The sequence below is a fragment of the Chionomys nivalis genome, chromosome 14 (assembly GCF_950005125.1).
Source record: "Chionomys nivalis chromosome 14, mChiNiv1.1, whole genome shotgun sequence".
NCBI classification, from domain to species: Eukaryota; Metazoa; Chordata; class Mammalia; order Rodentia; family Cricetidae; genus Chionomys; species Chionomys nivalis.
The window spans coordinates 46,582,435-46,654,315 of record NC_080099.1 but is presented as its reverse complement, the minus strand read 5'-3'; the positions used below and the strand labels follow the sequence as shown (position 1 = coordinate 46,654,315).

At 41.3% G+C, this 71,881-nt stretch overlaps 1 protein-coding gene and 1 non-coding gene across 5 annotated transcripts; both read left to right on the top strand.

The window, feature by feature from the left end:
- The first annotated feature begins 35,589 nt into the window (after window positions 1-35,589).
- LOC130887105 (small nucleolar RNA SNORA74) lies at window positions 35,590-35,783 on the top strand. The gene has a single exon (XR_009058333.1). It is a non-coding gene; the product is annotated as a small nucleolar RNA SNORA74 (small nucleolar RNA).
- Window positions 35,784-41,433: 5,650 nt separating this feature from the next.
- Window positions 41,434-70,655, top strand: Matr3 (matrin 3). 4 transcript variants are annotated; one of them, XM_057788419.1, is made up of 15 exons: window positions 41,434-41,566; window positions 50,265-51,350; window positions 56,026-56,087; window positions 56,927-56,968; window positions 57,504-57,616; window positions 58,199-58,251; window positions 60,241-60,366; window positions 60,835-60,960; window positions 61,137-61,304; window positions 61,930-62,061; window positions 63,712-63,755; window positions 64,138-64,507; window positions 66,206-66,428; window positions 66,920-67,041; window positions 69,603-70,655. In XM_057788419.1, exons 2-15 carry the CDS (start codon window positions 50,439-50,441, stop codon window positions 69,651-69,653), a joined length of 2,544 nt encoding a protein of 847 aa, XP_057644402.1. In that variant the 5' UTR covers window positions 41,434-41,566; window positions 50,265-50,438; the 3' UTR covers window positions 69,654-70,655. The 4 variants fall into 4 exon arrangements, with proteins under 4 accessions (XP_057644402.1, XP_057644404.1, XP_057644405.1 ...); XM_057788421.1 differs by having other exon boundaries at window positions 41,515-41,533; XM_057788420.1 differs by lacking the exon at window positions 41,434-41,566 and adding an exon at window positions 41,772-41,792.
- Window positions 70,656-71,881: the final 1,226 nt, after the last annotated feature.

Sequence of the window (71,881 nt, the reverse complement as noted above, 5' to 3'; positions counted from 1 at the left end):
CTTCTCACCCCTCACCCAGAAGGGAGTTACATGGACAGTGGGGATTGGAAGTGAGATTTCACGCTTGCCCAACAGGGACTTTACCCACTAAGTCTTCTCCCAGTACAATATCTAAAGCTCATGATTGTAATTTCAACACTTGAGAAAATGGGGCAGAAGGGTTGGCATGATTTGGGGGCCAGTTTGGACTACATGTTGAATTCATAGATCAGTTGTGGCTACAGAGTGGAGTCTTGCCTCAAACACACATACACGTGAGAGAGAGAGAGAGAGACAGAGACAGACAGACAGACAGACAGACAGAGGTGCTCTGAAGTCAAACATGGTGATGAATCCTGTAATTTTTGCACTTGGGAGGCAGAGGCAAAAGAATCATGAGTTCAAGATCTCAAAAACAAAATAGAGTTGGGCGGTGGTGGCGCACGCCTTTAATCCCAGCACTAAGGAAGCAGAGACAGTCAGATCTCTGAGTTTGAGACCAGCTGGTCTACAGAGCAAGTTTCAGGACAGGCTCCAAAGCTACAGAGGAGTAAACTATGTGATTTAAATACAAAGTGTCAATGAGGTAAAACAAGAAGCCATGCATGTTCTAGGGAAAGATTTTACTAAGCAGGGAGATAAACAACTAAATCTTGAGATCAGAAGATGTGTGACAGGCTGAAAATAAGCCAGGGACAAACTGGTGATGAAGCTACTGGAGAAGTAAGAAGGTATGAGATCATGAAGAACACTTATCTGCTTATTTGATTTTTGAGATGGAGTCTCACAATGGGACGCTGAGCCAATTCTACAGTCCAGGCTAGACTTGAATTAGATATCCTCCTGTCTCGCTTTCCTATGCACTAGGACAACAAACGTAAGTCACAACACTTGGCTCATTTTATTTTCCTTCAATTAAGGTAAAAGTCATGTAAAATACAATTTTCTGTGTGTGTGTGTTTCTGGGGACCAAACCCAGGGTTAGTCCCCTACCACTGAGTACCACTCCAGACCCATCTTAGCCATTTCATATATGCGTATATGTTTGTAATGTGTGGGCACCTGTGCATGTGTGTAGAAGCCAGAAGTCCAACATCAGGTTGTTGTAATATGAGCGGCAGGGCTGCGTCCCCGGCACCCAGCCACCCGCATGGCTAGCTTATGCCCCGAAATAATTACACGGAAACTGTATTCTTTTAATCACTGCCTGGCCCATTAGCTCCAGCCTCTTATTGACTAGCTCTTACATATTGATCTAACCCATTTCTAATATTCTGTGTAGCACCACGAGCTGGCTTACCAGGAAAGATCTTAACCTGCGTCTGTCTGGAGTGAGAGAATCATGGCGACTCACTGACTCGGCTTCTTTTTCCCAGCATTCTGTTCTGTCTACTCCGCCTACCTAATTTTCTGTCCTATTAAAGGGCTAAGGCAGTTTCTTTATTTAACCAATGAAATTAACTCCTCCATCATCAGGTGGCTTCCTCTGTTACCTTCCATCCTAGCTTTTGAGGCAGGGTCTGAATCCAGAGCTCACCAATTTGACTGGCTAGCCAGCAAGCTGCTGTGGGATGCTTTTGTATACTGTAAAGATTGTTACTCATGTTGGTTTAATAGAACGCTGATTGGTCAGTAGACAGGCAGGAAGTAAAGGCAGTGCAGACTAAGAATTCTGGGAAGAGGAAAGGCAGAGATGCAGTCATTGGCCAGAAGCAGAGAAAACAAGATGAGAATGCTTCACTGAGAAAAGGTGCCAAGCCATGTGGCTAAACATAGACAATGATTATGGGTTAATTTAAGTTGTAAGAGCTAGTTAATAATAAGGCTGAACTAACAGGCTAAACAGTTTATAATTAATATAAGCCTCTGTATGTTTCTTTGGGACTGAATGGCTGCAGGACCAGGCGGGACAGAAACTTCTGTCTACAGCAAGCCCCAGGAATTGTCCTGTCTCCACCACACTCTACACTGAGATTTCAAGGACGCAGGACCACAACCACCTTTTTCCCATGAGTACTGAGGGATCATGCTCAGGTCTTCATGCTTGAATGGCGCTTTAACAACTAAGCCATCTCCCCTATGTTTTTTGTTTGTTTGTTTTAAACAGGTTTTTTTTTATTTTGTTTGTTTGTTTTAAACAGGTTTTTTGTGTTTTGTTTGTTTGGTTGGTTTTGGTTTTTCAAGACGTGATTTCTCTGTGGCTTTGGAGCCTGTCCTGGAACTAGCTCTTGTAGACCAGACTAGCCTCAAACTCACAGAGATCTGCCTGCCTCTGCATCCTGAGTGATGGGATTAAAGGTGTGCGCCCCCACTGCCCAGCTGTTTTTTTTAACCAGTTTTTAAGTACAATTCAGTGTGCTAAATGTATTAATGTGCAGCCAATTCCAGTTCTTTGTTTTGTGTGTGTGCATGCTTTTCTTTTTTAAACACAGGATCTTATGTAACCCAGATTGGCCTCACTATGTAGCCCAGGATCTTGAACTACTGCTCCTCAGGCCTCAATCTCAACTGCTGGAATTACATATTTTGTAGTCCACCACATGAAGGGGCCTGCTGCAGGGCTCATTCTGGAACTGGCAACACAAATAGCCAGAAGAGGAGGACGTGTGGATTATGGAAGAGCAAAGCAACCAAGGAGGAAGGTTCAGAACAAAAGATCCCAGAGAGGTCAGGAACAGTGTTTTGTTTTGTTTTGTTTTTAAAAGATTTATTTATTTATTTATTATGTGTACAACATTCTGCCTCCATGTGTGCCTACAGGCCATAAGAGGGCACCATATCTCCTTACAGATGGTTGTGAGCCACCATGTGGTTGCTGGGAATTGAACTGAGAACCTGTGGAAGAGCAGCCACTGCTCTTAATCACTGAGCCATCTCTCCAGCCCAGGAACAGTGGGTTTTTTTGTTTGTTTGTTTTTGTTTTTTCAAGACAGGGTTTCTCTGTGGTTTTGGAGCCTGTCCTGGAACTAGCTCTTGTAGACCAGGCTAGTCTCGAACTCACAGAGATCTGCCTGCCTCTGCCTCCCGAGTGCTGGGATTAAAGGCGTGCGCCACCACCGCCCGGCAGGAACAGTGTTTTGAAAGGCTGTAAAAGGTTACAGGCAAAGCTCCACAGGTCAGGATGTCAGAATGACAAGGGCCAGAGTGTTCCATCAATTTACCCAATCCTTTGGCACCTACATGTTAATAAGAAAGAAGAATAAGATAGTACACACCTTTAATCCCAGTACTTGGGAGGCAGAGGTAGGAAGATCTCTGAGTTTGAGGTTAGCCTGGTCTATAAAGCAAGTTCCAGAACAGCCAGGGTAGTTACACAGAGAAACCCTGTCTCAACAAAACAAAACAAACAAAAAAAAGGCATTGAGAGTAATCAAGTCTTCAAGTAATCAAGACAATCAAGTAATCAAGACAGCAGAGGAAGCTAGGAGGTGGTAGAGGTCCAACAGCAGCCAACAGAACAAAGAAAGTTCTTTACTTTCATAAATTCTTACAAGGAAAGGGTCTCTGACCTTGGAGGGAGGGAATCTGAGGTTAGTTTAGTAAATTAGATTCTTCTCTACTAAGAAGTTGATTCCATTATTCCACTCTACCTTGAGGTTGCTACAGATTAGGAGTTTAGCAACTCCAGGAAGCTACTAAGTAGGATGTAAGGCATGGATAATTGGTCTACAATGGCAAAATCTGTGATCTAACAATCTCTACTGTCCCTGCACGTCTTCAAGACTCAAACTTTCTTTGTGCACAGAGGGATTGTGTCTACAGAGTGGAACTGGGCAGACCCATCCATAATCACCTAAGCTTTTGGAGGATATATACACCGTTTTTTTGGTTTTTCTGTTGTTTTTTTTTTTTTCAGCAAAGTATAGAGTTTGAGTCCCTTGAGAGAGTGTGGACTTTCACCAGTATGAAACCTAGGCTAAGATGGACAGTGGTGGCTAACGCCTTTAATCCCAGCACTTGGAAGGCAGAGGCAAGTGGATCTCTGTGAGTTGGAGTTCATAAGAGGAAGGTAAGTAACTACAACTATCTAATCTTTAACTCCATCAAAGGCCTGAGAAGGGAGATAATATTACTTAAGCAGGCAGGAAGTACAATCAAGCAGCTTCTGAAGCAAGCAATATATAATGGAGACAATTAGTTACCTGAGCAATCACCCAAAGTCTCATTTGCAACATTAAAGCAACCAACTTTGGCTAAGGCCTAGCCTAACTGACAGACCAGGAAATTTTTTTGAGAACTGTCTTACCCTGTCTTGGCAAGATTTGACAGCCTTTTTTCTTGTGTCCTGTGTATCCATTTCCGGATACCATGTACTTTGTCAGTGGCTGAGGCATGGGCAGTTCCTTGCCCAAAGGCCAATTGTGCCAAGAAGAAAACAAACTCCAAGTGGAGTGTCTTTGGTGTTCAACATTCTCTCGAGAGTAGATTGGTGCTGTCAGGATCAATCATGTCTCATGTCAACAGAACCCTAAGTTAGTTAAATGTAATATTCTACAGATCCGTAAAGTAGTTGAAGATTCCCTATCTAGGCAGAATACAGTCTCTATGTATCTAAAGAACCTAATTGATCTGACTATATGTATAACAAATACAAACAACTATTGACCTAATATTTAATACCTGTATAACTTAAAGATTAAGGCTTTATGTCAGGATAATAAATAATCTGTAAACAATTGTGCAGCAAATGAGGACAATGACCTCAAAATGTAAACAATGTATAATTATCTTGATCAGAGGTAAATATATAATGCAATACAAAAATATATCCTAAAAGTTGTATCAATAAACAAAATGTCCTAAACAGAGGTAGAAACATGTATACAATCTGACAGAATAACTTTGCATAGGTACACAAATGTTGTAAACAGAAATAACAAATATAATTTGAACTTGTATCAATATATAAAAACTACACCAATGTAAATTATCCATAAATAATAGCTCATAAATATTCACTCTATTACCCACTATCAAGGAAAGAAAGAAAAGAAAAGAAAAAGAAAAAACCTAGGCTAAAAGGAGAGACCTCACATCTGTAGAACAATTTGTTTGGTTGTCACTGTAATTATCTCATTGGTTCCCGACAAAGCCCAGTCACAATGAGGACAGAATTTTAAATTATGACTTTCCAGAGTCTCATTAAGTAATTGGGGCTGATCACATTGTTTAATGGGGAGCAAGAAAACCCTCCTATTTGTATTACAATGGGCAGAGAAAAGGCTCGGCTAACCAGATAATTGACAGGTGATATGGAGACCAGTTTTAAGGGTAAGGAAAAAGCAAGAGACTGGGAAGACTTTGCCCATGTCTGGTTTTTAGCTTCTTACTTGAATGGATTCAGCAGAAATTGCCTTGGTCCTCATGAAAGCCCATAACTCTGCTTCCCAGAAGCCAAGCACTGAGATAAGAGTTGTCATTTAATAGGATTTTCTACAGCTGGCTAAATCGTTTGCTAAGTGAGCAATTTCAACCATCCTTCCTCTATTCACTAGCAAGGAATTAAGCTTGCTTTTCCTCTAGCCTGAACCCCCACCTCTTACAGTCTCACCCCTCCCCAGTTTTTAGTTACAAAGATGGTCTTGGTTGAAACACAGAAGGTTCCAACTGTAACAAGCCTCACTGGGCCCAGCAGAGGCCAGCAGATCATGTGACTGTAAGAAAGTCACAGTTTGGGCTATGGCTCAGCTAGCAGAGTACCCTGGTGTTCATCCCCCACATCCCAAGAAACCGGGCCTTGTGGTACATGCCTGTAAAGCCCAGCACTAAAAGTAGAGGCAGGAGAATTAAAAGTTGAAGATCATGCTTTTGTAGTATGCTTTCTCATCAGACTTTCTTAGGCCTGCCAGCCTGAAAATACAGAGACTTCTTGTTAATTATAAAAGCTTGGCCTTTAACATAGGCTTATTCCCAACTAGCTCTTACAACTCAAACTAACCTGTTTCTATTAATATACATTCAGCCACATGGTTTTTACCTCTCCCCTATTCTGTACATCCAACTTGCTCCAAGTCTCGCTGGTGTCTTTCCCACACCTAGATTCATTCCCACTTCCTCTCTCTCCCTGGAAGCCCTGCCTCTTCTCTCCCACCTAGCTATTGGCCATTCGGCTCTTTATGAAACTAATCAGAAGGTGCCTTGACAAAGACACATCTTCACAGTGTACAAAAAGATTATCCCACAACAATCCTTGGGTACAGAGTTTGAGTCCAGTAAATTATATGAGATCCTGTCAAAAGAAAGGAAGGAAAGAAGAGAGAAAGAAAGTCACAGTTCTAATCCAATCCCATACATTGAAGAGTAGATATACACACACTCTTTATATGCCTGTATCTCCTGAATAGGAGCCAAAGTGAATGCCATTTCCATGACTGTAGATGTCTAAGGATGTAGCTCAGTTGATAGAGTACTTGCTTGGCAAGCACAAAGCCCTGGGTTTAATCCCTAATACTTCATAAATTGGCCGTGGTGGCACAAGCCTGTAGGTCTAGCACTAAGAAGGTGGCGGCAGGATGATCAGAAGTTCAAGGTCATCCAAAATCCCGTAGTAAGTTCCAGGCTAGCCGAGGCTACCTGAGGCCTTGGCAGAAAATGAAATTCTTGTCTTTCCCTAACTTTCCCTTCATTGTTGTTTCCTTGAGATAGTCTCTCTCTGCAACCCGGCCAGCCTGAGATTTGCCTTGTAACCTAGTTTGTGGAGTTCCTCTGCCTCAGTCTCTGGAGCAGGAGTTGCCATGACTGGCTATAAACACACTTTTTTGTTGTTGTTTGGGGATTGAAGTCAGAACTTCAAGCACGGTACACGAGCTACTCTACCACTGAGCTACAGTCTAATGTCACTCTGAGACAGGCTTTTCAACTGGGACCTTTCAGTAAATCTCACAAATCAAGGGATATTTGGTATCACTCTAACTACCAGGCATTTGGAAGAGAAACTGGAAAAACTACAGGGATAATCATGGGATTTGGAAGCCAGGAGCTAGAGTTAATCAAAGACACATCTGATGAGGAGGAACTCGGTTTTCCCGAGATTCACCCTGTTGACTGGCCTGTGACGCCCTCCGTCTGAATTGTCTGTTCTGTATGGATGAGCATTCCTCTCCCCTCCTCTTCCTCATGCTTTTTCTCTCTTTGCATGCTCCTCCCTGCTTCTTTCTCCTTGGGATTGATAGGTTGTGTCCCAGTTAAGAGAGAGGATGCCCTGGTTTGAATGTTTGTCCCCTCCAAAGTTCATGAAATCTAATACTGTTCTGATATTACCAGGAGAGAAGATGTTTCAGAAATATTTAGAGGCTCAACATAGTGAACCACATATATAATCCCAGAACTGGGGAGGGCAAGGCAGAAAGAGTATGAGCAGAAAACATTATTATAGATAAGATGTATGATGGTTGTATTTTAAAATAATTTTATATATTATTATTATTGTTGTTGTTGTTACTTTATCTTACTATATGACCCTGTATGGTTTGGGATTATGCAGACCAGGCTGGCTAAGAACTTTTTATAATCCTCTTGCTTCTGCCTCCCAAGTGCATTGCTATGCCTAGTTTTACGTGGTGCTGGGGATCAATCGCAGGCCTCTGTGCATGCTACACAAGCACCCTACCAACACCAATATCCCAGGCCCCAAAACTCTTTAAAAAATTAAAATGTGAGGGCTTTGACATCAAACTTCAGTTCTGTCTCCTGTTGACTCAGTGACCTTGGTTTTCTTATTTGTAAAACAGGCATTAGGTCATTATGATGATTAAGTACATTACAAATGCGCGTTAAGAACCTACCTTGTAGCAAGTATTCAGCAAATGCAAACAGTAAAGAAAAGTTAGAAAACAGCAATTAAAGAGGAAAACTGCAGCCAGGCTGTGGTGGTGCAAGCCTTTAATCCCAGCACTTGGGAGGCAGAGACAGGCACGTTTCTATGAGTCAGTCCGGTCTACAGAGTGAGTTCCAGGACAGTCAGGGCTATGAAGAGAAACCCTGGCTTGAAAAAACAAAAAAGAAGGAGAAGGAGGAGACCGCAGGCTGAAGAAGGACCAGAGTTCAATAACAACCTGGGCTACCTGGCAAGGCACTGTAGCCCAGGCAATGGCACAGACCTGTCACCTTAGCACTTGGGTACTTTGGTGACTCAGGTGAAAGTGTCAGGAGTCAAGGAGTTAACATGGTGGGGGGGGGCTATAGGACATAGCAAAGACCTGGACTTTGAGGCACTGGAAGAGAGAAGGAACAACCATTCCTGAAAACAAAAATCCTCCCAAATGAGCCAAGAGACACAGGGAAACACTTTAGATTTTAATATTTAGAAGGAAGGAGACTGAGTTGGCCAAAGAGAGCAGGGAAGAGTGGACTCTCATCCCCTCTTCTACCGTGGGTTACCAAAAGGATGTGGAGGACCCTCTGGAGAAAACTGGACAAACAGAGGAAGAAGTTTGAAGAGCAATTGTACATGGATTCCACCTGGCCTCTGTGGACACTGAGCTGGCTTTCAAGGAGGAAGGCGGGCCTGTTTTCAGTGCACCAAGCTGGACCTTGGAAGCTCCTCCTTACTCCCCTTAGGCCCAGTCCTCCCCCCACCCCCAGCTCTAGACCTCCCTCCTACCAGTCCTCTTTTGGAGAACAGAACCCGAAGCTCTGTGGGCAGAGTATGCTGCCTCCATCACTCCTCCTTCTAGTGACTCATTCCCAAGACTGGGGGTGGCAGGAAGTTCCAGGACCGGAGAACTGCAGCCCCATCCGGCTGGCAGCTCCGAGGCATCCTTTACCCTTCCCTCCTCCCTCCACCCCCGCCACCTCTCTCACTTCCAGCTCTGACTCTTGACATTTCTAAGTAAGAGACACCCACTTCCCCCAAAACTCATCTTGCCTTTCTGTTGCCTACTCCAGTACTCAACAGCATCCTCCAGGGGCTGCTGGCTTGAAGCAGCCTCATTCCAGGAGAAGCAGGTACAACTCAAACCTGCGGCCCTTTTCTGGGGAAGGTGACAAGGTCTTTGAATGGGAAGGCTCATGGTCTAGACAGCACACTAATTGACACTTAAAATAACACAATTGTTTTACTACATGCTAAGTTCATCACGAGCTCTGTCTCATTTATCCTCACATCAACTCTATGACACTATTATACTGGCATGTTGCAAATGAGAAAAGCGAGCAAGACCTAATTGGAGGGAAGCAAATTTGGGGCTCAAATCCACATTTTACAGCCTATGGCAAAATCACAAGGCTCTCCTGCCTATCTTGGGTGCCTTTGAGTACATACAACGTTTGAGCAACTCCACAGTTGCTATGGTAGCATGCCATCCTCAGACTGGGGTCCGTGGGGGCGGGGCTCCAGCTCTAACCTCTCTCATGATTCTGAATCATTCCTGGAGACCTCTCCCACCCTCCACTCCAGTGGGCTGGAAATATGAAAGCTGCTCAGAGAATCTTCAACTCCCTTAATATTCCTATTAAATTTACAGGACAAGCAAGCATCTGTGTGACTTTGGGGTTCCTAGGGACTACCCACCCAAACACAGGACAGAGGGGAGCACTACTTATGGATATAGACAGTAAAAGGAACCTACAGACACACATGCCTAGGGTTATTTCTTTTTTTAAATATTTTATATATTTATTTATTATGTATACAGTGTTCTGTCTGTGTGTATGCCTGCAGGCCAGAAGAGGGCACCAGACCATGACGGATGGTTGTGAGCCACCATGTGGTTTCTGGGAATTGAACTCAGGACCTTTGGAAGAGCAGGCAATGCTCTTAACCACTGAGCCATCTCTCCAGCCCCCGCCTAGGGTTATTTCTGAATTGCAGACAGAGCTAACATCTGTCAAACCAGAAACACAGAGACGGCCCACGTGACAGCAGAAATAATGATACCCTTGAACTTTGTAGCACCTGATCATTTTCAGGCACTTTACAAACATTTGATTCTCTCGATGGCCTCCTAGGACCCCAAAAAGCAGAAAGCATCTTTTATAAGCTGCCACAACCTGTCAAAATGTACCCCTAAGAGCAGGTAAGGTAATAAGTGAGTTAAGCAAGCTGAAGCTTCAGTGGGTAATTGATAGTTTTTATGGTGACTCTATCCGCAGACTCCTTAGATGTCATATTTCCATTGGATTATCACATTTACATAACAGTGCCAGGTCCGACCCTGATAAATCTTCCCTGCATGGGGATAAATATAGTGAAAATGTTCTTTTGTTGACAGCAATTTGTTTTCCTACACTACTGCCCTTCAATTTAGGGAGGAAAGAGCAAAGCTATTGCTTTATGAAGGGAGGGCAGGAAGGAGGAGGAGAGGAGGGACAGTGATGACAGAGCCAGAACTAGAAGAATGAATAGAGGAGATACTGGGGGGGAAAGGGGGGCTTTAGGTAAGATGGACAGAGGAATAGATAGAAGGACACCCACTGTCTCCTCAGTCAGGGTTCAACGGTGGGGAAACGGGATGGGTGTGCAGAGGCCAGGCTAGCTGCTGGGAGTATGAGAAAGATTCCCAGGCCATTTCTGTGTTACTGTTGTTTGTTTTTTAGACGGAGCCTCACAGATGCCAGGCCAGACTGGAGTTCCTTATATTGCCGAGATGAACTCAAACTCCTGGTCCTCTTGCCTCCATGGCCGAAGTGTCGGGATTACAGACATACGCCACCATGCCCAGTTAAGTTCCTAAGTCTTCAGAGGCTGTGCTAGGCTCTCATCTTTGTCCTTAGTTAGGAGAGGGCAAGAAATTAAGTAGAGCCGCAAGGCTCCTTTTGAGGTCACTTTTAATGAGGCATCAAAGTCTTTTTAAGGATCATACCCCATCACACCCCATTAGCCCCCCTCTTCCCATAAGCCTTTATCCAGAGAATAAGTGTGTCCTCGGGCATCAGAACTGAGCTCAAAGCATCTCCAAGCACTAATCTAACTGAACGCATTTAATCCTATAACATCTTCAGCCCTCTTGCTCAGTCCCTGTGCAGCTTTGAATGCCCTCAAACTCCCAATCCTCCTGCCTCAGCCTCTCCAGTTCTGGAATTACACACATACACCACCTTTCTCATCAACCTTGCCTTCTCTATGTATAAAATGGGAAACTATTTATTTATCTGTAAATATTTACAGATTGTGTGCCACATATTATGCTATAGGGCTGATTATACAATGGAAAACAAATCACCAGGTGGTGGTGGCTCACACTTTTAATTCCAGCACTTGGGAGGCAGGCAGAGGCAGGCATATCTCTGAGTTCAAGGCCAGCTTGGTCTACAAAGAGAGTTCCAGGATAGCCAGGACTGTTACTCAGAGAAATCCTGTCTTTTTTTTTTTTTTTTTTTTAATTTATTTATTATGTATACAATATTCTGTCTGTGTGTATGCCTGAAGGCCAGAAGAGGGCGCCAGACCTCTTTACAGATGGTTGTGAGCCACCATGTGGTTGCTGGGAATTGAACTCAGGACCTTTGGAAGAGCAGGCAGTGCTCTTAACCACTGAGCCATCTCTCCAGCCCCTTTTTTTTTTTTTTTTTTTTTGGTTTGTTGAGACAGGGTTTCTCTGTAGCTTTGGAGCCTGCCCTGGAGCTAGCTCTTGTAGACCTCGAACTCACAAAGATCCACCTGCCTCTGCCTCCCAAGTGCTGGGATTAAAGGCATGCGCCACCACTGCCCAGCTGAGAAACCCTGTCTTGAAAAACCAAAATAAAATTTAAAAAAAAAATGAAAAGAGAGGGAAAGAAAGACATAAAGAAAGGCAAAGAAGAAAAGAAAAAAGAAAAGTCCTTTCCTTCAAAGGGTGCTCAGTCTGAGCTGCCAAAAGCAGCCTATGGAGAAAGGGTTTATTCTGGTTTATAGCGCCAGGACACTGTTTGCCTTGTATCCACAGGCAAGATGTGAACAGGAAGTGGGACAGGCTATGAAACCTCAAGGCCCAGCCTTATAGACCTACTTCTTCCAGTGAGGCTCCACCTCCTAAAAGATCCCGGCTTTCCCACACAGCACCACCAAGTGGAGACCAGCTCCCAGCGGGAGAGCCTACAGGGGATGTTTCAAATGCAAACCACAACACCAAGCAAGCATGAGGACCTGAGTTCAGAACCCACATACAACTGGGCATAGCAACAATTTCCTGCAAACTCATGTTTAGGGAGTAGAGACGGGTGGATCCCAGCCACCCTGGAGAAAATGTTGAGCTCCCAATTGACTGGGAACCCTTTCTCAAAAAATAAGGTGGAGGGCCAAGCATGGTGTTACAAACTTTTAATCCCAGTACTCTGGAAGCAAAGACAGGTAGGTGAGTACCTCCAACACACCAAGACAAAAACTGAATAGTGAAAGAAAGGGGGAAATACCAAAGGGCATAATACCTGCACTGGGGAGGCAGAGACAGGAAGATCCTGGGGCTTGCTGAGCAGCCAACCTAACCAGATCTGTGAGCTCCACATTTAACCCTATTTCAGGAAATAAACTGGAGAGGACTTAAGTTCAATGTCCAGCATCCACATGGTGACTCACAGCTGTCTGTGACTCAGTTCCAGGGATCTGGCACCCTCTTACGGCCTCTGCAGGGACCAGACATCCACACGGTGCATACACATGCTTGTGAGTCATCATGTAGGGGCTGGGAAGAAAACCCAATTCCTCTGCAAGAGCAGTCAGTCCTTTTAAGCACCAAGCCACATCTTCATGCCCATGTGCATGTCTTTCTGTGTCTCCACATAATTCTGCATCTGGGGGTCTCAGCTGAGTTCAAAAACAAATGAACCCTTTGGTCAGTGCACAGGTTTACAATTCTTCCCAGAGAATGTGGGCCCTGGTGGGAGGTAGGAGGAAGAAAACATGAAGGTTCAGGACAATGTTGAGGTCGTTAAGCCTTTTCCTTTGTTTCTTCTCCTGCAGTCCTAGACTCCCAGCCAAAAGAAGCATGTCCATCAATGTGGCTGTCCCTTTGTCTTACCTAAGCACTCTGTCACAAGTCATAAATTAAGCCATGTTAACTTCCTCCTCCTCCTCTTTCTATTGCGGGCACTATGCCTCTCTTGGAGCACGTGTGTGCTGAGCCTCTTCCCAGCACCTGCTCCAGGTCTCTGACAGCTTGGCTTCCCCATGTTTGATAGGAAGACAGCTGTGAGGGACCACTTTGTTTCCAAAAGAACAGCTTGTACAAGAACCCCAAGAGCCTGACACGTTTTCCTAAGTGGCCGTGTCATGTTTAATCCAGAAAATTATGTTGTGAGTAGTGGGAGAGGAAACAGGACAGCCAGGTGAGACCGCCTCTGATTGATATGTTAGTCTGTGTTAGGTTACTCTAATACAATACCTGAGCGCGGATACCTTACAAAGGACAGGAAATTATTTCTTACAATTTTAGAGGCAGGGTTAAAGGCTAATATCTGATTAAAGTCTTCATGCTGGGGAAAACCATAGCAGAATTCAGAGGGTAAGAAAGCATTGGGGGAGCGGGGCAGTGGTGGCGCACACCTTTAATCCCAGCACTTGGGAGGCAGAGGCAGGCGGATCTCTCTGAGTTTGAGGTCAGCCTGGTCTACAAGAGCGAGTTCCAGGACAGGCTCCAAAGCCCTGTCTCAAATAAGGAGAAAGCATTAGAGGGCTGGAGATGTAGCTCAGTAGCTACAGTATTTTTCTAGCGTGCACAAAGCTGTGAGCTTAATCCCAAGCACTGACTAAACCAGGCACTGCAGCACGTACCTATAACATTAATCTTCAGTCACTGTCCCAAGCACTGACTAAACCAGGCATGGCAGCACGTACCTATAACATTAATCTTCAGTCACTGCCCTTGGAGGGCAGAGGAAAGAGGGTCTAAAACTGAAGGTCATCCATGAGTTCAAGGATGATCTGAGCTGCTTTTTCTTTACTTGCTTATTTTTTTATATTTAATTATTTTTCTTTTGTGTATGAGTGTTTTGTCTGTGTCTGTGGACCTGTGCCATGCACGCAGTGCCTGCAGAGGCCAGAAGAGGCATCGGATCCCCTGAAACTAGAGTTTCAGATGATTGCGAGGCACCATGTGGGGTGGTGGGCCGAGCATGGTGGTGGAAAACCTCTAAACCCGTTACTCAGAAGGCAGAGGCAGAGGCAGAGGCAGATGGATCTCTAAGAGTTCGAGGTCAGCCTGGGCTACACAGCAAATTCCAGATTAGCCTGGCCTACATAGTGAACTCTGTCTCAAAAACAAGGATGGTGTGTGTGTGTGTGTGTGTGTGTGTGTGTGTGTGCTGGAGAGGTAACTCAGCCAGTGCCATGCAAGCATGAAATAAGGATCTGAGTTCAGTCTTCAGCTAAAAAGCACTGGGGAAGCAGAGACACAGAGACAGGTAGATCCCTGGTCCTTACTGACCAGCCAGTCTAACCTAATAGATAAGCTCCGAGGGTCCGTCTCAAGAAGCAGGCTGGAGCCAGGCGATGGTGGCACATGCCTTTAATCCCAGCACTCGGGAGGCAGAGGCAGGTGGATCTCTGTGAGTCGAGACCAGCCTGGTCTACAGAGCTAGTTCCAGGACAGGCTCCAAAGAAACCCTGTCTCGAAAAACCAAAAAAAAAAAAAAAAAAAAGAAGCAGGCTGGACAACTCTTGAGGAATGACTACCAAAGTTGACCTCTGACCTCCATACACAGAGGCAAACAGGTACATGTATCTGCGTACACACAAATACATGCAATTGCACAAAAAAGAAAAAAAGAAACATAGGAAAGGAAGAGAGCAAGAAGAAGCTGAACTCACTTTTCTAGGCAGTCCACTCCAGAAACACAGCAATCCATTCATGAAGGCAACGATCTAGTCACCTCTTAGTAGGCTCTACCTTACAGTGGTGTTAGCCTGGAGATTGTCTGCAATGCATGAACTTTGGGGAAGACACTAGAACCACAGCAGTGGAGGATTTTGTTGCGTGGGTTATGGAAACCATTGAAGATTTCTGAGCATGTTGGAACCCACTCCCCTCCCACTCAGTCCTCTTCAGTTACGGCTCTTTCTTTCTACCCTGCACACTCTGCTCCGTTTGGCTGACACCAAACTCCCAACAGCACCAACAATTTTCAGGGAAGCTTCATTAGGGAATTTTTCTGTTCACATTAAGCTCATTTCAAGCTTTCAGCACCAACAGGTGAGGAAAGTGGTTCCATTAAATTATTTTCTCTGAGTTACAAAACAAGAAAGAGGCAGAGCCTCGTCTCTTAACCATTATGTTAAATGACTCATGCTCTCTACCTTTCTCTAAGTCTTTTCTTTGGGGAAAAAAAATTAGAAATATCTGTAGGATGCCTTTAGGACTGGAGGCAGAAAAGAGAAGTTGGAAACTTGTCTTATTTTTAAAATTACCTTATTCTGAGTGTATGCAGGGGGTGCTGGCTCACACTCGTGTGTGTGTGTGTATAAGTGTGCAAGTGGGTGTGTGTGCAAGGCATACTTGTACTTGCACTGGGGTGGAGCTCAGAGGACAACCTGCAAGGGAGTCAGCTCTCTCCACCATGTGGGTTACTGGGATTGAACTCAGGCCTTCAGGTTTGTGGGCAAATGCTTTTAACCACTGAGTCATCTTGCTGGCCCAGGTGAGTCATTTTAGAATCAGAACGTTCTGATTTGTTTGTTTATTTTTACAGTGCTGGGGATTAAATCCAGAGTCTTACATATGGTAGGCAAGCATTCTATCAAGGAATTAAACCCCTAGGAGGATTTTCTGATTCTGATAGAACCTATTAGCCCAACCTTGCTTGTTTATCTGCAAAGCAGACAGTCCCTTTCTATTCTCCCTACCCTTTACTTGGTCCACCTGCTTGCTTCAGTTCCCATACCCTCCTTTCCTTCTGTGGACACTGTACTTATCTTTTGGGCTTTGTGCGACATGTTTGTTCCCTCCTTGAAGAGGGTGGTCATTCCTCCTCTCTCCTTCCTCAGCTCTAACAAAAGGAGTATGGTCTCATTCTTAGCTAGCAAAACTCTCAAAGATTAGCTCCTTTGACCTCATTTCTGGGCCCCCTCACAGTCCAAAGATCTATAAGCACAGGAGCATCCTAGAAGATGCTCAATGTCTGAAACCAGCAACATCTATAACTATCCTCAACTCAGCGGTGGCCTTTCCTCGCACTGGCATCATCTCTCTGGCCATCACTCCCTAACTGGACTACTCCCTAACTGGTCCCCAGGATAACTTTCCCTCTGCTCTTACTTTCCTGTTTTATAGAAAGCACCCAGAGATTGAGAGACATGGTGGCACTCACCTGTAATTACAGCACTCAGGAGGCTGAGGCAAGCTGATCTCTATGAGTTTAAAAATTGTCTGGTCTACACAGTGAGCTCCAAGCCTACCACAGCTACACAGGGAGAACCTGTCAAGAAAGACAGAGAGGAGAAGAAGAGAGAGAGAGACTTCAGAACAATCTAAAATACAAACTTAGTCTTATCACTTCCCTTAAAATTCTTCAAAACTTTTCCCACTCCTGTACAGTTGGGGATGTCCTGCCCACCCTCTGCTCCCCACTGCTCTTGCTCCTTCCCTGCCAAGCACACTTGCTAACCTGTGTTACTCCAGCCACAACTCTCAACAGCTTTCATCAATTCTTTGAAACTTGCCTGTTCTCTCTCTCTCTCTCTTTTTTTTTTTTGCCTGTTCTCTCTTGATGCTACATGATACTCATTTGATGTGGAACCTCTCCCTCCTCCCTCTCCAGCTAAATTCTACTGAATCTTTAGGTGGTCCTCAGCTTAAACTCGGTGTGGATAGTTTTGTGTCAACTTGACACAGGCTAAGTCATCTGGGAGGAAGGAACCAATTAAGAAAATGATTCTAGGGGGCTGGAGAGATGGCTCAGTGGTTAAGAGCATTGCCTGCTCTTCCAAAGGTTCTGAGTTCAATTCCCAGCAACCACATGGTGGCTCACAACCATCTGTAATGAGGTCTGGTGCCCTCTTCTGGCCTGCAGACATACACACAGACAGAATATTGTATACATAATAAATAAATAAATAAATAAATAAATATTTTTAAAAAAGAAAAAGAAAATTATTCTAGGGCTAGAGAGATGGCTCAGTGGTAAAGAACACTGCCTGCTTGTCTAAAGGTCCTGAGTTTAATTCCCAGCAACTACATGGTGGCTCACAACCACCTATAATGAGATCTGGTGCCCTCTTCTGGCCTACAGGCAGGATACTGTATAAATAAATAATCTGTATGTGTATGAATTCAGGTTTTCCCATGGACCAGAAGAGGAGTTTGATTCCCTAGAACTGGAGTTACAGGTAGCTGTGAGCCTCCCCATGAGAGGGCTGGAAGCTAAACCTAGGTCTCCTGCAAAAGCAGCAAATGCTCTTAACCCCGGAACCATCTTGACACCCCACTCACTCTCTGTTTTTAATAACTATTTATTGAGGTTCTCTTATGTGGATGCTGGGGACACAGTAGGAACAAGACAGGCAGGCCCTGTCCTCCAGCTGTGTGCCAGCGGCACACAGTGAGTGCTCAGTGAACCCCAGTCCTACTGAGAAATCCCTTTCATCTCTGGAGACAGGAAGCAGGGAGCACAGGTGCTAGAGAAAGAAAATAAATGCCTTTGGTGACCTCTGGCCCTCCCTCCATCTAGGCTAAGCAGGGACTAGCCAGGGAGCAACAGAAGGGAGGGGGAGGGCCAGGGGAAAGAGCCTGAATCCCTGAAGACAGGCGATGGATTTGGCAGCCCAGTGCCGTGGCCATTTCATTCGTTTGGTAACAAGTTTTCTCCCTTGCACTTGAGAAGAGCAAAGAAATTGATCTCTAAAGGGAAAAGCATAAAGGAATGGAGATGACAGAGAAAAGGGGAAGATGAGAAAAATGAAAGGAACAGCAGGGAGGGGAGAGGCAGGCACAGAGGGAAGGGCTGCAGGCTAGATTCCAGTCCGATCACAGGCACTGCACTAGGGTAGCTTCTCATTCAGGTCACTGAGAAGAAAAGAAGAAAGGTGGGGGTGTGGGGAGATGTGGGCTCGGGGTTTTTAAACCCTGGAAATCCCCCAGATGTTTTCTAGCACCTTTGGTACCTCAAGTCACTCTAGCTGCATCTGGCCAACCCAGGGTTCTACCAAGGCTGGCTGTCCCCTGAACATACTCCCTGCAAACCCTCAAACCCAGTAAAGGAAAAGCGGTCCCTGCAGCCATTGGTTTTGATCTTTATCAGAAAAAAAATTTTTTAAGGCCCTGTGTTCCCCATCTGCTTCTTGACTGGGAGCCCAGGCCCCGATTTCTGAGATTCTAGGCTGACAGTACCTCATATGCAATCACAGAGCTGAAACTTCTATCTCAGGGACCTCCAGATGCCAAACCAGAAGCCATCATTTCTTACTGGGCCCTGCCTTGACAGCGGCTTCAGCTGCTCGCTGCTGAGGCTACAGTGCCATCTGCTGGTCAGCTGAGGAAACTGTCCCGCTAAGGCTGCAAAGTCACGGCTAAGCCTCGGAGGAGGGGCCGGCTGACTCGGAGGCTGGCTCTGGGCCTCAAGGGAGCCATGTCTTTGTTCTGGACAAATCCAGTACTGGCCCTCAGGGACGAGGCAAATGTTTTGATCGATGTCGTCAGTCATTCATCTTAGACAAGGCAGGATGCCTATCTTCTACACAAGGGAACCTGGGGATTAGGAGAGGATGGCTGAGTGTGCTCTGTCCTTCATAAAACTCTAGCGTCCTCTCAAGGTTAAATTACCCAGAGGAGTTCCAGCCTGCCTTTGAGTTCTACAGATTTCTTCAAAGTGATTTTTGCTTCTGTGCAGATTTTAAATGATTGCAAGTTGTGCTAATTGGATGGGTAAGATAATGAGTGCAGGCCTAGAAGAATCAGAGCTCTGAAAAAAACAAACTTGCTTGTGCTGAACTGACCGAGGTTCTCGGCAGCTTTCTGAAGCTGTGTTATTCCTGTGGCCTCTTCCCAGAGAGAGCTGTGAGCGCCAGCACTCTGAGGGTTTGAAAGTGTATTATATTCGTATCATTAGTATTGTTTGTGTGTGTGTGCATACATGTGCTATATTTGTATAATATTGTATATTTGGAGGTCAGAGGACAACTTTTGGGAGTCATTTCTCTCCTGCCATCATAGGCTCTAGATTCCAGGAATCCCTTTTACCCACTGAGCTATCCCTTGAAGAAGCTTTACGCCCTGATGCCCACCCTTGAAGATGTTTCTATAGACTGGCCTCTGCAATGATCCCCAGTGAGGCCTTTCTCTGGTTTTTAGACATTTGCGGTGCCCTTCCACCTGGTGTAGGGATTTGTCTGTAAGGCCAATGGCACATGGCAGGAGGAATCCTGTTTAATTTCCAAAATTAGGTTATAAAAGACAACTTGTTTTCCTCTTGGCCGCTCCCCTTGGTCTCACTGATCACTTGTATTGGGGATGAGAGTTGCTATGTAGTAACCAGCCCTATGGAGAGGCTCATGTGAACAGCCATGTGTATGGCCTTAGAAACACGTCCTCCCATGCTGGACAAGATGACCATCAGACCTGGGGTTGGGAATTTAGCTCAGTGGTTTAGCACCTGCATACAAACACAGAGTCCTGGGTTTGGTCCTCAGCTCCAAAAACAAAAGTCAGAAGACTGACTGCAGGCCTAATAGGGGCCCTGACCACAGCCTTAGGAGTGACCTTGAGCCAGCTCATCCCCTGCCCCCCACCTCTTGGAAACTTCTGAGGCAAACATTTCTTATTTTAAGCCTTTAAAGTTTTGGGATAATTTGTTTTGTAGCAATAGCGACTGCCATATGGCACTTTTATCCTATCCTCTGCATTGTGTTCACCTCACTACCTTACCAGCCTGGCTGCATCCTCTCCCCACAATCTCTCCGGCCTCGGCTAGTGTGCTGCTGCCTCTCAGCTCTAACTCAAGCCCTCAAATTAGTTTGTTTCTCTTTTTGGAGATGGGGCGGGCCAAGCTGGCTTTGAACTCCTGCCGAAATTAAGGATGACCTTGAACTTCTGATTCTCCTGTCTGCTATTCCAGGAGACCTTGGTTTGGTTCCCATCACCCACATGGATGCTCACAGTCACCTGTAACTCCAGCTCCAGAGGATCTGCTCTTCCCTTTTGGCCTCCTTGGGGCACTGCATACATGTACATGTATGTACAGACATACATGCAGGCAAACACACATATTCATAAAATAAAAATAAAAAGTATATAAAGAAAAATCTAGCCAGGTATGATGAAACAAACCTGTAATCCCAGTATAAGGCACAAGTGTGAGAAACACAAGTTTATTGATATATTTATGGTAAATTTATATAGTAAATAAATTTATATGATAAATTCTGGGGGGGGTTGTTTTTTAAAAGAGAGAGAGACAAAGGAGGGGCTTGGGAGGTAGTTCAGTCACTGACACGCTTGCCTTGCAAGGACAAGGACCTGTACTTGATCTGCAAAATGCACAAAAAAAGACATAGGCAGGTGAATCTAGTTAGTTAGCCTAACCTACTTACCAAGTTCCAGACCACTGGGAGAAAAAAGAAAAAGGAAAGCGGATAGAGCAGGTGAAATAGCCCAGTGGATTAAGACACTTGCCACCAAGCCTAAGGACCTGCGTTCAAGTCCTGGGATCCACATGGTGGAAGGAGAGAACTAATTCCTGCAAATTGTCTTTTTTTTTTTATGTATACAATATTCTGTCTGTATGGCTGAAGGCCAGAAGTGGACACCAAACCCCATTACAGATGGTTGTGAGCCACCATATGGTTGCTGGGAATTGAACTCAGGACCTTTGGAAGAGCAGGCAATGCTCTTAACCTCTGAGCCATCTCTCCAGCCCCTGCAAATTGTCTTTTGACCACATGAACGCTATGGTGCACACAGGCATTTGTGCACACACACACATACATAAACACACGATAGATAGATAGATAGATAGATAGATAGATAGATAGATAGATGATAGATAGATAGATAGATAGATAGATAGATAGATAGATAGATGATAGATAGATAGATAGATTTAAAACAAAGTTTAAAGGTGCATGATGCCTCTCAGAAGATGAGTATTTGCATCCTCACACACATGCACCTGCACATACAAACACATACTCACAAAAGAAAAACAAAACAAAAATCTACTACATGATGTGATAGTTCATCTTGATTGTCAACTTGAGAGGATTTAGAATCTCCATGGAAACACACCTAAATGAAAATGTTTCCAAAAAGGTTTGACTAAAAAGGGAAGCACCACTATAAATGTGGCTATGACCATTCCAGGGGCTAGGGTCTCAGACTGAATAAAGAGAAGGCAGAGTTGAGCACAAATATAAATCACTCTAGGTTTCCTATGTAGACGTAGTGTGACCAGCTACCTCAGCCTCCTGCTGCCATGGTTTCCACACCATGATGGACTGAACCCCTAAACTGTGAGCTAAAGTAAACCCTTCCTCACCATATGAACAAGAAAAGTAACCAGTACACATGATGAACACATTTCTGAAATTTGTTCCCAAAACCAAAGTCCAGGCTGAGCTCTATAAAGAAAAGGAAAAAGCCTAAGAAGTCTGGGAATAGCTAGTCCAGGTTTCTAGCCTTCCTGATCATTCACATCAGCACACTGAAGGTTTCCAAAAGCAGCCAGGGTCAATTCGGTGTGGTGCGCACACTTTTGATCCCAGCACTCAGGAGGCAGGGACAGGAGGATATCTGTGAGTCAGGCCAGCCTGCTCTGGATAGCTAGTTACAAGACAGCCAGGGCTACACAGAGACCCTATCTCAAACAAGTCAAAACAAAAAGTTTTAAAACTTCTGTACCCAAGAATCTTTCACCAAACACCTGCCTACACATTGGGAAAGCTTGCACAAATGGAGTGTTGTCACCAGAATAGAATTAATACTTTGCATCTAGAAGGAATGCCAGTGTTCTTGGAACAGAAGTCTTGGTAGAGTGACTGATGAGATCCAGCAGCTGTTATGGAAATGAGGAAAGAACAAGAAGGAGGAATGGAGGAGGCACGAGAAAGGAACGAAGGAAAAAGGAAATGAGGAAGAAGGACGAAGTGGTGCTAAGAGGAGAGAAGTCTAACATCTAAGGCCCTTGTAACTTATAGAACAAGGAGAAGTGAACTTCCCCAGGATCGGGCACATAACAGGGGAGCCTGCAGTCCACTCGCTGCTGCCAGTCCACCCTTGGCTGCCAATTTTGGCCTCCAATTGAAACAAGTTCTTTATGGCAGAGGAGGGAGGAATCAGGTGAATTTCATCAGTAGCAGCTACCAAAACAAAACCAAAAGAACAGCTGGGGCCCTGTGGCACATGCACAAATCCCAGCACTCAGGATGCAGAGGCAAGCAGATCTCTGTCAGTTCTAGGCCAACCTGGTTCTACAGAGTTTCAGGCCAGTCAGGGCTACATAGTGAGACCTTATCTGGAAAAACAAGTACATTTAGCTTTCGCATATGAAAGAAAGCATTATAATATTTGTGTTTCTGATTCTGGCTTATTTCACTTATGATTTCCAGTTCTCTTCTCTCGAGAATGTCATTATTCTTTACAGTGGAATAAAACCCCACTGGGCATGTGTGCTGCACTCTGTTCCACACACTGGCTGCTGTGAGCAGTACATCAATAAGTACGGATGTGTGACTATCTCTGTAATCTGCTGACTTAGAGACTTCTTCAGGATTATGCCCTGAGAGTGACAGCAGGCTCTTGTAGTAGATCTGGTTTTATGTTTTTGAGGCCCCTCCACACTGGTTTCCAGAGTGGCTGGATCACACTCCACCAGCAGTGAAGGAGGCTCTTTCTCCACATCCTCACTGACGTCTCTTACACTTTTTTTTTTTTTGATAGCTCTTCTGACTGGGGTGAAACAGAATCTCAAAATTATCTTAATTTGCATTTTCCTGATGACTAAGGATGTTGAACATTTTCATTTCTTTCTTTAAGAACTGTCATTTTGGGGCTGGAGAGATGGCTCAGAGGTTAAGAGCACTGACTGCTCTTCCTGAGGTCCTGAGTTCAATTCCCAGCAACCACATGGTGGCTCACAACCATTTGTAATGAGATCTGGCGCCCTCTTCTGGCCTGCAGGTATACATGGAGGCTGAACACTGTGTACATAATAAATAAATCTAAAAAAAAAAAAGAACTGTCATTTTGCTGGGCGATGTGCATGCCTTTAATCCCAGCACTTAGGAGGCAGAGCCAGGCAGATCTCTTTGAGTTCAAGGCCAGCCTGGTCTACAGAGTAAGTTACAGGACAGCCAGGGCTACACAGAAAAACCCTGTCATGGAAAAAAAAAAAAAAAAAAAACCAACTGTCATCTCATTAGCCCATTTGTTAATTGTATAATTTGAGTTTTTGAGGTTTTTTTTTGTGATTTTTTTTTTCGAGACAGGGTTTCTCTGTAGCTTTGGAGCCTGTCCTGGAACTAGCTCTTGTTAACCAGGCTGGCCTCGAACTCACAGCTATCTGCCTGTCTCTGCCTCCCGAGTGCTGGGATTAAAGGCGTACGCCACCACCGCCTGGCGACTCTTATTATTGTTTATATAATCCAGTTATTAATCCTCTAAATATGAATTAGATATACAGTTAGCAAAGATTTCCTCCCGTTCTGCACTGTCTCTTCCCTGCTGGTTGTTTCCTCTGCTGTGCAGAAACTTTCTAATTTTATCCTACTTGCCAATCCTTGAGATTTCTCTCCCATATCGCTGCGACCCTGTTCAGAAGACTCCCTGTATCTGTCTGTATCTTGAATCATTTGCCCTGCTTTCCTCAGGCAGCTCCCAAGCACCAGGCCTTGTGGTAAAGTCATTGATCCACACAGAATTAATTTTTAATCAGGGATCTATTTGGCTGGTGCAAAAATAATTGCAGACCCCCTGCCACACACACACATACACACAGACACATACAAGCATACACATATACACACATACACACACAGACACACACATACATACATACATACACATTCACACACACATACATATATACACATACACATTCACACACAGACACACATACATACACATACACATTCACACACACATACACACTTATACACATACACACAGACACACACACAGACACACTTACACAATACACACATACATACATACACATACACATTCACACACACATACACACTTAAACACATACACACACATACATACATACACATACACATTCACACACACATACACACACAAACATACATGCATACACACATATACACACATACACACGTGCACATACACACACATACACAGAGACACATACACAGACACACGTACACATACACACACACATACATATACACACACTTCACTTTTTTTTTTTCAGATTTTGAGATAGGGTCTCATTAGGTTGCCTAGGCTAGTCTTGAGTTCACTGTATAGATCTGACAGGTTTTGAACTCCTGCTTCTCCTGCCTGAGCCTCAGAGTAACTGGTATTACAGATCAGTGCTGCCAGGCCTGTCCATGTGTTTAACTATTTTTGTTTGTTTTGAGATACGGTCTCATTTTGTTCAGGTTGGCTTCACACTATATACCTAAGGATGACCTTGAACTTGATCCTCCAGCTTCCACCTCTGATACAAAAATTAAAGGTGTGCTCATGAAGCCTGGTCTAATGGTTACTGGGCTCAGTCACTGCCACACCCTACTAGCTGCACTATATCCCCAACCCATATATATTCGCTTTTACAATCTTCATTTATTAATTTTGTTTGTATATGAGAGAGAGAATGAGCTTGTGTGTATGTATGCACGGGCAAGCATGTACCATAGCACATGTGGAAGTTCATTTCTATCATGTGGGTCCCAAGGATCAATCAAATTCAGGTCACCAGGCTTGGCAGTAAATACTTTTACCCACTGTGCAGCCTCACTGGCCCAACAACCCATATATTTTTAATTGTGGAATTTAAGGGTAGTATAGAGAAGAGAAAAAAGTAACATACATTGATATTTGTATGGTCCATTATATATGATATTTCATTTGGCCTATATAGTAACTCTAAAATGAGGTTACTTTTACTGTGTGTGCACATGTATGTTAATGTGTGTGTTCATGTGTGCAGGTACAGATATATGTGAGGAAATCAAAGGACAACTTTGGGTATTGATTCTCATCAGGTGCTGTCCAGTCCACCTTTTTGTTTGTTTGAGACAGGGTCTCTCACTGGCCTGAAACTAGATAATTAGTCTAAGCTGGATGGCCTTAAAACCCCAGGGATTTGCCTGTCTCTGCTGTGGTTCCAAGAGCCACCACATCTGGCTTCGGATGTCTCCATGCTTACACAGAAGCTACTCTACTGCCTAAGTACCCATCTATTTTTTTTTTTTTTTTTTTTTTTTTTTTTTTGGTTTTTCGAGGCAGGGTTTCTCTGTAGCTTCGGAGCCTGTCCTGGAACTCCCTTTGTAGACCAGGCTGGTCTCGAACTCACAGAGATCCACCTGCCTCTGCCTCCCGAGTGCGCCACCACCGCCCGGCCCCTTATTTTATTTATTGTTTTTCAAGACAAGTTTTCTCTTTGCAGCCCTGGCTGTCCTGGAATTCACTCTGTAGACCAAGCTGGCCACGGTCTCAGAGATCTGCCTGCCTCTGCCACTGGAGTGCTGGAATGCTGGGGTTAAATGTATGTACCACCAGGCCTGGCTCAGATTCATATTTTTAAATTAAAAAAAAATTGTTGGGCATAAGAGGTCACTAGTACCTGGCAGGCTGAGACAGAAAGATTGCCATGAGTGTGAGTCCAGCCTGAACTACACAGTGAGTTCCTGAACAACTTGGGCTTCAGAGTGACCCTACCACCCCCACTTAAAAAAAAAATTAAGCCGGGTGATGGTGGCGCACGCCTTTAATCCCAGCACTCGGGAGGCAGAGGCAGGCGGATCTCTGGGAGTTCGAGACCAGCCTGGTCTACAAGAGCTAGTTCCAGGACAGGCTCCAAAGCCACAGAGAAAAAAAACAAACAAATAAATAAATAAATAAAAAATAAATAAATAAAAATAAATGGGAAGAGGTTAAACTATGAAAAAAAAATGTAGTCTGTTGAAGAATATTATTTTAAGTGTGTTACTTTTTTTTTTTTCTGGTTTTTCGAGACAGAGTTTCACTGTAGTTTTAGAGCCTGTCGAGGAACTAGCTCTTGTAGTCCAGGCTGGCCTTGAACTCACAGAGATCCGCCTGCCTCTGCCTCCTGAGTGCTGGAATTAAAGGTGTGCACCACCACCGCAAGGCTAAACTTTTGTTTATGCTCTGGAACATTTGTATAAGGATGTAAAAATGTATTTGATTAAATTCACCTGCGGTCTGGAGACTGCGTCAGCAACTAGTTGACAGGAAGTTGTAGGGAGGAGCCAGGTGGAGAAGGGTTTATGAGGAGGGGCCAGGAAAAAAACACTACAGGTGAGGTGAGCTGCTTGCTATTCAGCTCCTCTGGGAAGCAGGATTTTACCTCACGTTTGAATCTTGAGAACAGAAATTTAGATAAGTTCTTTTAGCAGCTTTGAAAGAGTCGGTGACTGTGCCTGAGGGAACGGAATTTCCGTAGGCTGCAGAGCTTGCTGCACAGCCGCGGCTGGTAGTGGCCCAGTTGCAGTTGCTGGTTAGGATAGCTGTAGCTTAAAAGGCAGCAATCATTTAAAAAGAGGATAACAATAGTCTTTTTTTCGTTTTTCTTTTTCTTTTTTCTCTTAAGAGATTGCACCTTGGTGCATTGCCCAGGCTATCTCCAAATTCTGGGCTCTAGAAATGGCACTGCATCTTCAGTAACTGTGAGTCTAGGTACATGCCACCATGCCCAGATGATACTCCTAATTTACAGGGGAGGAAACTGAGGCCCGGAGGTCACTTATTTCAAAGTCAAGCCAGGAATTTGTGAGTGGAGTAGTCAGAATCAAACCTAAATCTGAATCCCAAATCCACGTTCTCTCTACCTAGGGAACTACACAGCACATGTAAGTCAGGCCTATGGTGTTCTTACCTCTTTTTATAACGGGCTTATTTCCTCATAAACACGCCAGGCCTCTGGCTATTTTTGCATCCCCGTTTACTCGGTAGTAAAATTCATATCAGAATCAGAAAGGTACAAATCTATTCCTCCCAGCTTTCTGGTGACCAAGTCTGAATTCTCTGTCCCTGAGGTCCTTCATCAGGTTGTAACTCCATAATAGCAGGGGCTCTCTCTTTCCACTCGCCCACGCTGGTGCCCAGCACAGGGCCTGCTGCAGGTTGAATGGATCGTGACGTCAGAAATAGACGCCAGAATGTGAGATAAGAGAAGCTGTGACAACTCAAGTGTGAAGCGGGGATAAAGATTTAAAGGGCAACATTTAGTATGAGGAAAAACAAAGAAAAGGGGAGATAGCCAGGAAGAGAAGAATGAGAGACTGCAGGATAAGGGAGCTCAGCACAAACACACAAGGTAAAAATAGCCTCCCGGCGCTGGCCTCATAAAATTACTTTCTATATTTGAGCCTAAGTGACAAGTGAAATCTCCTCTGTAATTTCCCATGTGCTCAGTTTAATGAATTTCCGGCAAATGGTTTCAGTATTGGAGGGCCAATTTGGACCTTGTGGGGGTTGGGATGGTGAGAAAATGAGGGGTATGAAAATAGACTGACAAACTGAGTCTAGCAGCCAGAGGAAGGGTTGATTGGAGGCATGTGAGGGGCCAAGGACTGGGGAGCAGTCTTGCTGTAGCTGTTGTCACTATGCTGTATGTCACATGCAATAGAAGGAGCCCAATGTCCCAGGCTGCCTTAGGTCTATGATTGGCACATAACCTTTTTATCTAAAGTGCTATTTTTGTTTACATAGAGTTCATTATCATAATATAATTTCAAACATTGGAGAGAGTAAAGGGACATTGGCTCTTTCCAGTACTACATGGTTTATGCATAGTAAGTACATCATACATGTTGAACCGAGCCATCATAGGGTAGCTGGAGTAGGAAGTAGAAGGATGGAAATGAATGAAATTCTTCCAATCAGCTGTGCTGCTGGCCCACATGCCTTATGCTTTCCCAGAGACTGAGGAAAAAATGCTGAGAAGCCACTGGACACAAGAAAAAGTTCTTTCTAGACTTTAAATTGACAACAAAACAAAACACATTGGCAGCCTAGAATTAAAAGCAGGGGTGCAGATTTTTCCCTAAGTATTCTTTTTCTTTCAAATTTATTTTTATATGTATGGTTTGTCTGACTGCATGTCTGTGCACCATTCACGTGCCTGGTTACCTCAGAGGCCAGAAGAGAGCATTGGATCACTGCAGACTGCAGTTACAGAGGTTTGTGAACTGCCGTGTGGATGCTGCAAATGGAACCTGGGTCTTCTGAAAGAACAGCCAGTGCTCTTAACTTCTGTGCCATCTCTCCAGGCCCCTTAGTATTCTTTTCATTGTTATTTTTACATCTTTATTGCGATGTAACTCATATACCATATAATTCGCCCATTTAAAGTGTTCGGTCAGTCACAGTGCTACATACCCATAATTCCAGAGGCTACAGTTGGGTGGTCACAGAGAGTTCAAGGCCAGTTTGAGCTACTTAGTAAAAGTGAGGTCAGCCTAAATTATATAATAAGACTCTGTGCCAAGAAAGAAAGGCCGAAGATGGTGGCACACACCTTTAATCCCAGCACTCAGGAAGCAGAGGCAAGTGGAGCTCTGAGTTAGAGGCCAACCTGGTCTACAGAGTGAGTTCCAGGGCAGCCAGGTTTACACAAAGAAACTGTGTCTCAAAAAACCCAAAGAAAAAAAAAGAAGAAGAAAGGAAAAAAATAAAAGAAAGAAAGGAAGGAAGAAGAAAGGGAAAGAGGGCTAGAGAAATGCTGAAGTTAGGAAATACTTCCTGTTCTTCCAGCGGACCTGAATCCCATACCCAGCACTCAGGAGGACGAGACAGGTAAATCTCTATGAGTTCCAGGCCAGCTTGGTCTACATAGTGAGTTCCAGGTCAGCCAATGCTACACAGACTGTCTCAAAATTGTTTTAATTACTTTTATGGAGGGTGGGGGGAGAGCACACGTACACATACACATATGCATGCCAGAATAAGCGTGTGGAAGTCAGAGGACAACATACAGGGGCTGGACCTCTCCTACATGAATCCTGAGGCTTGAATCAGGTTGTCAGGGCATTGCACAGAGTTTTCATAGTCCTGTTTCCATTCCTTTGTATGGATATGTGGGCACAGAATCACGGTCATAAAGTAGCCCAGATGAACTATTTGAGAAATTCTCAGTCTTTTCTTTCTTTTTAAACTTCATGTGTACCATGTGCACACCTAATGCCCTTGGAGGCCAGAAGAGGGAGTCAGATCCATAACTGCAGTAAGGGACAGTTGTGAGACACCATGTGGGTGCTGGGAACAGAACTCAGGACCTCTGGAAGAACAGCCAGTGCTCTTAACTGTTAAGCCATTCCTCCAAGCCCATCTTTCTTTCTCTTCTTTTTCTTTCTTTTCTTAAAATAAAAAAATAATTGAGCCAGGTGGTTGTGTTGCACACCTTTAATCCCAGCACTCGGGAGGCAGACAGGTGGATCTCTGTGAGTTCAAGGCCAGCCTGAACAAGAGCTAGTTCCAGGACAGGCTCCAAAGCTACAGAGAAACCCTGTCTCAAAAAAAAAAAAAAAAAAAAAAAAAAAGAAAGAAAACAAAAAAAAAAAGAAAAAGAAAAGAAAAAAAGGGCTGGAGAGGTGGCTCAGAGGTTAGGAGCAATGGCTGCTCTTACAGAGGTCCTGAGTTCAATTCCCAGCAACCACATGGTGGCTCACAACCAACTGTAATGAGATCTGGTGCCCTCTTCTGGTGTGCATGCACAGGCAAGCGGGTTAAATAAATATTTTTTTAAAAAATTTGAGAAAAGATTTTTAATATTACCTTGATAGTCTGGAAGTGGAATTGACTATGTAGCCCAGGCTGGCTTCAGGGGTGTGACAATCCTCTCCCTTTGAGGTGGATGTTATGAACGTGTGTCATGCCCCTGAACCTGGCTGCTAGACTGTTCTCCAAAGCAGGCACCACCTTACCATTTTACATTGCTAGGGAGCACATGAGGATTTTAATTTTTCCACATTCTTGGCAATCTAACTATGCTTTTGAGAAATAATAATGGCACCACAGAACCCCTATCTAGTTTGGGTAGCTATTATTTGTTTACCAGCTAGTGCAGTGCATAGACAAAAAAGAGTCTCCTCTGAACACTCAGGGCCAGCGAGAGAGAATTCAGCCATCTCTAGGACTCTCCCAGGCCATGCTAGCTGCCACAACCCATATGTGTAGTATATGTTACTTCCTACTAGACTAAGCTTTGGGCAAACAGAAATCTCTATTTCTGACTTGATCTGCATCTGTTGAATGGTTAACTGAACAAATTATTAGTGTTTATCTACTAGCTGTCCCTGTCGAGGTAGAAGAGGAAAAGAGCAGTCTAATGGAAAAAGGGACCAACGAAGAAACAAGAAAGAGTGGATGGAGCCAGGCAGTGGTGAGGCAGCACGCCTTTAATCCCAGCACTCGGGAGGCAGAGGCCAGCAGATCTCTATCAGTTTGAGGCCAGCCTGGTCTTCAGAGTGAGTTCCAGGGCTATGAAGAGAAACCCTGTCTGGAGAAGCTACACACACCAAGTGGGGGGGGGGGGTAGAAAGAAAAGAGAAGGAAATGAAGAAATAACACGAAGCTTGAGGAGCTGGTTGCTTCTGGCTGGACCTTTGTTCTATGCCTTGCCGTCATCCTTTCCTTCCCACCAATCCACATTATTGGTCTGGAAATGTTCTTTCTAGGGCTTAGAGAAATGAATTCAGGACCCGGCTATGGTACGCAAGATTTGATTTAAAAAAAAACCAAGATCTAGTATTTAATTCTCAACATTGTAAACAAGAGAAGTATTCCCTCTTTGTTTTTATTATTTCCTTACAGTTTTGTCGCTGCAAGTATAAGAGACAAAAATATAGGAGAATGACACGTTTTTCTCCACAGGACACTAAATGGCCCATCTCTAAAAGAATGTGACATGAGAACAGAGCTCACCACATAGCCGTATTCACAGTGACTGGCCTTTCTTTTACATAATTCTTGCCTTCTGTGTCTAGCTAGACTACATTGTGAATAGAGCCAACACTCCTCAGAGACCCTCATCTCCGTGTCCAATTGTTTCCTGCCTCCTCTCTGAAGTCCCTCATAAACAAGTGCACACACACTCTACTGTCATCTCTCCTTTCATGAATTCTTCAGGTAGTTTTGCCTTCTCTGTGTTGTGGGTTTGGAAGGGAAGATAGTGAAATACATGAGGTGCCAATGCAATTCCTCCTTTAGCAGAGCTCTGCAGGAAAATTAGCCAGCCTGCTCGGCTTTATAGGTCTCATAAACCCTCTTTTATGAATACACTGTGACAGCCGGGCGCTGCATTGATTAAGACAGCAATCTTCAGCCACATTCCTTTTTAACTGCAATACAGCCCTGCTTTCTAGTTCAGCATTGACCATGTGACCCTTAAATTACTGCATTTATGTAAGCCTTTCCCTAGCTACGGGCAGTGTCCAACTCCATCAAACCTGGGGAGGAAGATTGGTGATTTGCTACTTCTCCAGTAGTTCTTTGGCTCTGTAGCCTAGGGTCTCTTGTCGGAATCAATTTGGGGCGCCACGGTGTTTTCAAAGGAGGTTTGCTAAGGATGGAATGTACAGGACCGCCTATCCCCTTTCATGAAGGAACTGAGGAAATAGGTAATAAAACGTGTTGGCAGATGCCAAGGAGTAGCTGATCCCCAGAGGCTTGCCTGACCTTTACTGACGGAGAGGCTGGAAAGGAAGATGGGAAGGGAGCTGGAAAGCAGTATTTGAAGGAGTTACAAATCGGGTTCAGACCCCAGAATCACCATTTGTTTAGCAGTATAGAATCATAATCCTTAACTACAAGGAAAAAGAAACGTTAGTATTCAAAAGAAATCCTGGTAACAGAGAGGTGTCTATTCAGATCAAGAATATGACCTTTAGCTTACTGCACTGGAGCAGCCCAAATCTGTCCACTCGAGGATTTTACTGAAGGACATCAGGGGTGTGGTCTGTAGGTTTTAAAACATGACCAACCGAGATGATCTGTGTGGCTAGGGGCGCCATTAACCAACCGACAAATCAGATGCTGAAAGATCTGCACTGGAGGCACAAAAAGCTTGGGCTAGATCAGCAGCAACCAAAGGGCGCCACACGTGGAAGAGAAACGGCTATTGCAAGCACTAGGTGTACGTAGGTAGTCAGCCTGGCCCCAGTAGAACACGAGGGGCTCTGTCTTGAGCAGTTGCAAACCTAGGGCACCTATGCATAAGGACCCAGGCAAATGTAGCCTTTGTTCAGAGATTAAGCAATTCTCTAAGACAGGTCAGTGTTAATAGGACTTCGCTCTCCTACCTCGTCAGCCTGGTGTCTTTCTAGCCCCGCCTTTTTTGGGCGGGATCGCCTCGCCCTGCTACCGCCCCGGGGTGGGGCTCCCGCCAGCTCCAGGCAGCCCTTTCCTCCTTGGCCTCTGCCAAGGCTGCTGTGTCCTGCGGAGCTCCGAGCACGTGTTGGTAAGTGAGGGCCCGACGAGGAGAGGTCCTAGAGATTTTTACTTACCTAGGCGAGACGGAGGGTGAGAAGGCTTCTGCCTGGGCACGGGAAGAGACGGGGGCTTGTTTCCTTGTGTCTCCGGCCTTGGAGGTCATCGTGAAGGGATTAGGGGAAATCGTAACCCCAAGAGTTGCCACCAATGAGGTGCGGTCCTCTGCAGCTGGGGAGTCACCTGGAATATGTATGTTCAGAGTTTAGCATTTCTGCAGCTCCAGGCAGGGACTGAACGGTTTGTGGGGAACACGTGTCCATGGGGAACCAGAGCTGCTTCAGCCCACGCCCTGAAAGGGTAGTTAGACCCGAACAATGAGGCCTATATTATTTTTCCGATTCCTTTAAATTGCTTAGAGTGGGTTAGACGTGAGGTTTGGGAACGGCATGAGCTTGGATAACTTGCCTTATATATGGTATAATGGTGTGCAAACTTTCAGCTATTGAGGTTCTTAGCACAAGTCCCCTCACACCGTGACTGCATTCAGTTTTTCGACAGTTACCGTAATCCTACTATAGAACTCTGAGGCAGTTAGTTATTTTGGTTAGGGATAGAGCTCCCAAAAGTAAGCTGTTTGTCTACTGTTGTGTCTGTCTGGCTCAACCTTCACAAGGTGAAGGGGACTTGGGGGCAGAGAGTTTTGTTTTTTATTTTTAACTGCACAGGCGTTGACTGCTGGCAGACTTTAATCTAGGATGTTTTGATTTCATAGTGCCCGGCTGCCAATTTGAGGAGATGCCTGTCCTGGTGAGTATGATTCTGCTAGTTCTCCTTTGCCCCAGCTGTAGGCAGCTGCCTAGGTTTCCTTGTACCTAGGCAAGTGTTACACGGCTGGGAGAACAGCAGCCAATAGCTGGTTGGCGTTCTGGGCCTGGTTCATGCCAACTCTGTTGTTAACTATTCCAGGATGTCAGCATAGTTGCTTACCCGCTAAGGTAAAGAGCGAGTTATGCAGGAAGAAACCTAAGGGCCAGGTCTTTAGTGGTTCCGGTCTGGCAAGTTTGACATGGGTTACTCAAATCACAGCTTGGAAGCAGAACAAAAGAAATAAAGCCAGTGAGGGTGTAAACATAGAAACATCCACTAAAGAGACTTCAGAAGTACACCATGGAATGAGCTCACTGACGGGAATGCTGAATCTGGCATTGTGGCATGCCGGATCCCCTTTAGGTTATCTAGACAACCTAGAAGCCCAGTCTCAACAAAAGTTAGTATTCTGCTCTAGTTCTTCAATAAATGTTATGAGTATCAATTGTGGGGTTCTGGGAACTACGCTTAGGTCAAACAGTACCAAGTGAACAGATATCTTTTGTTTGATCTTTTTATTATTAGGGTGCTGGTTCTCTAACTCAGAATGAATCATGATTATCCAATAGAGCCTACCTAGTTACTGCTTCTGTGAAAACTAACATCCTGAGTGGTTGGCATCGTGCCAAGGGCCCTCCCTTTTCTCTCTTCCAGACAGGGGTCCTTACCAGACTTGGTATCGCCTGAAGTTCCATGACTCAGCATGTCACTTTCCGGTCTGCACCCAGACCCTTGAATTTGAATAGACACTCAGGATGGCTGGGAATTAGCTCTGCAAACAGGCAGCCCTAATTGATTTCCAAAAGTTACCCTGAGTGGTGTTTTAGGTTTTACCTAAAACCAGAGGGGTTTTGCCTGGTCCATCAAGCGCCCCTGTGGGCATCTTCTGACACACCCCATCAGTAGCCTCTACGCTGCTCACATATTAATCATGCCTGCCCCCATCCACCCCTTTGTTCCTTGATCTAATGCCATAGGCTACCATACCCAACAAACTAGCTCTGATCACAGTGTTGACAGGAAAGCTACTGCCCTATGCTGCCCACTCCAAACCCCATCTATCTCCGCCTGCCCTTGGGTTCACGCCCATAATTACTCTCTTATTCTTATCTGCTTTAGCCTAGGAAGAACACTGTCCTTCAAGCAGGCCTGCCTTAGCATTAGCTCTTCCTATGCATTGGCTTTTCCAAGTATCTGGACTCTTGCATTCCCGCCCCTCAAATTCTTACTCCTCCCCTGACACTGATCCCAGTTTTAACATCTTAGAATAACTTAAACTCAGATAACTCCAACTATCCCTTCCTTTGATCTTGATCCAGCTATCAGGGAAGTGGACTGCAGGCCACCAGAGTGTTTTATAAATTAACCTCTTAAAAGGGACTCAAGTGTACACTGGCAACAGACTTCTGGGAATGGTCTTAGGACTAGTGAGGAGCAGGGGGCTGCAGAGGAGTTAGTGGGACGACAGGACACAAATTACATTTATTTTGAGTGGAAGGGCAAAGGATAACATGTAATAGGTAGTTCTCTGCTTCAAATATTCAGTCCCGGGGAAAGACTAACTAGTTACTTATAATTATATAGGGCATTGTTAATACCTAACTTATGAATTTCTAAGCTTATTTGCTTGCTTTCTTTAGGATGACTTGGAAGTAGGGTGGTCTTCGCCCCTGAGAAGTAGTGCAGGTGTGGTTATCAGGTAGGTGTCTATTCTAGCGTCGCCTTCTCTGCCTCATCGCTATAGATATGCGTCAGGAAACAAAGGGAAGCTGATTTACTCTTGGAGTTGACTGTAGAGTTTTTTTTAATATTTATTTATTATGTATACAATATTCTGTCTGTATGTATGCCTGCAGGCCAGAAGAGGGCACCAGACCCCATTATAGATGGTTGTCAGCCACCATGTGGTTGCTGGGAATTGAACTCAGGACCTTTGGAAGAGCAGGCAATGCTCTTAACTGCTGAGCCATCTCTCCAGCCCTGACTGTAGAGTTTTGATGGTTTTTTTTTTGAGAGTATGAAGGATCTTTGCCATTCCAACTGAGGAATGATTTTTATAGGGATGTTGTGAGTCCTGGAAGACAAAGTGCAGTGTGTCTTGTTCACTGCTAACAGTCTAAGTTTAGTCCCTGCCAAATGGCGGAGACTGCTGTTGAATAAGACTGGAAGTGTAAGTTCAACACCTAGCTGGTCATGAAGTCTGTTCATGTCTGCTACCTGCAGTCAGAGTGTACATGAGATGGGAAAGGAGATTTTTCTGGAGTGATCCAGCAGTTGTCAGCTGTCCAGGCTGTGTGGTGCCTGTGGCTGTGTTACACTGTTGGAAGAATAAGCGCTGTTTTATTGAGGGTTGGCTCCGCACTGTTTTGGTGCGGTGCCGACTACCTTCAAGCAGTGTTTTGCATCCCTGAGAGTGGAATGACTCCTTGTGGAGTTGGTCCTAGTCTAGGTGCAAACAGTTGTTTTCCATGCTAAAGGGAATGGGACTGAATGGAATACAGCTGTGTGGGGAGGACGCTTTGCCTCCTTTGCACTAAACCTGGCGCCTTACTGACGATGTTACCTTTTCCTCGATTCTAGGAGAATGAGAAGACTGCCTCCATCAGGACTTCAGGTTTCTGACAACACCGTGTTTTGAGTAATGTATGTGGTCCCTGTAATGTCGAGGTCCTAATTAAAGTATTCGCAGGCAGGGGAAGTTAAATTTGCCTTGGAGGATTAAAGAGCTGTGATGCTTCAGGGAATGCTTGCAAAGTCCAGCTGCAGTTTGGGGATGGGACAGGGATGGGATTCACACCAGGGCAGCTGGGCTACATCCCCAGCTATAATTTCTTTTTTTTTTTTTTTTGGTTTTTTTTGTTTATTGTTTTTGTTTTTTTTTGTTTCTGTTTTTGTTTTTCGAGACAGGGTTTCTCTGTAGCTTTGGTGCCTGTCCCGGAACTAGCTCTTGTAGACCAGGCTGGCCTCGAACTCCCAGAGATCCGCCTGCCTCTGCCTCCCGAGTGCTGGGATTAAAGGCGTGCGCCACCACCGCCCGGCTATAATTTCTTTTTTTTAAAGATTTACTTATTTACTATATATGCAGTGTTCTGTCTGTCCGTATGCTTACTGGCCAGAAGAGGGCACCAGATCTCATTACAGATGGTTGTGAGCCACCATGTAGATGCTGGGAATTGAACTCAGGACCTCTGGAAGAACAGTCAGTGCTCTTAACCTCTGAGCCATCTCTCCAGACCCCCAGCTATAATATCTTTTTTTTTTTTTTTTTTTATGGTTTTTCGAGACAGGGTTTCTCTGTGGTTTTGGAGCCTGTCCTGAAACTAGCTCTTGTAGACCAGGCTGGTCTTGAACTCACAGAGATCCGCCTGCCTCTGCCTCCCGAGTGCTGGGATTAAAGGCGTGCGCCACCACCGCCCGGCCCAGCTATAATATTTTGAGGTACTCGATGATGGCCATGTACTACTGGACATGGCTCACTACTTTATTCTCGGGATCTATTTGAATAGTAACCATCTTATGACAGCTCAGAACATTTCAAACACTTTGGGCACACTGGTTTTGCAAAGCAAAGGTCTTTTAAGTTCCTATAACACTCCAGATAGGAAATATTGTTAATAATGTGTTTTTGCAACTGTATGTGAAAAGCAGACGATGTATCAGCAAATGAATGCGGCTATATTCCAATAAAGCTTACTGATGAACACTGAGATTGGAATTTCATTGAAACTTTCAGGGTAAAAATTCCCAAATGTTTGAAAGATTTAAAAAAATTCCCAGGGGCTACTGACAAAGAGGTAGCAGAATAGATTTAGTAACATTTCTGACCTTTGAGTGAAGTTCAGGCCTTGGATGGAACAGCATTAGTTACAGTATCAAAATGTATGTTCACACATTTTTAAGATAGTCTAACCCAGGCTAACCTCAAGTAGGTGATCCAACTGGATCAGCCTCCTGAGTGCTAGAGTCATCAATCACATGCCAAACTTGTCTGTGTTTCTTATCTGAAAAGAATAAAGTCACTATATTATCTAGAAGAAAGGATATTTTAAGCAAAGGTATATGACATGTATGTGGATGCCCTGGGATGACTGGCTCAGAACCAGGTATTCTAAGGGACCAGCAAGATAAACCACTGAATCTGTCAGACTATTTTGAGACGCAGTTCCTCGTGTATGAGTTTGGTCTAATACTATCTCCATCCCTGAAGTGCTGGAATGGTAGGTGAGCACTCCCACACCCATCCCACAGCCTGTCTCCCACGTTATGTTGTTGCAGGTGCCACATCTGGTTTAGAGCACTCTTTGAAAGAGAGTCTTGTGTAACCAAGCCTTAACTATGTTACTATGTAACAGTAACTTCCTGTACCTTGCAAGCAGTTTGATTACTGGCATGTACTACCATGCCTCCTGCAGGGATTTTTGTATCTGCAGTTTTGTGAGCATGTGGAGACATGATGGTGCTACTCACTAGTGGAGGTAAGAGGACGAAAACACTCATGTGGGTTCTGGGAATCCAACTCAAGTTGTGAGGCTTGCCAGGAGGCTTTAAATTATTTTTTTTTTTTTTTAGGGGTTGGAGGGACAACTCAGTCTTCCAGAGGACCCAGGCTTAATACCCAGCATCCACACACAGTGGTTCACAACCATCTTTAACTCCAGTCCCAGGACACTATGCATGTGGTGCGCAGGCATATAAGCAGGCAAAATACGCATTCATGTAGAAATAAACATTAAAATTTCATGTGAATATTTGTATGTCCTCTGTGTGCCTGATGGCATGAAGTCAGGCTAGCAGGTCCCCTAGAACTGGAGTTAAGATGGATGTGAGCCACCCGGGTCAGAAGCAAGGGCAACAGGTTTTAGGTCCTGGGTCTGCATAAATTAAAGGAACATGTTTGAAATAAGTAGGCAGAGCTGGTGGTGGTGCACACCTTGAATCCTAATGCTCTGGAGGCAGAAGCAAATAGACCTCGGAGTTTGAGGACAGAGGAACCCTGTCTCAAGTCCAGAAAAAGGCAGGCAACTAGTGCTGCCATTGATGCTGGCTATCATCACTTTGTCATTGGGCTTACAGGCGACATTAGGGCTTTTCTTGAAATTTTGGGCCAGGGCTTAAATTATAGTTAGAAAAAACCCAATGGGATAAATTCTGCAGGTCCCAAAGGGACGCAAAAAGACCTCTCCAGTGCCTAGGAATTTACACAAAGGAAAAGAACAGGGTAAGCGCAACTAATTAAAGACTTGAAAGGGTGGAAATGACTCTTGAGAATTGTGAGTAGCTCCTGCTAATGGAGCTGTGGTGAACTCTTAGGAAAACCATTTCTCTGAGCTAGTGAATTCTTGAGATTTTTTGCCTACTGCTGTGTAGAGACGCCTACAGTGAATCAATTTACTAACTCATGTTTCTCAATGTGCCACCCTACTGTTGAGTTATCCTGAAAGGGAAAGCAATTCATTGTGTAGAAGTAACATCTACACACTCATGGTTCTTCCTCAGGGATAGGTTTCTGGGCAAGGATATTAAACATTATAAACTTCCCGTGGGTGTTTGAGAACTTGACATTGGCTCTCTATAAGAACACCATACACTTTTAACTGCCAAGCCATCTCTAGCCACCTAAGCTGCTTTCTTCTGTTATTAAATAAGATCAGCTCTTGCCATGTAAAACCCAGTTTTTTCCATTGTTGGGGACTGAACCCAGGATCACATGTTGAACAATGGACAAAACTCCATGGGAGGGAAGACCCTTACTATTTACTGTTTGTGAATAAATTCATGGTAGATTGTAAAGGTTGACAGTTGGGTGTAAAGTTATTGTGACTTGTTTTGTGACATGGTTTCCAGCCAAAACTCTGCCTTACAGGTGTGTGAGGACTTCTCAAATTGTGTTGAGGGTGGAACCCAGGGCCTGCCAGCTGTGCTACGCCTTCAGCCCGAGAACTTCTGTCACAAATGTTTGCCTCAAGCCAGGCGGTGGTGGCGCACGCCTTTAATCCCAGCACTCGGGAGGCAGAGGCAGGTGGATCTCTGTGAGTTCGAGACCAGCCTGGTCTACAGAGCTAGTTCCAGGACAGGCTCCAAAACCACAGAGAAATCCTGTCTCGAAAAAACAAAAAACAAAACAAAAAAAAAAAACAAATGTTTGCCTCAAACATTAAAAAAGCAGTGGCACATGCCTTTACTCCTAGCACTGAGGAGGCGGAGGCAGTCTGCTCTCAAACTTGGCTCAATTGGGGTTGTAGGCATTAGCTAACCTAATATTTTAATATATATTGTCCTTCATAGATAGAGCCTTTTCCTATTAAAAAGGTCCTTATTGCTAGCCCAGATCCCGAGCCTTCTTCTCTCCCCGTCCCAGGCCAGGTTTCAGAGGACAGTCCTCTAGTTTCCCGTCTTTGTACCTCCAAACTACTATGACATACTTGATGAATACAGGCTCACAAGTCTTTGTGATGTCTCTTCACACCTGTCTTCCATTTCACTGCAGAGCTTCAATAAACAACTACTCAATTAAAAAGTGTTTCACTTGTATACAGCTGAGATGCCGGTAAAGTGTGTAAGCATTGGTTAGGTGTGTTGTGATTTGAGATTGGACAGGAATCTTATTTCTATTGGGTCTTGCTTTCATTGATGCACAGAAATGACTCCCTAATGTCTTCGGAGGCGTTTCTATTAGTAACTTATAGGTTTCCTCTTTCCAACCTCTCCTTACTAAGATATTCTCCTAATGATTGTATTTAATATAAGCTATTTAAAATAGCAAGTAAAATAAGTTACTTCAGCTCTGATTTCTCTTGCTACACATTCTTCATAGGCTGGGTCCTGTGTCCCTTCCATACATTCATCTATCAATCTTAATTTTTTGTCTTCCTGTTGACCATTGTGATTAACTTATTTTCCAAGTATTCCTCCACTTTTGTTCACTATTGTAGAATGCCACGCTGTGAGGCATCCATTGTGGATTCGTGTGTACGTGTTAATAACCAGGATTTGTGTCTGCTAATTCTTCTATAGTCTTTCTTGAATACATATCTTATTGCATATGCAACCCAAGGAGAATAGCTCTATACTACCTCCTCGGTCTTTGTAATTTTGCCTACAAAAGCACTTGTGTTTTTACCCCTGCTTCTAATACCTGAGATCAGTCTCTTCACTTGCCTTAACACTTTAACACCAGATCATTAGCTTTCTCATTCCTCAGATTATTATCTATTTTATCTAGCTAAATTGATGCACATTTTGGTTTCTATCTGCATATACTGAAAGCTCCATGAGGACAAAGATTGTTTTATCACAGTTGACCCGTTTCTCTAAGGCCTAATTGATAGAAGCACTGATGAAATAAAACAATAAATTGAGGTAAAGTGCTGAGAGTTGGCTTTTTTACCTGTCAAAATGAACTGGTTATGTGTGAATAGCATTACCTCATCCAGAACCTTTTTTTTCGAGACAGGGTTTCTCTGCTTTGGAGCCTGTCCTGGAACTCACTCTGTAGACAAGGCTGGCCTCAAACTCCCCAATAATTAAATCTTTCTATTTTGAGTTCTATGAGGGTGGTTGCAGCCTGAAGGGTTCCCTAATCTCAAAGCAGAAGCATCTCAGGTCCCAGGGCTTTTTGCAGCAGAGAACTCTCAGAGGCGGGTCTATTGCCGGTTCCAGGGAGTTCTCAAACTGTTCATGGCCTCTGCGGAGACCTCTTCACAGCAGAAATATTCAGCCTTTTTTTTTTTTAAGATGGTGTGTTGGCATCTTAATTCTCGAACTGCCCTATCCACCGCTAATTAATTCTATGTCACAGGAGTTTCTGGCTAAACAACTAAAATATAGTTCCCTCTAGCACGGTTCCTCACCGGACAAATCGGAGAGTATAGATCGCCCGCCTACTGCTCCATTTTTTGGGGTGTTCTGCAGCGTCACTGAGGTGTTGAGGCGCCCAGCATTTTTCAGGGAGGTGTGCGAACCTGTGGACGCGCTCGTGCCGCTTTTCCCGCCTTCAAGGGAGCAGGAAAGCGTCCGCTACAGAGAACAACGCCAGCAGCGTGTGTCGGCGACCGTCCCCGCGCAGGGGGAGGGGCTAGCGCGTGCCGAACGGGGGCGGGGGTGGGAACGGGCGCTCTCGCGAGAGTGAGCTCTCGTTCCGCCGCCACCTCCTGCCAGCGCCGTTGCTGCGGGGGATTGTGGGAGCCTCCGCGTCCCGCTCGTTGAGAGAGGTATCTCTCCTTTTCCCTCTCCCTTCCCCTAAGGTAGGCGTGAAGCGGGTAAGAGTCCGGGTGGGTGGCCGGGGCTGTCCGCGTCTTCCGAGCGGGGCTGCCGCCGCGGCCGTGCCTGTCGGGACCTGGCGGCGCGCCGTTCCCGCTCGCTCCCGTTCCCCGTGCGGTCTCCGTCGGCGCTGCGTATGTGAGCTGCCGAGCGGCGGCCGCCATGTTAGGATTGCGGTGGCGGCGCAGCCTGCCTTCCCGGGCGGCGGAGGTGAGCCGTTCGGCGGGAGGACGCGCAGGCAGCCGACGGCCCGGGGGTGCGGCGGGACAGTCGGGGTCCGGAGGTTCGATTCGCCTCTCCGCCGAGCGTCTTGCGCGCCTGGCTTAGGGGGCGGGGGCGGGACGAGCCCGTTACACGCGGGCCGCCGGCGCTGGGAGGAGGGAGGAGCATTCGGAGCCCGAGGGAGCGGAGGCCGTCCGCTGGGGCCCGCCGTCCGGGGAGGGAGGGTAGTCAACCCCGGGAAGTCCGTGGGCGCGCGAGTCCCGCACGGTGCGTTTGCCGTTTTCCCCTGAAAATGGACCCAAAATGGAGGATTCCGTAGGCCGTGAAAAGCTTGCGTGTTTTCACCGACGTTGTTTTCCCTGGCGTCAGTGGCCTTGCGGTCCCTCACCCCTCGCTCCGTTTTGCTCCATTCCCAAGACTCCCGCGTCCCTCGCCCGCGCGCGATTTTAGCCCGGCATCTGGAACAATTCCTCCCCATCCCCCCCAGTTGCGGAAAAATGGCCGAAAATGAAACGTTAACGCTTGGCTTTTGTATTGCCTCCTGGGTAGAGCTTTCTGCATGCTCCTCGATAGAATGTTCGTTTCGTCAGTCAGACACCTCACATTTCCTTTCTCTATCAAAACAGTCCGGGTTCGTCTGGACAGGCTGGTGTGTTGGGAGACCTTCCGGTTTTCAGACAAAGGGTTCGGAGGGCCGTGGTGTAGCCTTCAGTCTCTTCTGCTAGTGCTGTGCCACGCTTTTGTGTTTTCCTCTTACCGTAGGTGTTTGCCCCTTCGGCGCTTTCCCTGTTAGGTGACTGTCTAAAGGATTAGCCCCTTCTGTGGAATATTTCTCTGTTGGATAGGTTACAGTTACTCATCTAGACGTTTCGAGAACGGTGGTGATTTTGAAATTTCTAGTCTTTCTGGAGCTCTGAAATTGTGTGTCGCTGATTTCATAGGAAGTAATCATGGGATTTTTGTGTTGATGCTGCGTGTTGCGTATTTAAATGGGCTAAGTTGTCAGTCGGTACAACACGCTTCGCCCAGGTAAATTTAGATTTGACTATGCCGGCAAAAAATTACATCGCGGGCGGTTTTTCATGGGTGTTGAAAAGCTCTTTAAAAGCTAATTGTTGGGCGTAATGACGCATACTTGTAATAGCGGCTGTCGAGACCAAGGCGGACGAAGAATTGCCATGACTTCGGGGCCAGTCGTGGTAGCATCAGGATTGTCTCAAAACAGCATTATTTTACTAACAGTTAAGTTATCCTACGCATTGTATAAATTTCTTTTTGAGGTCACTGAAGGAACTCCATATCCTCCTGTCTCAGCATCCCTAGAGCTGAATTACCTACAGGCCTGTTCCACCACGCCCAGTTAGCTTCATAACTTATGAACATTAATATTTTAGGAATCTCGAAGGAGGGGGAAGTATATTATTGCAGAAACCCCCAAGGTTGCCTTTGCACTTAAATGTCACCGAAGTATTACTAAAAGATTCTTCTGGTTGGTTATATAATCCTCGAAAAAGATACATTTACCCAGCGTGTTTTTGCATTGAGGTTTTTTTTTTAAGTTTACATGTTTGCCATTTCACAAGTACTTAGTTTATAATTCCTACCAATAGAAGTAGCTTTCTCTTACTTCCTCATCAATTATATACATCTTTTATGTAGCGTTTTAAACATGAATTGATTTGGAAGTATTTAACTTTTTACCTGATGCTTTTAGACCAAGAAATAATAAAATAAAGTGATAAATTTTTAAAAGCGGGAATGCAGCGATATCTTACATTTTAAAAATATCATGGTTTACTTAAGTGCTGTGGTAGAAGAGAGTATTAAATCTTTTGGGGTTGGTTTTTGTCTTTCTTTGGAGATAGTTTTTAGTTTGTTTTTTTTTTTTTTGAAACTCATTATGCTTCTAACTCAGAAGAGATCCACCTGCCTCTGTCTCCTGAATACTATAGTTAAAGGCGGTCACAGCCATGCCCCTACCCGAGTATTAAGTTTCAGTTTTATAGTGACAATGCACTACTATGGTCCTTGATAAATAGTTCTAAGATGGAAAGGTTGCACTTAAATTTATCCCAATAGTCAAATTGTGTATGATAAATATTAATGGCAGTTTTTAAGTGTGGAATTTTAATTGGTGGAGTTGAGTGATGTCACTTTTACTTGGCATTATGAGGAGGGTAATATTAAGAAATAATTAGGCTATACATTATTACATGGAAAGTCAGTATTGTGGATGTCAACTTTGATTTGTTAAATATATAGAAAAATATATATCCAAAAAAAGTTTTTTCTGAAGGTTGATCCTAGGTCAGTTTATATTTCCTGCTTGGTGATTTTCTAAAATTCCTTTAAGAAGTTAACATTTACTGTTTGTTTTGTGTTGGATCATGGTTTTGACACTAACTCAGGCTGGCCTCCAGTTTTCCATTTTCCTGCCTCAGCCTCCAAAGTGCTGCCTCAATTTGCTTTTTGTAATAAGGAAAAATGGGTGTGTGGGTATAAATGGTAGAAGTCCTTATCAGATCAGATTCTCATGGTTTTTAGGATCTCATTTTTAAGAAAAATTAAGGTAGAAGTAGACCAGCTTTAAACAAAGTCTGGAACAGAAATGACCAAAAAAACTAGTACTTGTGTTATCAAATATCAGATAATGATTTGTTAGATGTTCTTAGTATATCTATACAGAATATGTTCTCTTCATTCTAAAATTTCTTTTTGTTTTTTTATTTTTGTAACTGGGTCTCATTGCGTAGAGCAGGCTGACCTCAATCTCAGAGATCCTACCGCTGTTGCCACCTGCCCAGCACTGGGATTAAAGACATGCAACATCACACCCAGCTGTTCTGAAATCCTTAATAAAAAACTTTGTGTTTAAACTATAGATATCTAAAAGTAGAACAGAAAGAAACTACAATGAGGAAATTTTAGATGTGTTGTCTTTAAGGGGTTTTTATACATAACTTTTCAAATTAAAATGGCGTGGGGGAGATTTCGGACTTTAGAGTTTACAGGATTGTTTTGTTTTGAAGTAATTAAGGCCATGTGGAATGTATAGTATGACCCTCTTCCTACCCACCAACCTCCCCCAACAAATCCTCTTAAGGTACTCAGCTGTGTATGTTTTAAGTGTGATTATGTTAGACAATAACAGTGAATCTGGGCTGGTTTGTTGTTTAGAAACAGGGTCTTGCTACGTATCTTCTTATTGTTTGTGTATGCGGTAACAAATACAGGCTCACATGTATGAACCCTCTATCATGGTTGAGGCAGAATCGTACTCCCTCCTACTTTGTGCTCCAGGTCTTCTGTCTTCTGAGATTCTTCTGTCTGGAGTGTCTGGATTACAGGTGCTCACGCTGTGCCTTTGACTCGTCCTCCGGCTTGCACAACAGTTTCATGCATTAAATCATCTCTAGCCCTATGCTGGTAACTTTTAGTAAAGTTACTTCTGGAAGGTTTAATAAATGACAGATTTTTATTTTTTACTTATTCTGGTTTTTCAAGACAGGGTTTCTCTGTCTTGGCTGTCCTGGAACTTGCTTTGTAGACCAGGCTGACCTCCAACTTAATGAGATCCACCTGTTTCTGCCTCCCGAGTGCTGTGGTTAAAGGTATGTGCAACCACCCCTGGCATTGACAGATTTTTAAAAATTATTTTTGTGATTCTAAGGATTGATCCCAAGATCTTACACATTAAGATCTTACCCAACGGTGACCTACATCCCAGTCTCCAAATTAAAACTTGTTGTTTTTAAGAAGTGATTATTTTATATAATTGAGAGCTTGTCAAGATGTGGCAGTAATAGATACCTATTAGCAGTGTTTTTCTTGGAATATTTTAGTTGTATTTTTTTTCCTTTTTTTTTTTTTTTAAGTGTGAGGAGATGTGTAGGGCAACATCAGGTATCATCAGGAATGCCATTCATTTTATTTGAGACTAGATCTCATTTGGCCTGAAGTGTCACCAATTACAGTACAGTAGTTGGCCAAGGAAGACCCCAAAGATCTCTTCTTGTCTCTGCCTTCCTGGTACAGGGATTATAAACTCCTACCAGTATACCCTTTTTTTATTTATTTATTTATTTATTTTTTTTTGGTTTTTCGAGACAGGGTTTCTCTGTGGTTTTGGACCCTGTCCTGGAACTAGCTCTTGTAGACCAGGCTGGTCTCGAACTCACAGAGATCCGCCTGCCTCTGCCTCCCAAGTGCTGGGATTAAAGGCGTGCGCCACCACCGCCCGGCTACCCTTTTTTTTTAAATTCTAGTTCTGAGAATCGATATCAGGTTGTTGTATTTACAAGGCAAGCATTTTATTGACTGTGTTGTCTATCTAGATTTAATATTCTTCTAACTTTTTTAAAAATCCAATAAAGGGTATTTAAGCTGGGCGTGGTGGTGTGTCCTGAGTCCCATCACTTGGGAGGCAAACGCAGGAGAGGTCGAGGCTAACTGGTCTAATAGAGCAAGTTCAGGACAACCAGAGCTGTTAGTTACACAGAGAAACGCTTGTTTCAAAAATAATAATATGATGATGATATTTACTACTCAGGGAAGTTCTGTTGATAATTAAATCAGAGGGTGTCTTATGTGTAAAGATATATTTTAGTAAATTAGTTAATTTTTTTATTATTGGGCTAAGATGCTTTCAGCTGAGCTTGACATCTTGAACTTAATCCCCGAGACCCACATAGCAGAAGAATACTGACTCCTACAGACTGTCCTGACCCACACATATGTACCTCTCTGTGAGTTCGAGGCCAGCCTGGTCTACAAGAGCTAGTTCCAGGACAGGAACCAAAAACTACGGAGAAACCCTGTCTCGAAAAAATCAATAAAATAAATTAGATTTTTTGTTTTGAGACAAGGTCTTACTATGTAGCCCAAAACCCACTGTGTAAACTAGGATTCTCTTAACTCTGTCTCCCAAGTATAAAATAAATTTTAAATTGATTTTCATATTGTAGTAAATTGCACTTGGTTTATTTCTATGTATATGGTGCTAGCAGTTGAACTCAAGACCTCTCTCAAGAATTTAGCCAGGCAAGTGTTCCACTGACCTATTCATTCCCCTTCCCACCTACCTAAATTTAAATTGTAGTTCATGTTGGTAAGCTTTTTTTGTTTTCCTAGTTTTTTTTAATATTTATTTATTTATTAAATATACAATATTCTGTCTGCGTATATGCCTGCAGGTCAAAAGAGGGCACCAGATCTCATTACAGATGGTTGTGAGCCACCATGTGGTTGCTGGGAATTGAACTCAGGACCTTTGGAAGAACAGGCAATGCTCTTAACCGCTGAGCCATCTCACCAGCCCTGTTTTCCTAGTTTTTGTGGTTGGGGATGCTTTGTGTTTTGAGAGTGGAAGATTGTGCATTCATGAATGGACATTTAGAATTTATGGATAAATTGTATTTTGATGTTGCATTCTCAGATTAGTTCTCTGAAGAGAACCCAGGCATCCTCAAACTCTTTGTAGCTGCAAATGCTTTTTTTTTTTTTTTTTTTCATTTTCGAGACAGGGTTTCTCTGTATCTTTTTGGTTCCTGCACTGGAACTAGCTCTTGTAGACCAGGCTGTCCTCGAACTCACAGAGATCCACCTGCCTCTGCCTCCCGAGTGCTGGGATTAAAGGCGTGCGCCACCACCGCCCGGCTGCTGCAAATGCTCTTGTACTCATAATCTTACTGCCTCCGATCTGCCAGTGCTCTGGAAGTGGAAGTAGGAGCATCTTGAGTTTGAAGCCAAGCTGGGACAGTGAACCTTATGTTAGGATCACAATCATGTGCTGGGGATTGAGCCCAGGGTTTTAAGGACTCTACTTATTGGGGAACATCTTGAGCTTTCAGTCCCCTAAAATGTAAATGTTGTTTACTTATTATTTGATAGGCCACATGCTACAAGAAAACAACTCTGTGTGGTCAAACTTGTGTCACTGGTCTTTGTGGGCGAGGACCTTTACCCATTAAACCATCTGTATGGCCCCCAGCCCTTAAATTTTTAATAAATGTTTAGTAATAAAGTACTTCAGTATTTCACTAACTTTACTAATGAGCAACAGGTCCCAAGGGAATGAGCCCTTTAAAAATGATTTATATCTTAGCTTCAGTTGACTAAAAATGCTAGTGGCACCATTTTAGTATTTTCTAAGCAATGCTTTCATGTTTGATTTTTCTTTGTTCTGTTCACACACTTCTAAGTTTTTTCTGAAGCGAGGTTCCAAAATGTCTTAGAATTTATGTGTGGATTATGTAACCTCAAATTCACAGTAGTGAGTGCTTCGACTTCCAAAGTACTGAGATTATATTTATGAGCACTACTACTGGCCCAGGGTGGGCACCTGGGATGTGGCAAATTTTTTTTGGGTTTTGTTGGTTAAAAGTCCAACTTAATTCTTTTTTGCAGTAATATGACTTCAGTGTTGTGTGTAGCTGCATCTTAAGATGAAATTAAATTGAGTATATTAAAAGAAGTAAAATGGTTCTTGTGGAATGCACCTTCTCATAGGATTTATATTGTGTGTCCTCCCTTATCTGAATTTTTCTAACATCCATTTTCTGTTTTGTCTTTTAAATTATCTTTTACCTTAACTTAGTTTTCCAGATCCACTGTTTTTATGTAAAGTACAAAAAATATAATTGATGTCACTGTAACTTAATGATTGCTTCCTTAAAATATGATAATTTAAACTTATGCACGATAAAGTACTATTCTCTGGGATAGGAATAGTTTTTTCAAAAGACAGACTTGAATAATAAAAGGCTTTGACTGTAAGGTAAATGTCAAAGCTGTGATAAATATTTACTGTTTTTAAATGACTCATTTATATCAGATTAATACCAACATGCTTAGTATTTCAGCCTGTTGTGTATGGCATTTTAAAGATACTATTTTTATTTTTTAAAAAAAAGCCTTTCATCCACTGCCCACTAACTCTTCTCTTCATTAATCTTACCTTAAAACTTAAAGGAGATTACGTAAGTGGATCTTGTCTAGAACTAGTTTCCTTGGTGTCTTAAATTCATCTTTCTTGGTGTACAAAAACATCCGTAATTCCAGCTACCACTGATAGCATTTGTGTCTTACTTTATTGCATCTATTTTTTTTAATCTAGTTCAAATCTTCCTTGCCTGTAACTTTTTTTTTTATTCTTTCTCTACCACCGTGTTCGTCCAGTATATCCTTGCTTTAATCTACCATTGATGGAATTGATCCTATAATTGACTTTTAATTATTGGGTATTTTCTGGGGTTTAGTGTAATAAAATTTAGTAAACTACAATGCTTAGGTGTATGACTATTCAGACACACAAAACTGAAGAAGTCTGTGGCAAATTGATCAGATTTATCTTGTATGTGATTGTGATTATAAAATTGTCTTACAGAAAACATTGGTTGTATTAACGTCTTTAACTAATGCTTAATGGAAATCGTGTTAATACTTTGCACACTCTTATAACAGTTTTTGAGATGCAGTGTTAATGATTTAATAAGAATTTCATCCAGAAACACATCTTGAAGGATTATAATCAGAATTAAAAGTTTTCAAGCTATTGGGCTATTCTTGTGAAGAGTTTGCAGAAATCTGTTAACAAGGTCTTTGATTTCATTTATGTGCTTTGAACTCTAGAGATGTTATAGCCCTGAACATTAAATGAACAGTAATAGGTGCTAACTTGGGGGTGTTTTCCCTTCTTTAAATCAACTGTATTTCCTGAACCTGGGTTTTTTCTTGGTAGGTCTGTTTCTATACCGACCAAAACTGTTCTCCTTACCTTATAAGAGTAGGTATCGAATAAGCACTGCCTGGCACGGTCAGTAAGAAGGCAGTTAGTTGTGTGGCTTAAATTTGAGCAGAAATCCTTAAAATTGTAGGAAATTATTTATCTTCACATCTGTCTTCACCTCGTTAATTTTGCTGCATGAAGGTCTCAACTATTACTTGATCTTAGATCTTACGTCAGATACTTGACACCCTAAGCTTCATTTACTTGTGATTTTACTTGGTTCTTTCTGAAAGTGATATTCTCATTTTCTAAAGCAGAATACAACTGGTTCATCTTTGACTTGCTGACCTTTTTTTTTTTTTAATTTTGATTTTTTAGTCTTCTAGAACTTAAGCATCATACTATAGAGTATGTTTTTATTCTTCTAAAAGGAAGATACCCATCTGTTTTCAATGAAATTTTGATGCACAAACATCTAGGCCTTGAGTTTAAATGTTTTTAAGCCCAATATGAAATTCCCTTTGTTAAATTTCAGCATGAAAAGCTACTTTTTAAATACCTATATGCAGGCTCTGCATACATCTGAATCTGTTTAAGATATGTATGAATTCCTTGTAAGTTTGAGATCTTAAGTGGTTTTTTTTAAATCAACATGATGCGTAAGTTTTTTTTTTCTTAAAAAACGGCATCTACTTTAAAGGGATTTATGACTAAAACTGCTTATTTTTCTACAGAGTTGTCTGCTGGTTCTCAGCTTGAAGAAGATTCTACAGTCCTTATTGATCCTTTTTCTTGGCGTTACCATTTTTGAAGCAAAGTTAACCTAGCTTTCTAGTTTGAGCTTTCTTTTTGGCCGTCTTTTAAAAACAATTTTTTGATCTATAAAATAGACAAGAGATAGTTCTACAATGTCCAAGTCATTCCAGCAGTCATCTCTCGGTAGGGACTCACAGGGTCATGGGCGTGACCTGTCTGCAGCAGGAATAGGCCTTCTTGCTGCTGCTACCCAGTCTTTAAGTATGCCAGCATCTCTTGGAAGGATGAACCAGGGTACTGCACGCCTTGCTAGTTTAATGAATCTTGGAATGAGTTCTTCATTGAATCAACAAGGAGCTCATAGCGCACTGTCTTCTGCTAGTACTTCTTCCCATAATTTGCAGTCTATATTTAACATTGGAAGTAGAGGTCCACTCCCTTTGTCTTCTCAACACCGTGGAGATGCAGACCAGGCCAGTAATATTTTGGCCAGCTTTGGTCTGTCTGCTAGAGACTTAGATGAACTGAGTCGTTATCCAGAGGACAAGATTACTCCTGAGAACTTGCCCCAAATCCTTCTACAGCTTAAAAGGAGGAGAACTGAAGAAGGCCCTACATTGAGTTATGGTAGAGATGGCAGATCTGCTACACGGGAGCCACCATACAGAGTACCTAGGGATGATTGGGAAGAAAAAAGGCACTTTAGAAGAGATAGTTTTGATGATCGTGGTCCTAGTCTCAACCCAGTGCTTGATTATGACCATGGAAGTCGTTCTCAAGAATCTGGTTATTATGACAGAATGGATTATGAAGATGACAGATTAAGAGATGGAGAAAGGTGTAGGGATGATTCTTTTTTTGGTGAGACCTCGCATAACTATCATAAATTTGACAGTGAGTATGAGAGAATGGGACGTGGTCCTGGCCCCTTACAAGAGAGATCTCTCTTTGAGAAAAAGAGGGGCGCTCCTCCAAGTAGCAATATTGAAGACTTCCATGGACTCTTACCGAAGGGTTATCCCCATCTGTGCTCTATATGTGATTTGCCAGTTCATTCTAATAAGGTGAGTTAAAGCAACAGATGCTTCTAATTTCTTTTACATTGTAGTGCCTATTCTGTATTTACCTATATCTTTTACTCTAATTCTGTAGTCTGATGACATTGAGTTGATCAAGAATTGTTATGCTTTTGAGAACACTTTATTTGGAAGGTAATTGTTTTTGAGCAGTATAAACCAGGGCTTTACATTAATAAAACAATCTACCTAGAATGCTTCTGGCCACAAAGCTGTCATCCATTGGGATTATCTTGTTGTTTTTTTTGGCATCAGTATGTTCTTCTTAATCATATTTAAGCAGGCTTTTTTCCCCCTGGTCTGCTTTGTTGAATGTTTTAAGCATTTTTTTCCTGAAGTCAATGTGCTTTGCCATTTAGGATGCTAGATTTCAGCTTTCCATCTGTCTTGATTGCTGATTTGTATGTAGTCAAAGATATATTCTTGTACAATTCTCCTTTTTCCTTATCTGTGGCTACAGGGAAAGTTAATGTAGAGCCCTGGTGTGTGTTTCAGTATGTTTCATATTTTAGATTAGTTCATTCTTCCTTTTTTAATTTCCCTTAACACAAACTCTCATACTGTGACTGAAATTTTGCATCATTTTTTTTCTCTGTTTCCACAACTTCTTTAAACATACTTCAAAGCTCACTTTTTATTATCCCATATTTATTGCATCTGTCCCTTTAGAGACTTTGATAAATCGTTGACTACATTATCCTGCTCTGTGTTCCTTGTAAGAAAATTCTTTTTCTGACTTAGGCTTATTGTACTTCTGGAATAGTCATTTGTGGGAGGAAAAAAAACAAGCCTAATTCTCCTTTAAGTATCACATCTGGCAAAATGGAAGCCTTTTCAAAATGCCCTTTTAAATATTGTCCTTCTCTTTCAACTTTTTCAGTGTTACTCATTCTCACTGGAGTTTTTGAAATTCTGTTTTTCAGTATATATTGCAGTTGACATAAAGTCAACCCCCACTAGCTTGATCTATAATCTGTCAACATCCATTTTTCCCGATGTGCTTTGTAGTAACCTGTCTAGCTGGAATGAGTGCTACCATGAGATTGATTTTTATGGTCACTGTTACAGGGTTTTTCTTTACAGTAAGATCTGGGACATTTTCTTTTCATATCACATTCTTTTAACTTCATTTTTTAGTGTTTTTTTAATCTACTAGACCCTATTGAATTTTTTATGTATTGTTCCCTTTTCAATGATTAGATCTCAACATTTTTTATCTTTTAATCTTCTATTTCATATCAGATAAGTTAAAATAAAAGCCAAAGTTAGGTTTGTAGATTTTTCATTTAAGAAACAGATCCGCCAGGCGTGGTGGCTCATGCCTGTAATGCCAACACTGGGAGGCGGCAGGTGGATCTCTGAGTTCCGAGCCAGCGTGATGTACATATTAAGTTCCAGGCCAGCCAGGTCTACATAGTGAGACTCTGTCTCAACAAAGAAATAAAACCTGGAGCTAGAAAGAATCAACAAATCTTGTTTGTTAGATATTTTTATTTTTCCCAGATTTGTTAGCTATGCCATGGAATTTATTTTGGTTTTTATTCTTTTTAAACTTCAAGATTTAGTCTGATATAAATTAAAGCAATGAAAAAAAGGTCCATTAAAATTGATTGACTCCAGCTTTTCCTATGTTACTTCTTAATCTCTTTTCCAAGAAATATAGCAGAAATTATATGTTCTCAGAAAAGATCTCCAAATTCCAAGGAAAATAGTTACAGGGATCAAGTGAAAGTTATCTTAAAGAACATCAAATCTTTGCTGTTGGAAGAAAGGAACCATAAAAGGGTTTGTCAGATTAAAAATTTCTATTTTGTATAAGATTTTTTTTCCTCCAAATTTTACTACTTTCTAGTGCACAAAAAAGGCTAATAATTTAAATGAATCTAAAGTAACAAAAGAGCAGTTTGAAATACTTGATGACACTTTGAATTAAGGAGTATTTTTAGCTTATAAAACTGCTTGGGTTTGCATATTCAAAATTTTGGGTATAGTTAACAATTATTTTAGAGTACTTTTATTTAGCCATTGGGTTTTATAAAATTTGTGTTTGTAGGTTAGACCAATTGGAACAAAATTAATCACTTGGATTTTCTCTTTTATAGTTGCCTCAACTTAGCTGATGTTTTCTCTTTATCTGCTTCATTAAAAAAGCAATTTACTTAGCAATGAACTGTTAACAGATGCAGATGTTACTTTTTAAGAAATTCCTGTGGTGGACATAGACAATGAAAAAAATAAGTATCCTGCTCTCTGGTATCACTGCATAACTTGGAAAATCTGTAGTTTTCACTTAATGGTAATGTTAAATGGCCTACATTATACAAAGTTCAAGTGAAAAACATGATGTAACTTGTCATGATGGAGTGCCCTTATTTTATATTTTTTAGATGATTTTTAAGTAATAGTCTTCCTTTGAGTTTTTTCTAGGTCACCTTAGAACATCAAGTAGCATATCTATACAATTTCAAACTTTCTTCAAGTTCTTCGACTTAAAGAAAATTGCCCACTGCAACCTTTTTGTCTTATTACTTGAATTTCTATTTTTTTCCTTTTAGTATTACTTAAGTCTTTTAATTAATTCTATTCTGTCACTTTGGAAATACTTCCAGAATGATTATTATAAAACTTACTATTATTATGTAAAACCTGAAAGACATTAAGTGTGAGTGTAGGGTTCTCCCCACCCCACACACACTTAACTTGTAAATTCAAAAAGTGAATCCCTATTCTTTATCTCATGTAGGAATTATGTCAGAATAGAATCCAGAAGGTTTTTTTGTGTTGTTTTTAATCGTTGGATTCTTAGTCCTTATTCTAAACCAGACATCAAGTACAGTGGAGCTGATTAATAATGGATGGGTTGGGAGGTACATAACTAATTTTCTGATCTTGGCCTTCTTCGTAGTGCTTGAAAGACCAGCTACATTTTTAACATAAACTTGAAACTTATAGGACATAGGGGATTGGATGTAATTTCTTTTCAACTCTGTGCCCTTTCCATCTCCTATAATTCAGAAGCATGCTTAATAGGATAACATTCATTCTTTTCCTAAAACACTGCTTCTTAAGGATAGATACTTGTATCTGAAGTTGTTCTGAAACTCTTTAGGTTGATGGATTCGTTTAGTCCCTTTTCTGAATTTGTGAACTTACCTATGGTGCCTCTTGCTTACAGCCATTTTTAAAATGGCTTCCAGAAACGGTCTATTGTGTCGCAAGTAGAAACTTTAGCCCAACTGTCTGATTGTATAACAGTTATGGAAATCTCTCAAGTTCCTATTAGCTATTACTTTTGAAAAACAATCTAGTTTTCAGAAATACTAAGAATAGTAGTTGATAGCACCTCATTCTAATTACTATTTTGTTTGGATTTGTTCCATTTCAGTTCTTTAACATTGTTTTAATTAACTTTCTAGAGCACAAACTATATATAGACTGCTGTGATATAAGTCAAAATTAGGGTCCAGTTTATAAAATGCCATTTTGAGCCTTTGTAAAACTCCTTCTGTAATTTGATGTTATATTTTCATTTAGCTGAGGCTCTCTAATCCCCTTGTTTGAGAAAAATGCATTGCCTGGCCATGTTTATATTCTGCTTAGAACTTTCAAGAACAGTGCTAGTTTAGAAATTGTCTCGATTTGTAGAAGCTTGTAAAAAATCAAAACTATTTGTAAAACAATGTGAATTTTTGAGATAGTGCAGTATAGATAACTTCATATGCTTGGCAGTGTTCAGATAGTTTGCCTTTATTATTTCATTTGTTTTTCATCACGATAGGGGAATTTTGTTGCAATGAATTTGACTAATTTAGACTTAGGAGTCATATCTAGGTATATTGTATTTTAGGAAATAAACCAGGGCATTTTGGCAGCAAAACCCACCTTTCCTAACTCTTATATTGGATAAAAAATTAACCAAACATTTTTATTAGCAAAAGGAAAATTAATTTGAATCATATAAATTTAGTTAATGGCTTATATTAAACTAAATCACAAAAAAGGAAATACTGATGGACTACATTGTTTCCCTCCTTAAAATTTGGAAAAAGGCACTCCTTAAATTTGATTCTGTTTTAGGTAAATGTGGGAACTTAAATTTTTGACAAATGGGGAAAATTTCTTAGATAAGCCATTTGCATTTAATCATGTTGGCCTTTTTTGACAGTGCTTTTTTGTTGTTTTGTTTCGTTTTGGCTATAGTAGAAAGTATAGTATGTTTGGAATTTGCCTAACAGTCAAGGTGAAATTAAAAGATTCTACTTTAAATTATTCACACACATTTTTTAGAAATCTAGGTATGTGGCTATTTTGTTATACAGAGTATTACAAAATAATTCCAAAAATAGTGGATACTTGAGTATGGTCCACAGCAGTTACTGTGGTCAGTTGACCTCAAGGTCCATTGTTCTTCTTGATCCGTACTATCTTCATATTTCCACTGTCAGGTCTCAATTATGTTGACCAAATTGATCCAGTTTTTCCAAGAATGTGCATAGAGTATTTGAGGGCAGGATCGAGCTTCAAGAACTCAGAAGTGGTTTTAGCTTAAACCACTGTGACTTAATAAATGTTGTACAACCTGATACTGCATACACATTAATGGTTCATGAGAATATTTTAGCTTTTAATTTTTTGTTAATTCTGCTAATTTACTTTGCTGCAGGAGTGGAGTCAACATATCAATGGAGCAAGTCACAGTCGTCGATGCCAGCTTCTTCTTGAAATGTAGGAATTTGAAATACATATAAAGCATCCTTACCGTGAATCAGAAACAGCCATTATTGGTTTGGGGAAGTTCATCCTTTCCTTATACACATATTGCTACTGTCACATAATTGATAATGTCTAGTTAATATTTAATTTTAGACAAACTATCTTAATGAATGATAGATATAATGATACTTTGTTTCTTGATTTTTTTTTTTTAATTTATAGGATAAATACACATTGGCCTGTTAATCAAGAAATCGTTTTAGTAGAATTAATGAAAAAATAGTTTGTAATCAAAATATATGATAGCACTTTAATAACAGTTAATACATGCTATAAAACAAAAAATATAGAGGAATAATTAAAAATTGCTAGAAACCAAGTTCATTTCCTCATGGAAATGACATACATAGCTTTTGCTCTGATTGTAGGCTGCTAAATTGAAATGAAATTCAAATAAACCGCCTATTATAGCAGATACTATCCATACATACCTAACTCCTTTGAGGCTGTCCTTTGTAGTGCCACAGCTTAACTCTGCTCTGATACCTTTCTTGGGGAAAGAAACTTGGTGCGTGTGTGTAAAAACCTCCTTCCTAATTCTTTGTGCAGCACTTTCCCTACTTGAAATTTAACAAGGAACATTTCAACATGCGTCACTTAAGTTTACAAGTATTGCAGTCTTAATGCAAATCATTTGGTGTCTGAAGTTCGTTTTGAAATGTTGCTTGCTTTTGAAATGTAGATTCTCAGATAAATTTACTAATGAATCATCTCTGTTTTAGAGGCTTAAGGAGACTACTTTGTGAAAAGAACCTTTTTATTTTAAAATTAATTTTCTGATCTTTTTAAAGCTATCCAGAATGGAATCCTGACAATGATACTGGACATACAATGTAAGTTAAAAAAATTTTAGCTATTGTTTATATTGGAGATCAATATAAGGAATCCAAGTTTAACTTTCTATGTTTCATAAAAATATATTCTGTGTTTCTTTGCCAAATAAGAATTTGATAATTGCCGGGCGGTGGTGGCGCACGCCTTTAATCCCAGCACTCGGGAGGCAGGGACAGGCGGATCTCTGTGAGTTCGAGACCAGCCTGGTCTACAAGAGCTAGTTCCAGGACAGACTCCAAAACCACAGAGAAACCCTGTCTCAAAAAAAAAAAACCAAAAAAAAAAAAGAATTTGATAATTTATTTAAAGTACCAGTGTAAGGAATTTTTAGAAAACAATATAGTAATACTTCTTTTTTCACTGTTAACACATTTCCCACTACTTGCCGTGTGTGTGTGTGTGTGTGTGTGTGTGTGTGTGTGTACTCCTTAAGCTAAAATAGTCATAGTTACATAAGAGGTAATTTAATAATTTTATATCTGATGATTCTTTTTGTTTTATTTTGTGCTTCATGTATTTTGTTCTTATTACAAGGGGCGATCCATTCATGCTGCAACAGTCTACAAACCCAGCACCAGGAATTCTGGGACCTCCACCTCCTTCATTTCATCTTGGAGGACCAGCAGTTGGGCCAAGAGGAAATCTGGGTGATTATATGAAATTTATATTGCCTTTTAGTGTAAATGGTAATCTCAGATGTTATTAAAAAAATTCTTTTAAAGTAACAGCTTAGAAAGACAGTCACAGAGTTAGAGAGATGGCTCGGTGATTAGGAACACTGGCTGCCCTTCCAGAGGTTCAGGATTCAATTCCCAGTATCCACATGGAAACATACAACTGTCTGTAACTCCAGTTCCAGGGGATCTGACACCTTCACACCAATGCACATAAAGTAAAGTTAAATTAATTAAAAAAAAAAAAAAAGGCAGTCATAATGTCTTCCCATTTGTATTTGAAAGATGCCCTTTTTTATTTTTTATTATTTTTTTAATTAAACTACCTTGCTTTGCCTGACAGTAGTGCCACATGCCTTATAATCCTAGCACTCAGGAGGGATAGACAAATGGATCACTGAGTTTGAGGCCAGCCTGGTCTACAGAGCGAGTTCCAGGACAGACTCCAAAGCTAGAGAGAAACCCTGTCTCAAAAAAAGGAAACAAAAAACGCCATCTTGCTTTATAAGGAAGTATATTTTTTGTGAATCTTTAATTTTTTTTTCTTCTGCACAGGTGCTGGTAATGGGAACCTACAAGGACCAAGGCACATGCAAAAAGGCAGAGTGGTCTGTATTACAGCTGTTGCTTTTATCATAATTGCTGTTGGGAATGTGACTCCATTTAAATGCTTATTAATTGAATCTTTTGGGGCTGGGAGGATTTCGAGGCAGGGTTTCTCTGTTGTAGCACTAGGTTGTGTAGACCAGGCTGACCTTGTGTTCAGAAATTCAGCTGCAACTGCCTCCGAGTGCTGGGATGAAAGACATTGACCACCATACCAACTGCTTATTGATACAGTCATAATCACAGTACTTATAACAGGATGAGTATTTTAATTTGAAAACTATTATGCTTGCTGGGTGTGATGACATTTGCTTAATTCCTACATTAAAGAGACAGGCAGAGAGATCTAGATCTCTTTGAGTTTGAGGCCAGACAGGAGCAGCATAGTGAGACCCAATCTTAAAAAAAATAATAAGAAAGAAAGGAGGGAGGGAGGGAGGGAAAGAAAAAGAGATTTCTTTACACAGTTATGGTTTTACGTGACTGGTAACAAACAGTCAAAAGACTTACCTTAGTAACTTTGGTATCCAGTTGTGTTCATAGTTTTCACTAAAATAATCTGGGTTGGAAAGATGGCTCAACAGCAAGCAACACTGAATTTGACTACCAGGACCCACATGGTAGAAGGGGGGAAAAAGTTTTTTTTCTGGCCTCCACACTAATACTATAGCATGAAAATGCCCACACATATACGTTTAATTTATTAAAATGTAACAAGGATATGTAGAGAGACTGTTTTTGAAACTTGACCATAAAAACCACCATTTGTTTTTTTTTTGTTTTTTATTTTGAAGGTTTATTCTAGTCGAGGCATGGTGACTAATGCCTTTAATCCCATCACAGGAAGCAGGGGCAGGCTGATGTAGAGTTTTAGCTACATAATGAGATAGTGTCTTAAAATACAGAATGAGTGAATTTATTCTGGTAACATTTAATATGCTGTGTACATTCTCTAGATGCTAAAAGTTATTAAGTAATATTTTCTGGTTGGTCATAGAATAAACATTTTAATGCATAATTGGTTTTGCCAACTTTTGGGGGGCAGTATTGGAAATCAAACCTAGGACCCTGGCTATGTTAAGCAAGTATTTAATCACTGCAGTACAGCCTTCCTCTCCCCCCACCCTCCTTTTGTGTGTGTTTTGAGAATTACTCAGACTGCTCTTAAGTTTTGTTGCTGGGGGGGGGGGTCCTCAGCCTTCCAAGTAACTATATCCTCAGATCCAGCTTCTTTCTTTACTTTGTAGTACATTATATTTTGATCATAGCCAGGCTTTTGGTGGTGCACGCCCTTGATCCTGGCACTGGTAACAGAACCTTGAGTGAGTTCAAGGCCAGCCTGGTCTGCAGAGCAAGTTTGAGTACAGTCAGCACTGTTACACAAAGAAACCCTCTCTAAACAAGCAAACAAAAGCAATATATTTTGGTTGCATTTTCCCCTTTCTATCCACCCAGATTTATGTTCATGTTCTCTCTCACACACACACACAAATGAAAATCAAATCTAAACAGTTGAAAGACCATTGGGGGATTTCCTTAAAAATACGTTAGTGTGGGGCCAGAGATTCTCCGCAGTGAATAGCACATACTGTTCTTAGAGGTGACCCAAATTTGGTTTCTAGATCCTGTGTTAGGTAGTTGAATGGTTTCTGTTCCAACTCCAGGGAATCTAACTGTCTTCTTGCCTCCACAAGCACTCAAATGGGGATACCCACACATTCAGTAAAATAAGTTTTGTTTTGTTTTGTTTTGTTTATTTTTGTTTTTCGAGGCAGGCTTTCTCTGTAGCATTGGAGCCTGTCTTGGAACTATCTCTTTTAGAACAGGCTGGCCTCAAACTCACAGAGATCCGCCTGCCTCTGCCTTTTATATAAAAGTTATGTGTGTGCAAATGCTGAGTATATACTACTGTCACTGAAATATATACCCAACTACTTAAATGCTTTTAAAGGACTTTTATTGACATTTTTTCTTTTCCCTCTAATGGGTAGGAAACCAGCAGAGTTGTTCACATTATGGATTTTCAGCGAGGAAAAAACTTGAGATACCAACTATTACAACTGGTAGAACCATTTGGAGTCATTTCAAATCATCTGATTTTGAATAAAATTAATGAGGTATGAGTAGGAATATCAGTTATTCATAGCACTCATATATTAAAGAAATTGAATGATTTTAGATTAATGGAAATTTTTTGGTTTTTCAAGACAGGGTTTCTCTGTGGTTTTGGAGCCTGTCCTGGAACTATTTCTTGTAGACCAGGCTGGTCTCAAACTCACAGAGATCCGCCTGCCTCTGCCTCCCGAGTGCTGGGATTAAAGGCGTGCGCCACCACCGCCCGGCAGATTAATGGAAAATTTTATGTAAATTGAAATATCAGAGGAAGAGATATATCCTAATGTTAAATAGATTTTTTTAGTAAGTATATCATTTGTGGGCCCTAACTTTAATATCAGCTTGACCACACTGGTCTTTTTCATTTTGATTATTGAAGGTACTTCCTATTAAATGATTAAATACAATGGTGTAAAATCTATGAATATTGGGGGTAATATTTTTAGAAATTTCTTTTTGTGTAATTTTAGGCATTTATTGAAATGGCAACCACAGAAGATGCTCAGGCTGCTGTGGATTATTATACAACTACACCGGCATTAGTATTTGGCAAACCAGTCAGAGTTCATTTATCCCAGAAGTATAAGAGAATAAAGGTTGGTAGTAGCTTTTCATTTGTCCTTGTCTTTAGGTTGTATGTAATAAGCTTAATACATCATTTTTGTAATTGTTCACTTGGTTTAAAAGCTAAGACTGTTAATAATTGTAGCATACCTGCCAACTTTTGACTTGCCTTTCAATTATTTAGAATTTTTTCTGTTTTCTTTTAAAGAAACCTGAAGGAAAACCAGATCAGAAGTTTGATCAAAAGCAAGAACTTGGACGTGTGATACATCTCAGCAATTTACCGCATTCTGGCTATTCTGACAGTGCTGTCCTCAAGCTTGCTGAGCCTTATGGGAAAATAAAGAATTACATATTGATGAGAATGAAAAGTCAGGTAATACACATGGGAAGGTTTTTAAGAGTAAGTTCTTAACTTATTATTTTAGTTAGATACTTATAGTCAAGCATCTAAATTTTGAAAATACAAAGTGGAAAGTAAACTGTTTTCTCTTGTCATGGAAGCCTTGTTTACTTTTAGATTTTTCTTCCTAAAGTTCTTACACATATATAGACACTCATCTTTGAGGATTTGGTTAGTGGTTGTGAGATTTGTTTTTTGTTTTGTTTTGTTTTGTTTTTTTATGCAGGGCTTTGTTAGCTCTTGCTAGCCTCAAATTTAATATGTGGCCCAGGCTGCTCTCCATCTTGGTAAAATCACTCTCTCTCTTGGCGTGAGCCACTGTGACAACCAGCTTTTCAGAATCCAAATTTAGCATCTGAATTCACTTTACTCATATTTAAATTTTTTTATGTAAAGAATTTAGAGGACAGAATGAAACTCAGAAGTACAACCTTAGGCTTCAATCACCAGTAATATACAGAATCAGGAGAGTATTGGGAGTTTTTTGATGCAAGGTATACAATTGCTTTGCTGAAGATTTCATACAGAATAGTTTTAATATAGTTTCTGTGAGAAATAATGTCATCGTGGGTTTCTCTCCCTCTCTCCCTCCCTCCAGGCTTTTATTGAGATGGAGACCAGAGAAGATGCAATGGCAATGGTTGACCATTGTCTGAAGAAGGCACTTTGGTTTCAGGGGAGATGTGTTAAAGTTGACTTGTCTGAGAAATATAAAAAACTGGTGCTGAGGGTATGTAGTTCTTAATAGTCTTAACATCTTAGATGACAAGGTCTAACTATGTAACCTAATCTGCTCCCAAGCTACTGGGTTCAACTTACCTTACTGCTTTGACCAACAGCTAGGATAAGTCCATATGCCTGGCAAAAGACACAAAGGTGTTTTCTGTCCACCTTTTTTGGGAGGAGAAGGGAAGGATAGACAGGGTTTTGTTAGAAACTCTAGCTAGGACTCACTGTAAATCAGGTTGCAGTCCTCCGGTGCAGTGCCGTCCTTCATGGTATTTAGCCTTTTTTTGCATTTATTTTGTGGGTGTACAAGTGCCACTGTGCATGCACATTTTATTATCAGACTTGGAGAAGGCACCTTTACCTACTGCGCCATTTCATTGGTCTAGTTTAATCATATTGTATACTAAGTACAAGATTTGGGGCTAGGTTTTGGGCTCAGCAGTTAAAAGCACTTGGTACTCTTCAAAAGGATTAGAGTTCCCATCACCCAATTCAGGTGCTCTATAATTGCCTATAACTTCCTTTTCTGGCCTTTGAGGTTTCCTGGACTTAAGTGTCAACATTCAGACAGGTAGACACAAATAAAAATAAATCTTAACGGTTGGAGAGATGGCTTAGTGATTTAAGAGTAGTTGATACTCTTACAGAGAGAATCCAGGTTCAGTTCCCATCACCCATATGATGGCTCAGAATCACTCCTGTTCGAGATTCTGTCCTCTCTAATCGCTGAGCATCAAGCATGCATAGGAAATACTCAAATACACGCAGACAAAACCCTTATAAAACAAACCCGTATAAAATAAGAAAAATAATGGGCTGGGTATGGTGGCACACCATTTATTAATCCTAGCACTCAAAAGCAGAGACAGACAGATCTCTGAGTTCAAGGCCAGCCTGGACTACATAGTGAGAAGCTCCTCCCCCACACACCCCCCAAAAATAAGGTAGCTTTTTGATATGGTTGGTTTTTGGTGGTGGTGGTGGTTTGTGTGTGTGTTTGTACATGCGTACGTACAGGGTTTCTCTGTAATCTTAGCTGTCCTGGAACTCACTCTGTAGACTAGCTTGATATCGAGCCCCAGAGTACTGCTTACTACTGCCTTGAGTGCTGGGATTAAAGGCGTGTGCCATCAACCACCTGCCCCCCTCCCCTCCCCGTTTTTTTTCTCCCCTTTAAAAATAAAAGGCTCCTCTTTTGCACTAGAAAGATTGTGTTTTGTGAAAGCATCATCCATTGCTCTAACCTGTTTAAACTTTATTAGAGTTATGCTTCCAAAATGATTTATCGCCCACTTCTTTGTTGATTTGGGGGTTGAAATGAACTTTTAAAATCCAAGTAGATTTTCTTAGGTGTGGTTGTACAGATTGAGTGAACTAAATTGATTATATAAAGGAGGGTTGAAGAATGTTACTTAATTTTTTTTTTTTTTTTCCGAGACAGGGTTTCTCTGTGGCTTTGGTTCCTGTCCTGGAACTAGCTCTGTAGACCAGGCTGGTCTCGAACTCACAGAGATCCGCCTGCCTCTGCCTCCCGAGTGCTGGGATTAAAGGCGTGCGCCACCACCGCCCGGCAGAATGTTACTTAATTGATAAATTCTACAAATGGGTAAATTTTTAATGTATTTAATTTCTCAAAACTTTTATCTTTCAGATTCCTAACAGAGGCATTGACTTGCTGAAAAAAGACAAGTCCCGGTAATTTCATTTTTCATATGTCTGTCTGTATACTGCATAATAATTGTAGTCTTTTTGCTATGACAATATCTGGCCCAAAGCAACTTGAGGAAAGAACAGTTTGATTAGGCTTCAAGTTTAAACACCCAGGAAATAATGGCAGTGAGAGTTTGGTCACATTGAAAGATAAAATGCTTCCATTCAATTTACTTTCTCCTTTTTATTTGAGGACCCTAGACAGTCCATGGGATGAATGGTACCATCCACATTCAGGATAGATCTTCGTTTCGGCTGCCCTGATCTTAGATCTTACAAAATTGACAATCGATATTAACCATGAATACCAACATTAAACTTTTATTTTTCAACTCGGCAAATAAAATGTGCATTTATCTTATTTCAGGAAAAGATCTTATTCTCCAGATGGAAAAGAATCGCCAAGTGATAAGAAGTCCAAGACTGATGGTTCACAGAAGACTGAGAGTCCAGCTGAGGGTAAAGAACAAGAAGAGAAGTCGGGTGAGGATGGTGAGAAAGACACCAAGGATGACCAGGCAGAACAGGAACCCAGTATGCTTCTTGAGTCTGAAGATGAGCTGCTTGTGGATGAGGAAGAAGCTGCAGCTCTCCTGGAAAGTGGTAGTTCAGTGGGCGATGAGACTGATCTTGCTAATTTAGGGGATGTGTCATCTGATGGAAAAAAGGAACCTTCAGATAAAGCTGTGAAAAAAGATGCAAGTGCTTCAGCAGCATCCAAGAAAAAACTTAAAAAAGTAAGCTTTATATTTATGTTTTAATTAGAATACTGGGTCAAATCAATTTTACTCTGAAGCAGGGTCAGATAAATCAGGTACAGTTCAAAGACAAAGAGGAAACTACAGTAGAAACATTTCCTTCTAGCTGCAAAAATAGTCAACTTTTAAAGAAGACTTGAAACAAAAGTACAAGAAGGACTTTAAAGTAGACAAGCCTTTGACTTGCAATGGTAAATTCTGGTATGTCTGTTTTCAAGAAGATGATAGCAAGTGGCATATCTTTGTAATCTCAGAACTTAATGGAGGGTAGAGGAAAGAGAGTTTGAGATTCAGTTGTGCAACATAGTAAGACCCAAACAACTACAAAGATAAGATTAAGAGTTTGATATTGAGTAACTCAATTACTTTAACTATTTAAATTTGTTTTTGGGTGTCAGATTTGATGGTACACGCATAGCTCTAGGAGAGAGGAGAGGCAGGCATATAACTCTGGGTATTCCAAGACAGACAGACCAGGGCTACATAAAGAGATCCTGACTCAAAAAAAACTTTTTTTCTCTTCAAAAATTTCTTAGCCGGGCGGTGGTGGCGCACGCCTTTAATCCCAGCACTTGGGAGGCAGAGGCAGGCGGATCTCTGTGAGTTCGAGACCAGCCTGGTCTACAAGAGCTAGTTCCAGGACAGGCTCCAAAACCACAGAGAAACCCTGTCTCGAAAAAGCCAAAAAAAAAAAAAAAAAAAAAAAAAAAAAAAATTTCTTAGCATATTTAAGAAAGTATAAAATATGAAATTTCTTTTCCTTTTATGTATTTTAATGGTGCGAGTATAGAACCTTGGGCCTGACAAGTCTTAGGCAGGCTCTCTCCACCACTGAGTCAGACCCTCAGTGAAATATAGATAATCTTTTTTATAGCATTTTTGTAAATTTTTTTTGTTTTTTAATGATTTCTTTATTATTTTATGGTCACTGGTGTTTTGACTGTATATGTCTATTTGAGGGCATCACATCCTCTGGAGTTAAAATCACAGCTCTTAACCATTGCACCATCTCTCCAGCCTGAATATAAAGTCTTCTGATATTTTCTTAGATGAGACAGGCTTTCCATTTTGAAGTGTGGATTTTAGTGGGATTCATGTTACTGAAGCTTAACGGATTTGTTTTTCTACATGGTTGTTGTTTTTTATGTTAGGGGTCCAACTAATGGCAACACATTAAAAGAAAACACTTCATCACTAAGCAACAACACTAACCCCATTATTTAACTTTATGACAAGCTAAATCGGCCACAATCTAGTCTTGCTACTGACCATCCTACTCCTCCTTAGAGTATACTTAGTAAACCTGTTTTCTTTTTAAAAAAAAGGAAGAAGAAAAAAAAGCTGAGAGTCTTTTTGAAGTCATTAGTGAGTCTAGCAGAAAATTTGTTTCCTTTCTTAAATAATACTTTCATTTTAAGGATAGTGCTGAGGGTTGACCCTAGGACTTATACTGGCTAAGAAAGTATACCATCTGTGAGAAGGGATAATTAATGCAGGATTATTTTTGCGCAGTAAATTTGTCTTTCTTAACAGTGTCATTTCCCAGAGAATATGGAAGTATTTGTCATACTAGATGAGATTGGTGATGAGGAAAGATTCAAAACTTCAAAAATTTCATGAATCAGGCATGACATTTAAACCTGGTGACAAAAATGATGATGGTTTGGTTAAAATTAGGTGGACAAGATGGAGGATCTTGATCAAGAAAATGAAGCTGCATTGGAGAATGGGATTAAAAATGAGGAAAATACAGAACCAGGTGCTGAATCTGCTGAGAATGCTGATGATCCAAACAAAGACACAAGTGAAAATGCAGATGGCCAGAATGACGAGAACAAGGAGGACTATGCAATTCCAGATGAGTATAGAATTGGACCGTATCAGCCTAATGTTCCTGTTGGTAAGCTTTAAAGACTTTTCTTTTTCTTCTTTTTTTCTCCCAACAAATGTATTAAAATAAGATTCAAAGTTGCTCTTATGTAAGCTTTGCTAGTTTATAAAGTTTTCTTCTCTTCCCAATATTAATTTGTAAATTTACACCAACATTGTTCTATTTTCCTCTTCCATGTGTCTCCTAATTTTGTATTACATTATCATCCCACTATGTTCTCTCTTCTCATGATGATTTCTAAAATTACACATTGCTTTTTGTTTTGTGTTTGTTAATATTTTTGTCTTCCATTTTAAGAGTACAGATAGGTAGGACCTTGAACATCGGTTAAGTAAAAAGAAAGAATATTGTGTTGTTATTTGTGTTTTTAGCTTAGGCTATACTGGACTTTTCACAAATATGTTGTCTGATTCAAATTTTATTGACAGGAAGAAAGATTGAGACTACTAAGTAAAATTTAAATTTACTTAATTTGTAAGAATGTATGTTTGTGTTTCTAGGTATAGACTATGTGATACCTAAAACAGGGTTTTACTGTAAGCTGTGTTCACTCTTTTATACAAATGAAGAAGTTGCAAAGAATACTCATTGCAGCAGCCTTCCTCATTATCAGAAATTAAAGGTAAGGCTGAATATAAGAGGAGACTTATGATAAAGCAAATGATTTATGGAAATAAATGAGATACATAAGTAAAATGTGTGTATGTCTTTGGACCCATCATAATGCTTTATCTCAAAGATGTTTTTTCCTTAATTGGCTGGGCTTTAAGGAATTTAATGGGTTCTACTAACTTTTGAACCTCTTTTCACTCAAAATCAGATTCAGTAGTATAGACCCATAATTCTTAACTTGGGAGATAGAATCGGGAGGATCAGTGCTATTCTTAGCTGTGTATTGAATTGGGAAGAAAGAAAAGTAATAATTTCTAACCCTATTTTTTACATTATAACTTATCCAAATATTTTCAAACTAATTTCTCAAATTTCAAAGAAGCTAGAGATCCAAACATAAAGTAGAACAGTCAAAAGTTTTTGAGTTTGTTGAGTGTCGAGTCCCTGATTTATTTTAGAGACTGAGTCTCCCTAGTTCATATTGCTTAGACTTTGGGATCCTTCTATGTCAGCCTCCCTAAGTACTGGATAAGTGTGAGCCACCTTTAAAAATTATTATTCTAATGTTATGAATGATGTTCTCGCTTTTATAACCAACAGTTTTTTTTTTGTTGTTTTTTTTTTTTTTTTTTTTTTTTGGTTTTTCAAGACAGGGTTTCTCTGTGGTTTTGGAGCCTGTCCTGGAACTAGCTCTTGTAGACCAGGCTGGTCTCGAACTCACAGAGATCCACCTGCCTCTGCCTCCCGAGTGCTGGGATTAAAGGCGTGCGCCACCACCGCCCGGCCGACCAACAGATTTTTTATTACTACATTATAGCATAAATGGGTAAACCTCAAAGGGGGAAGCAAGAACAAATTCCTACTGTGCTTTTTAGTTAGGACCCTCTTTAAAGTCTCAATATTAAGTAATACAAGGACACTTGAAAGTATTACTCAATTCAATTGTAAGAGATTTTATTTTTCATATTCCTTCATTTATAATGAATAGTGGCTCCTTGTTGAATATTCCTAATCTGACCGTCTGAGACTCGCCACATCTGGTCCAGTAGCAGTGAAAATTGTTAGTCAGAATGCTGGTACTCCTAAAAATATTGTGTGGGGGCTTGGGAGATAGCTCAGTGGTAAAACTGCTTGCTGTGAAAGCAAGAGGATAGCTCCCCAGAAAATGCCAGACTGGGGAGGGGTAAGACTGTAATTCTAGCTAAGAGCAGGCTGGCTGGTGAAACCAGCTTTATCAGCAAGGTCTGGGTTTGATTGAGAGACCCTGCTTCAATGGATAAGATTGAAGGGCAATCAAGGAGGATTCCCGATATCAATCTTGGGCTTCAGCATGTGTTTTTACCCACTTACACATTCAAGGAAGAAAAAATGAAATTACCTCTGGGGGATAGAGGTGCAGCTCAGTGGCAGAGCTCTTGGTAGTAGTGTAAGGTCCTAGCTTTGTTTCAATGGGGAAAAAAAGGTAGAATTGTTATCTTTTGACTATGTTTCATGGGACCTCATCCAAATCTAAACTCCCTAATACAAACAAATCCCAAATTATTTAAGCAAGAGAAACTCAACCTGTATAGCATTCAGTTATCTTAGCACATTGTTGACTGGTGAATAAAAAAATAATTTTTGTTCTTGCTTATATCATTGATGTTGTTTTCAAATTGCAATCTGTATGTCTCTTACCATTATGGATATAAGAAAAGAATGGTGGTCATTCTCAGTGCTAACAGCAGTTTATTTTGGGAGGAGGATGAGTATAGCTTCATTCATACTACAGATGCATTGTTTGGATTTTAGGCCATGTGGGGTCAAAGCCATGCTTATTACCTGAAGGGTATGCTTTATGACTAAATACTTAGAGCAAAGATGAATGAGCTGCATTTAAAGGGTATTGGGGAGTTTATGTTCCTCAAATGATAAATTGACAGTTTTCTTAACTGTTTTGACACTTTTCTTAACTAGGTGTTTTGTGTTTTTTTTCCTTTTTTTTTTTTGTTTGTTTTCATTTTCTTTTTAAGGATATAATGGCTTTTAACCCTCTCATCAGTCTGCAATAACCAGTACTGACATATTTTAACCAGAAGTAAAGAAACAGAAATGCTTTTTAAATATCCTTCATATTCCCTTAGAATCTTAATAGATCTATATCTAGAAATTATATGTTGGAGATCATAGGTAGAAGGGGTCTCCAAGCTATACTGTAGCCTAGCCACCTGCTGTTTATTTACAGCCGGTCATAGCCATGGTTTTTCAAAGTATGTCTATGGCTCTTCTAGGTCAGTGAAATTGTTACAACAAAGATCTAATCTAACTGTTTCTTCCTATATAATCAAGTTCTTATTTCTAAACGTTAGGGTTAATTGCACATTAAAATATCCATTTTCCACATTTGCCATTTTTTTCATGCTTTATTGTTGTGTCCTGAGCAAGTTTAGTTTTCTATGCTAAGATTAACTCATTCATAAAATAAGACATTAGTATAAGTCCCTAAACTTGGAGTGAATGTTTTATAACTAATATATGTATACTAGGTGTCTCGACAGTCACTTAGTCCCTGTAATTCTTTTTTCCCTTCAGAAATTTCTGAATAAATTGGCAGAAGAACGGAGACAGAAGAAGGAAACTTAAGATATACAAGAAGCTTAATTATTTCACAAGAAAACAATGGTTCTTTGATTTTAATGTTAACCTTTTTTAAACACAATACTGATAGTTAGAAAACTATTGTACTCTTTTGTTTTAGTGGAAAAATAATAGATGTCTGTTCATGTGTTTAAATGTTATAGCAGAAAGTACACATACGGTTAAGTTAATGGAAAAGTATTTGTTTCATCAGAATGGCAACAGACATTGACTGTTGTAAACTTATGGAAAACAACTTGCACCAATAAGAGATAACATAGAACCATTCAGAAAAATGAAATTTAGTAGTTCGAGGCTTCAAAGAAATGTCAACTTTTGATTCCATTCAATAAAGAACAAAACCAATTGTATTTTTTATTACTTTTCATCTGAAACATTCCACAGTTTAATCTGAGCCTTGCAGACTTCATTTGACTTTGGAAGCTGTTTTGGTTGCATTTCCTTTTTAGAGATCTTCATGTGAATTTGGCAATTCGAATGCAGGTGCAGTTTTCTTTTAATGTCATGCTGTTTAGATGATAAGAAATTAAGTAATTGGCTTTAGATTTGTAATTTTTTTTCCCCTGAGTTCCTGCTAGGTTTCGTATTCTAGTAATCGAATGTTATTTCAGTGAAATGTAAAAATACTCCCGTTCTCTTTGACCAGTATTACTTTCTTGAGAACCTATTGCTTGTCACTTGAATCCTGTAGCTGTCATACATCTCTGGTATAAGCAACATTTGGTTTTTGAAGTGTGTAAACCATCTCTATATTTTCAGAATGTGATTTTACATTTCTGCATTTTAAAAACAGTTTGGCCATAATTCTAGACGCACGCTTCTAATTCATGTACCTGCACATGTGACCTTTGTGAGCAGAACTTTGCATGTATAATCTGTGTTTACTTGTAACTCTGGTTATATACTGCTTATATCTGTGGATTCAAGTTACTGAAGTGAATACCAATAAAAAAAAAAAAACTAGGCCATGTTGGTTGGTTGGTTGAACATGTTTGGAATGTTAACCAAAATATTTGTCAGTTGTGACTTTTTCTTTTCACTGTTAGGTTTTTGTGCATGCTTTAACGGATCATTCTTAAGTCTAGATTGGGTGTTCTAATAACAACTAAAGACCTCAGTTTAGTCCTGGTGGATTTCTTGTTCTTGTTACATAATGAAACGTGAGCCCTTTTTTCTCCAGTTGTAAATGCTGAGGATAAAGAAATTGTTCATATCCAGAGATGTCCATGCTTTAATAGAATTGAAAGTAGCATTGGAAAAATTAAGTTTTGTCACTCTTTAAAATCAGGAAGGGATTTTAGATGTGTTTGATAATATGAAGTCCAAAGAACAGTTTCAATTTAAATCAGTGACAAAAACTTTTTAGTAATTATGTTTCAAACTTTTTAGCCCAGTTGTATTAAAAGGATATTTCAAGTATATTGTTGGGTAAAATTTTAGTCTCCTCAGTAACATGCACAAAAAATCCTTGCCAATTTTTTTTATTTAATTTTAACTGTTACTAACGATTCACTTTTGTTAATTCCCGTTTTTGTTTCTTAAATCTAACATCAGTTAAAAAAAAAATGTAGACAGGCCAGACATGGTGGCACATACCTCTAATCCCAGCACTTGGGAAGCAGCAGGCAAGGCTGCCTCTGTGTTGGAAGCCTGATCTTTGTGAGAGTCGCAGGCTATTCAAGGCTATTGCAGAACCTTTTCTCTAAAGGCAAACAAACAAAAGAACAACATTGTAAATATAAATGGAAACACATCTATCAGCAGTGATAGCTTAGTCTTTATGTCCCACTGTGTGGAGTTGGTGACTTGAAGAGTACTTTAAACTGTTTAGCTTGATTTGTGGCAGTAAGTCAGATTTTACCCCCAGATATGGCTATCTTTTTTTACTTTTTAGATGCCTATAGATATAGTTATTTCAAATTGATAGAGTCCTTACCTAGCATTCACCCAGTCTGACCCCATAAACAAGGAGTGAAGGCATATACTTTTAATCCTAGAACTCAGGACGTATAAACAGGATCAGAAGTTAAGGTCATCCCTAGCAACGTGGGGAGTTTCAGAGTTCAGTCTGGGATAGAGACCCTGTTTTACCCTATGATTGGGCTTGAATTTGGGATCCTGCCAAACCTGCGTATCAACTCACATCCTTGCTCCCTTCAGGTCTAGTTTATGGCAAACCTGTAAGAAAAAAATTTTTTTTAAATATACCTGCT

Excerpts from the sequence above, each read along its gene's own strand:
- Matr3 (XM_057788419.1), top strand. The coding sequence starts at position 50,439 with ATGTCCAAGTCATTCCAGCAGTCATCTCTCGGTAGGGACTCACAGGGT. Across the intron at positions 56,969-57,503 it reads AATGATACTGGACATACAAT|GGGCGATCCATTCATGCTGC; the intron begins GTAAGTTAAAAA and ends TCTTATTACAAG. Across the intron at positions 66,429-66,919 it reads TCAGCCTAATGTTCCTGTTG|GTATAGACTATGTGATACCT; the intron begins GTAAGCTTTAAA and ends TTGTGTTTCTAG.